The sequence below is a fragment of the Acinonyx jubatus genome, chromosome D1 (genome assembly GCF_027475565.1).
Source record: "Acinonyx jubatus isolate Ajub_Pintada_27869175 chromosome D1, VMU_Ajub_asm_v1.0, whole genome shotgun sequence".
NCBI classification, from domain to species: Eukaryota; Metazoa; Chordata; class Mammalia; order Carnivora; family Felidae; genus Acinonyx; species Acinonyx jubatus.
Window position 1 is genome coordinate 92,205,717 of NC_069390.1, and position 72,089 is coordinate 92,277,805.

Here is a 72,089-nt window from a genome sequence, read left to right on the forward strand (position 1 = left end):
GATGTCCATTCCCTACAGTGGAGGGAAAACTTTGGTAAAATTTTGAGTCCCTACAGCATTGGAGACACGTTATGGTCCTTTGTGTAAATACAATCCCCTCAATACCCTATTACACCTAGAAACTATTCCCTGTGGGAGAGACTGAGTAAGTGTCTGCCCTGTTTATAACTGGGTACATTATATCCTTACACTTGCGTTAAGTGGCAAAAATGATAATAAGAAAGGCTGTTTATTTTTGTCTGCTGCTTGAGAGGACGCAAAATCAGAAATTCTATTCCGTAGTTCAGAAAGATTTCCAGAGCACATCAGAAATTAAGAGTGGTCTCCATCCTCATAGAACCAAAGGGAGCAAAGTCTCAGAGACTAAAGCTTCCCTTTCAGAACCACAAGGGTAATAATGGTAGGGAAGAACCAAGGTTTTCTTGCCTAGAGAAGGTGAGTTTCTGAATTCCATTTATATTAATGTCCTCCTTTTGTGATGGAAGTCCAGGGATCTAAGATATGCCACTTTCATTCCAGATTTTGCAGTCCTCAGACTCAAGTGAAATTGACAGAAGAACCTGTTGGAGGGGGGATGGTGGTGCAGGGAAGGTTCAGAGACATTATTGGGTTCAAAGGATGCAATGTATTGGTCAGTTCCATGGATGGAACTCTCACTCTTCCAAAGTTACGGTTTTTACTTTGTGGCATGGAGCAGGAACTTAAACTCTCCTAGTCCTGGGCTTTTATTTGGATTGGAAACAATGTTTTTCATTCTCACCACACCAAGTCTAATCCCCATTAGAGGCCAGCACCAGGTTGGTGGGTTGCTGCCTCCAATTTTACTGATTAGGGGAGGGGTCATGTGGTCAAAGAAATGAAATCAGAGGAGGCAATTCTCTCCTAGTCCAATCTTCTCCCTTAACCTTTGCTTTATGCAGCAGTCATGTTGACATAAGGAAACATTGGCCTTCATGCTGTCAGCTCAGTTTTGATGCTCTGTGCTTATGAGTTTATAAAGACTCTAATGAGGGAATGCCCAAGTCACTAGGTTCACGATAATGGTAAAGCAGATCTGTGGGTCCAGATTAGGCTAGTCTCAGATATTCTTTGTACATACCCAATTCTCATGAGAGGCTATATGGTGAGAAAAATTGAATTTTTCTGTGTAACATTTTCCTCCTGTGTCCACAGGTTCACTTAGAGTAAAATGGTGCCTGGGAATGCTTCTTCTGTGACTGAATTCATTCTGGTGGGGCTAACAGACCTACCAGATCTCCAGCTCCCCCTGTTCTGCCTGTTTCTAGTCATGTATGTGGTTACTGCATTGGGAAATTTGGGCTTGATAACTCTAATTGGGCTGAATTCACATCTACACACCCCCATGTACTTTTTCCTCTCCAATTTGTCCTTCATAGACTTCTGTTATTCTTCTGTGTTTACACCCAAAATGCTATTTAACTTCACATCAAAGAAGAATATCATCTCCTATAGGGGATGCATGGCCCAGCTTTACCTTTTCAGTTTTTTTGGTATTTCTGAAGGTTATGTGCTGACATCAATGGCCTATGATCGCTATGTGGCCATCTGCAACCCACTTTTGTATAATGTTGTCATGTCCCCTAAAGCGTGTTCCAGCCTTATGCTTGGTTCATATTTGATGGCATTTTTGGGTGCTATGGCCCACACAGGATGCATGCTGAGACTGACCTTCTGCAATGCAAACACCATCAACCATTATTTGTGTGACATCCTCCCTGTGCTCCAGCTTTCCTGCACAAGCACCTATGTAAATGAACTGGTGGTTTTCATTGTGGTGGGAATCAATGTGATTGTGCCCAGTGTCACCATCTTTGTGTCTTATGGTTGCATCCTCTCCAGCATCCTCCGCATCAGTTCCACTGAGGGCAGGTCCAAAGCGTTCAGCACCTGCAGTTCCCACATAATTGCTGTTTCCTTGTTCTTTGGATCAGGTGCATTTATGTATCTTAAACCATCTTCTGCTGGGTCTATGGATGAGGGGAAAATCTCTTCTGTCTTTTATACCAGTATAGTTCCCTTGATGAACCCATTCATTTACAGCTTGAGAAACAAAGACATTAAACTTGCTCTGAGAAAAACTCTGAATAGGGGAAAGTTTTGATATATCTGCCACTTGGCATTAGAAACTTGTATCAAACACTGTATTCCCAGTGTTCCATCTTCCAATTGGCAAGTATAGGTCTCCTTTAAGTCCTGGGATTGAAGATTCCACAAAGGCAATCAAGGTTAATCCATTTTGCATATGTAAACATCAAGTATAAAGTGTCTTTTGGCAGGCTTTTCTCTTTGACCTTTGAACAGCCAAACCAACACATCAGTGATCCTCAAAATATATTTATTGTATGCATGGGAAAGTGAAGCTCAGAGTAGCTAGATTTACCTAAAGTCACATAGCTTTGTCAAATCAAAGCCTTCTGATTTCAAGTCTACTATTTGTAGCCTATTTTGCTCTACTTTATTCTGTTTTTGTTTCAGTAAGCACGGACTATGAGAAAACATTGCAAATTTGAAAATTAACTGTGCTTTGTTCCAAGATGATTCATGAATTTCTCTCGGTGTGGGTATTACTTTTTTTCATATTCTCTTTCAAAAAACACTTTGATGGTTCTTTTTGTTGGGAGAGAGAATGCCTTGGGAGCTAGTATATTAGAAAGATGTTTGGCTCAAATAGGGAGGTTATTTTTCTGCAAACTGAAAAGAAAAAAAAACCCTGAATTTGCAACGCTTGCAAGTGTTTGTAATTCAGAGAATAGGCCCGGAAAAGAAAGGAGCACAGAATTTTGTCAGTAGGTCAGGACTCAACAAGACACATGGGCAACAAGTATGAATGAAGTCTCTTATTTATTGTGGGGAGTGGTTATGAAAATTAGGATCCACGTTTCAGTTTGATTTTATATCCTATTCTGTAGAGAACCGTAACATATTTCAGTTTCATATGCCTTTCATAGAACTATAATGCATAATGTCCATATATTAGTAGTGTTTTAGGAATGCAGATGGAAAAGCTGTAGGCACATTTGGGGAACCAGGTAGAGTGAGGGCAGCAGTTTCAGGTGATAAAATAGTAAGAGGTAATTTGAGTTCAAATTAGGAAGAAAGGAATTTAGAAAGAAAAATGATGGATAATGAAAGCCCCTACCCATGACTCTCTCCTTTCTTGATGGCCCTAAAAATATGGAGATGAGAGGGTAGTGAAAGCATAAGTTATTTGATATATTTTTTAAAGTTAAATCCACAGGGTTAGAGGACTTGGGGGCAACTAAATCACTCCTGTTTTTATGGGCTTCCATATACTTTCATCTGGATTTTTACGTACGAAAACCTTGAGTTGCAGCTGATAGAGCAATGACAATTAAAAGAAAGATTAGGTGAATAAGCCAAATTGTGACAATGTTTTTTCTGGAAGGATATTGGATGATGATGATGATGATGATGATGATCATTATTATTAGAAAAAGCAAAAAATTGCTACTCTAAAAATCTTCAATTTGATGAATCAAATGACAATTTAAATATTTTCTATTTTATTCACCTTCAAGGTTTTATTTAAATTCCAATTAGATAACATACAGTGTGATATTGGTTTCAGGAGTGGAACCCAGTGATTCATCACTTACATACCACACACAGTGCTCAACACAACAAATTCCCCCTTAATCCGCATCACCCATCTGGCCCATCTTCCCCACTCACCTCCCCTCCAGCAACCCTCAGTTTGTTCTCTATTGTTAAGAGTCTCTTATGGTTTGCTCCCCTCTCTTATTTTTATCTTATTTTTCCTTCTCTTCCCTTATGTTCATCTGTTGTGTTTCTCAAATTCCACATGTGAGTGAAATCATAGGATATCTGTCTTTCTCTGACTGACTTATTTCACTTAGCATAATACCCTCTAGTTTCATCCACGTTGCTACAAATGGCAAGATTTCATTCTTTTTCATTGCCATGCAGCATTCCACTGTATATATATGCCACATCTTCTTTATCCATTCATCAGTCAATGAACATTTTGGTTCTTTCCATAATTTGGCTCTTGTTGGTAGTGCTGCCATAAACATTGGAGTATATGTGCCACTTTAAATGAGCATTTTTGTATCCTTTGGATAAATTCCTAGTAGTGCAATTGCTGGGTTGTAGGGTAGTTCTATTTTCAATTTTTTGAGGAACCTCCATACTGTTTTCCAGAGTGGCTGCACCAGTTTGCATTTCCATCAGCAATGCAAAAGAGTTTCCCTCTCTCCACATCCTCACCAACATCTCTTGTTTCCTGAGTTGTTCATTTTAGCCATTTGACAGGTGTGATGTGATATCTCATTGTGGTTTTAATTTGTATTTTGACTAATGTCATCCTCAATGGGGAAAAACTGAGAGCTAAGATCAGGATCTTAGCTAAAGATCTTAGCTAAAAACTAAGATCAGGAACACAACCGGGATATCCACACTCACCAGGTGTTCAACATAGTACTGGAAGTCCTAGCCTCAACAATTAGACAACAAAAAGAAGTAAAAGGCATTCAAATTAGCAAGGAAGAAGTCAGACTTTCACTCTTCACAGATGACATGGTACTCTACATGGAAAACCCAAAAGACTCCACCAAAAAACTGCTAGAACTGATCCATGAATTCAGCAAAGTCGCAGGATATAAAACCAATACACAGAAATTGGTTGCATTTCTATACACCAATAATGAAGCAGCATAAAGAGAAATCAAGGAATCAATCCCATTTACAACTGCACCAAAACCCATAAAATACCTAGGAATAAACCTAACCAAGAGATAAAAGATCTGTCGCTGAAAACTATAGAAAGCTTATGAAAGAAATTGAAAAAGACAAAAAAATGGAAAAACATTCTATGCTCATGGATCAGAGGAACAAATATTGTTAAAATGTTGATACTACCCAAAGCAATCTACACATTCAATGCAATCCCTATCGAAATAACACCAGTATTCTTCACAGAGCTAAAACAAGCAATCTTAAAATTTGTGTGGAATCAGAAAAGACCTGAATAGCCAAAGGAATGTTAAAAAAGAAAACCAAAGCTGAAGGCATCACAATTCCAGACTTTAAGCTGTATTATAAAGCTTTAATTATCAAGACAGTGTGGTGCTGGCACAAAAACAGACACATAGGTCAGTGGAGTAGAATAAAGAACCCAGAATGGACTCACAAATGTATGGCCAACTAATCTTTGATAAAGCAGAAAAAATATCCAATGGAAGAAAGAATTTCTTTAGCAAATGGTGTTTGGAAAACTGGACAGTGACATGGAGAAGAATGAAACTGGACCACTTTCTTACACCAGACACAAAAGTAAATTCAAAATGGATGAAATACCTAAATGTGGACAGGAAGCCATCTAAATCCCACAGGAGAAAATAGATGGCAACCTCTTTGACCTTGGCTGCAGCAACTTCTTACTTGACATGTCTCTGGAGGCAAGAGAAATAAAAGCAAAAATGAAGTATTGAAACCTCATCAAGATAAAAACTTCTCCACAGCAAAGGAAACAATCAACAAAACTAAAAGGCAACCGAGGGAATGGGAGAAGACATTTGCAAATGGCATATTGGATAAAGGATTGGTATCCAAAATCTATAACGAACCTATCAAACTCAACACCCCAAAAATAAATAATACAGTGAAGAAATGGGTAGAAGACATGAATAGACACTTCCAAAGAAGACGGCCAGATGGCTAACAGACATATGAAAGATGCTCAACATCGCTCATTATCAGGAACCCACTTTTAATCTTTGCAAGAACATTTAGGTACGTGGTTCCTGGGTCCACCTCCAGAGAGGCAGGACTGTGTTGGAAGTACTTGCTGAATCCAGGAAAAGGAAATGGTTATTGCATAAATCATTCATTTGTTTATATTAGAAAAAAAAAAAAGCCCAGCTTTTTTTTTACCTGCTAAGTCCCTGGCAATGTTTGGAAATGTGATATATATGACAAACAAATAAGCTATGTGAAAGACCAATATAAACATAGATTTTCACATACAAAGTAGAGTTACACTGTACACACGGAGAGATTCTAAAATTGATCTTATATGGTCAACATTACTCCTGAAAATTATGTCAGCAAATGTTTATGTTGGGGGCAGACATGGTGTTCTTCCACAAGTCTAACACAGTTGATTTTCCTCTTTAACATTGGGATATTTCACTGTATATTCAGCCTAGCATTAGATGTAGTAGTTGTTTTATATGCAAGAATTTGTTATACAAAATAATGCATGTTTAAACATTAAAGTCTTGGGGCGTCTGGGTGGCTCAGTTGGTTAAGCGTCCAACTTCCGCTCAGGTCATGATCTCGCGGTCCGTGAGTTGAGCCCTGCATCAGGCTCTGTGCTGACAGCTTGGAGCCTGGGGCCTGCTTCAGATTCTGTGTCTCCCCCTCTCTCCGCCCCTCCCCTGCTCACACTCTGTCTCTGTCTGTCTCTGTCTCTCTCAAAAATAAAATAAAATAAAATAAAATAAAATAAAATAAAATAAAATAAAATAAACATTAAAGTCTCAGGGTGGGAAGTTTTAAATTCAGAGGCAGAGATTCTCATTTTCCTCAGTAGGTAGGATAGCTGGTGGAATCACCTATGCTGTTTAAAGTGTCTCTCTGGGGCGCCTGGGTGGCTCAGTCGGTTGGGCGTCCGACTTCGGCTCAGGTGATGATCTCATGCTCCGTGAGTTCGAGCCCCGCGTCGGGCTCTGTGCTGACAGCTCAGAGCCTGGAGCCTGTTTCCGATTCTGTGTCTCCCTCTCTCTCTTACCTTCCCCCATTCATGCTCTGTCTTTCTCTGTCTCAAAAATGAATAAACGTTAAAAATAAAATAAAATAAAGTGTCTCTCTGATGTAAGGTTGAATAGACCCACTTGAAAAATAAAAGTATATGCAGGGTTTTACACTTGCTCTTAGGAAGAGTGTGCTGTTGCTGTGTTCCCTGCGTGTTATATCTGTCAGTCTCTGTGTTCCTCAGGGAAGAACTTTGAGGTAAATGGGGGAGAGGATCCAGTTCCCATTTCATAGATGATGAGACTACTACTCAGGGATGTTCATGGCTTATTCCAAGTCACAATTAATACATGGTAGAAATAAGGCTCGGTATTTGGTGTTTTGATTCAAAATCTATTGGAGGTAAAAAAAATTATTATTATTATTATTATTATTATTATTACACAATATTTGCCATACTTTAAAAAAATCAGTGAAACTTGAACAATGGTTAGTGGATAAAAATGCCTCTGAGCACAAATAGAAGGAAAATATTCAAATAAGAAAAATGCCTAGAAAGTTATCTTTCACATTTTATATTTGACAGACCTTTTGTCTAATTTAGAAAGGGTGACTAAGTTCTCATTTGATACAGATTTATACAGTAAGTGAGAACATATAAGATAGCTTGTAATAAACTATATTTGGGTGTTTACTAAGTGCCAGTAAATTCTTACATTCAACATGTTATTTAATCTTCACATGCTGGATTCTGATAAACATCAACGTGATTAGCCCCTTGCAGCAGAGTTTGCTAGCTGTTCACCTCTTATTCTAGAACATACATTTCCCTTTTTTCCTTGCGGTGAAATGTGAGATATGAATGAATTCTAGACAAAATGGACACCATTCTGGGGAAAAGTTTACCTTTTCCATATTCTCTTTGACCTTCTGTGGGCTGGATGCAGATGATGATGAGGCCCTACTTAGATAATACAGCTGTAATGTGATGACAGGAGAAGATTGCAATAGTCATGATAGAGAATGAAAAAATGGTTGGAGCAACCATCTAACAGGTCACAAAGAGCACTCTGGTGTGCTGGCAATAATCTATTCTTGTATCCACTAGTGATTATAAGCTGCTAATTTTCTAATAATTGGTAAAGTGTAATTTTATAAAGTGTATAAATTTCACAATAAATTAAGTTTCCAAAATGTTGATTATAGCTCTCCATAAACGGAACATTAAGCTAATCCATAAGCAAAGATTGAGCATAAAGACCCAAGTAAATGGGAACAACCCTCAGAATATAGAATGGCTCCCATAGAAAAGGACCACCATATGTAGGATAACACTTACAGAACAATATAGACGAGTCCAGGGCAGAGAACGTTCTCTCCACTAACCTGATGAAGAATTTCACCACTGTTTGTAGAAGGAGGAAAGTCAATGTAAAATCCCGTTTTATAGATTTGTAGTATGTTATGCATCATTATGCTTAAGCTAATGGTATAATAAAGAGAGTGTAGCCCTCATTCCGTTTTATATCATTTCATTTTCCAAATCCTGTCCATTTTTTTCATAAAGTCTTTTCTTAAAGAACTTCTTTAAGCATTATATTTTATATTGGTAATGAAAACCATTTGAAAATATAGAAATATAGCAATACTTAGGCATAGAGAAAAGACTGCCTCAGTCATTGGAAGTACTACAAGAGATAATGATTGCATCAGAATCAGGTATCACAATTGTGACTTAAGTTCAGAAGTGATTCAACAGTAAGTAATTTTGTGTTGAGTCTAGCATGTTGGATGACAGGATTTTATAATCTCACCTGTCTAGATAAGCACTGTTCCTGGAGATCAAGAGAGACCTGATACTCAGTTAAGTAAACACTGAATAAATTGTTGATCCTCAGTCTTTGTGTGTATATACTCCTAATGTAGTTTTTTGGGCTTTTTTCTTTCTATAAGTAGATCACAGTGTTAGAAAGGCGCCATGGGTTCAAAATAAATTAGTTGATTTCTTAAAGTGACAGTGACATGTGATGATGAAAAGGTGGTTAAAATGAATGCTTTGGCCGTTGCTGCTAGGAAAAATAAAGGTAAAAGAAACATGAAAAACTAGAACTAAAGGGACAGTTATGTTTAAAAAAAAAAAGGTCAAGAACATCAGTGATCAGAACATCACTGATACTGAATTTGGGAAATGTATAAAGAGTAACATTTTTTTGGACAGAACTCTGACTTGAATCTATAGATTGAATTTCCCAAATTAGTAGTCTACTGAGGCAGAGATTCAGTGATATCTTTTCATTTCCTCCTTCATTACTCAGGCAAGAGCTTTCTGATAGCCTGACGTGTGTGTGTGTGTGTGCGCGCGCACACACACACACACACACACCCCACTTAATTAGTCCCTAAATTTCTAAAACCCTCACTTCGATCCCAAAAAAAGCTTAAGTTATAGGTATTTGCACCAATGAATTGTTTATCATTGCATAGTGAAATAAGTTTGGAATTATAGCTAATAATGGAAATTGTTAACTGTGATAGGATTCTAAATACGTGATAAGCAACTGTGGATTAAATAGAGCAGAGTTAAAAATTATCTTTCACACCTCAGAACATTTGTTCTGTAATTGATGCAATTTTGACCCTGTCCCATTCTTTTCCCCTGCCTGGAATTGCTACTTCCCATTGGTATTATGCATTGGTCCTACCTTCCTAGGAATATTTTTTGACTCTTTAATACTAAGTGATGATTCCCTTCTTGGCTGGCATCTCATTGGTGTTTATTGTAGTATTGTATGTATCACATTGTATTATAAAAGTTTTTTACATTCATATGTCAATCTCAATAAAAAAGTGAAATTGGAAGTGGATTTTTCCCCATAAAATGAGTGGGTTTTTGCATAAAACAAGAACATACTCAAAAAGTATGGGAAAACAAAACCATATTTTAATGCCACCAGCTGTGTTCTAGGCACAAAAAGAAAATGGAGTTAAATACGACTTTTCTCAGAACTCTAAGTAGTGTAGATACATACTCAGTGAGGATAGCGGATTGAGCTGATCTAGCAATCTGAGGGTCTTGTGAAACTGGTCTTATATGATCTGATAATTATGCTACTGAGTATTTACTCAAAGAATGTGAAAATACTAATTTGAAAAGATACACGTATCTCTAAGTTTATAGCAGTATTATTTACAATAGTCAAATTATGGAAGCAGCCCAAGTGTCCATCGATAGATGAGTGGATAAGGAAGATATGTCATATATACAAGGGAATATTATTCAGCCATAAAAAAGAATGAAATCTTGCCATTTGCCATGCCATGGGTGGCTCTAGAGATTAAGCAAATAAGACAGAGAAAGACAAATACCATATGATTTCACTTATATGTAGAATTTAAAAAAGAAAACACAGAGATCAAGCAACAATCCCCAAAACAAAACTCTTAACTATAGACAACAAACAGATGGTTACCAGAGGGGAGGTGGGTGGGGGAAGGGGTGAAATAGGTGAAAGGGATTAAGAGTACACTTATCTTGATGAGCAGCAAATAATGTATAGAATTGTTGAATAACTCTATTGTACACTTGGAACTAATATAATGCTGTATGTTAACTATACTGGAATTAAAATTAAGAAAAAAGAAACTGATCTTGTTTGTTCAGGGAGGAAACCTACTGCTGTCGGTCAATCTGTACGGATACAAGACTTGTTGTCTTAGATGCCCTGGAGACAGATGTCCACTTTCATTCTTATGGGACCAGCTAGATGTAGTCCTGACATTTGCAGAGTTGCCAGACATTCATGTGCTGACATGTCCATGCACAAGTCCATGTACAAATATACATTTATATTTAAATATGCACACACATACATAAAACCAATTGATGTGCTTATCATTCAAAAATAGCATTGGTGTCTAAACTCAAACCAGTCAATCTAAAACAATCTAAATGTGTTAGCCAGTTTTATATTTAAGTTGAGTGAGCATCAATGAATGGATACTTGATTGAAGAGTCTAAGCTCCCAACTATAGAATGTTCTGGGCATCTCTATCTGGAAATATCCGTATGCCTTACTGAAGTACAAGATTTTAAGGATGTAGCATTACTTTGTTAACTGTTATATTCTCAATTTCTACTACCTCATGGATGCTCAACTAATATTCTTTAGCTAAATTAGTGGCTGAGCTAAATTAGTGGTATGATGCTGCCATATGGTCATAGTGTCATAGGAGTCTAGTGTGTGAGGTCAGCTTACTTGAGTTTTAATCTGGGGGCTTCATGATTTAATTCTTTCAGGTTAATTTTTCCTTGCACATTAGAATTATTTGACAGCTTTTAGTAAATACTGGTTCTTCAGGTTTAAGTAAGAGTTTTCTTAAAATAAAATATTCTATTTAAATAAATAAGCATTAGTAAAAACTTTGGAAGCTATGCAATGAAAAGATAAGAAACATGATTTTGAATTTGATTTTTACTCAGACACCACTAAGTTTAACTATATCTGTTTTTTACCAATAAACTGAATTTCCATCTCTACGTCATTGCTTAATTTTACTTTTTCCCCCCACTTAGCACTGATGTGGAACTGTTGTTATTATTTTAATTGACAACCATATGATCAGATCTATATCTACACTTAGAATATATTTTGCCAAACCATAAGAACTTAAAAACTGAGAATAAACTGAGTGTTGATGGGGGGTGAGGGGGAGGGGAAAGTGGGTGATGGGCATTGAGCAGGGTATCTTTTGGGATGAGGACTGGGTGTTGTATGGAACCAACTTGACAATAAATTTCATATTAAAAATATATTTTTTCAAAAATTTAACTTTCTGAGATAAATAAGGTTATGAGTGACTTCACCAAAATGAGGAAGGAATGTTTAAAAAAACAAACCATACTTGTTTTTTTTTCTTGTACCTCTATCTGTAATAAGTTTCATGAAAATATTGGCATATTGGGATACTTTAATAGGGAGTTGTGCTATGTACCTTCTAAAACCCAACCAGATTTATGGCCATGATTTTTCTCTCATTTCAAAATAGAAATATGTTATTTAACTAAAGAGTATCCCCCCCCCCCATTTTTTCAGCTTTATTGAGATATAATTGATATGTAGCACTATGTAAGTTTAAGGTGTACAGATTCAGGAGAGGTGGTCAAAGATATCAATTTAGGAAGATCCTGAACGCACCTCCTCCTGCAGACCCACCAAATCTACAGCTATATATGGAACAGTTTCCTCTGAGAAAGATTTGAAAACTGGCTGAGCAGCTCCTTCACATTGGCAAACAAGAAAAGGGCCACACAGAGGAGGGAAGGAGAAGCTGAGATGTGGTCTTGCTGTGAACCCCTGGCAAACTCACACCTCTCCCTGAGAAGCAGAGTGTTCATACCCCACCTCAGACACCCCAGCTTTTAAGACCTGCAGGTGAGAGGTGAGGCCCCAAACATCTCGCTTTTAAAACCAATGGAGCTCATGTCCATGAGACCCAAAGGCTATAGTGAACTGAGAAACATTTCTTAGAGGGCGTATGTGCAATTCACTCACCTCAGGGCCCAGTGCAGATGCAGCCATTTAAAAAGTGCCAAGACTACATCTGAAAGACATTCATTTGCTAATGTTGATCATCAGATTAAGAGCCAGGGCTGTGTTGGGGTATTCTGTGGGGATTGAGGTGCTAGGTGGGTGCCATTTTTGTGCTCTCCCTCTATTTTGCTAAACCTGGTGGTCGCCATTTTTTTTTACTCAGTGGGTGCCATTTTTGCATTCTCCCTCTGCTTTGATAAAGCTGTCGAGTGCCATCTTTTCTTTTTTTTTTTGTTTAATACTAACCTTTTTTTTTTCTTTAATTTTTCCCCCTCCTTGGCAGGTGTCTTCTTCACACTTTTATTCTCCCATACTCCACAGAGCCAGTATCTCCAGGAGGAAAGCTTTTACACAGACCTGATGCCCGAGTTTTGTGGCTGCAGCCCAGGGGATGCCTTTTGATTGCCTGGCTCTGGAGGTCAAGGGAGCTTGCATCCCTGGATCCCATGGGATTGCAACAACTGGAGAGTCAGTTGGTAGTTCTTGGCAGACTACCACATGAAGGGCACTGCACAGAGAGCACATGGAAATATACCCTCAGTCTTTCTGAGAAAGAAGCTTTTTTGCTTTCCCTTGAGTGTTGGCCTGAGGGGCAGGCTTCTGGTCTGGCACACTTCCAGAAGCCTATGGAGGTCATCTCAGGGAATGTAGGCTAGGGAGCCTCTCTCTGTCCTCTCCCTCTGCCTTGCTACAGCCCGCCAGTATCTTTTAGAAAGGATCTCATACACTGGTCTGGAGCCCAGATATTTGTAGCTATTTCTCAGGGGATGCCTCCATTGCCTGGGGAGACATGAATTATTATAGTCTCTAGGAAAGCCATCTGATATCAAACTGAAAGATGATATTCTACAAAATTGTTTTACTGAGGTAAAAGTACTGGTATATCAAGCACAGGCACAAATAATTATGATTATTTTAACATTGCTTATAGTGGAAAATCTGGAAAAATAGTGAAGTTATACTAAGATGAAATGATTGGGTAAGTTATAATATACCCACAGCAGAATATTGGGGAAATAGTAATGAATTAATGAAGTATCATCAAATGACAAAAACAAGAGATTTAAAATTATGTACCTTGGGGCAAGGTACATAAACTCCATGCAAATCCTGCTTGGGATTCTCTTTCTCTCTCTCTCCACTCTGTCTCTGCCCCCCCCCCCCCCGCATTGACACTTGCTCTCTGTCTTTCTCTCTTTCAAAAATAAATAAAAAGAGAAAAACATATACTTTGTAATCATTTAAAAACGCTTAGAAATGTATTTGGTTATGTGAGCAAGTAGGACAATATGGTAAGGTGTGTGCTAGGTTATACACAGGAATAACTGAGTGATGGAAGGGAGCCAAGACAGGAAAAGTGCTAAGAAAAAAAGGAAAATGAAGTGATTTGTTTTAAAACATGACATGATCCCCTGTGTCATAATGTGAAAATTACATATGTATAGGAGACTGTGTGTGTGCATGTAATATATTTTTTGAAAGGTATTTCTTTTTTAAAATTTTTTGAACATTTTAATTTATTTTTTAGAGACAGACAGAGCACGAGTCGGGGAGGGGTAGAGAGAGAGAGGGAGACACAGAATCCGAAGCAGGCTCCAGGCTCTGAGCTGTCAGCACAGAGCCCAACGTGGGGCTCGAACTCACAAACCGTGAGATCATGACCTGAGCCAAAGTCAGATGCTTAACCAACTGAGCCACCCAGGCACCCCCAAAATGTTTTGATTACTTCTTTTCATCCTTTTTTTTTTTAAGAGTTAGTATTATCTTTCTGGTAGCAGCTTTATTGATGATTCACACATTTAAATTAAACAGTTTATGCTTTACTCACAGAGTTGTGCAACCATTGCCACAACATATTTGGGGACCTTTCCACCATTCCCATAGCTGCCAGTCTCCTATTCCTCACCCCAATCTAGGCAACCCCCAATCTAATTTCTGTCTCTATAGATCTTAAATGCTCTGGATAGTCCATGCAAACAGAATAATACAATACGTGGTCTTTTGTGACCAGCTTTTCTTACTTGGCTTACTCTTTCCAAAGTGCCTCCATATTGTAAATTGGAAAGTCACTTTGTTTCTTTTCTTTTTTCGCTAAGTAATACTCCATTATGTGCATACACTTCATTTTGTGGTATAAATTTTGTTGAATTCCAACTCATCTATTTTTTTCTTTTGTCTCATGTGCTGTAGGTGTCATATTTAAGAAGCCACTGCCTTAATCCAAGGTCACAGAGACTTACTCAGATATTTTCTTATGTGAGTTTTATGATACTACTTCTTACATTTATATGTATGATTTATTTGGAATTAATTTTGCTTCTTGTGTGAGATAAGAGTCCAATTTCATTTCTCTAAATGTCAACATCTACTTTGTTGAAGAGATTATTGGCTCTCCATAGAACATCTTGGCATCCATGTTGAAAATCCAGTGATTATCAGTATGAGAGTTGTTTTTGCATTCTCTTCATGGAAATATATGTATATATGCACCTGTCATGAATTTAAATGAAATCAGTTTGTCTCTATACTCTAATTCTTTGGTTTTCCTTCACACGTCACTTGTCTGAGTTCTTTATTACATTTGCATTTAGGCCTTTTTATTTCACCTGCTTAATAGTTAAAAACAAAGGGATGGGTGGTCTTAGAATGCTTTCAAGCTACTATATGGATTAATTTTGATTGCCCAGAGCCATAATATTGAAGATGGGGAGGAATAAGGAACAGCTTTAATTTTTTTTCTCTCCTTGAATTAACTACACTTTGAACAACTGCTTCTTTTATCTCCTAACACTCCTCTAAAGAATTTAAATACTATCTATAATCACAGTGCCTTGCATTAGATTTCCAGAACTTGTTCATTTTCTCACTGAAAGTTTATCACTTTCAACAACAAGCCAGTTTCCCCCCCCCCCCCACCCTGCCTTCCCAGCCCCTGGTAACCACTTTTCTACTCTTTCTATGAGTCTGGATTTTTAATTTTTAAAATTATTTTTACATGTTTATTTATTTATTTTGAGAGAGAGTGTGTGTGGGTGTGGGAAAGGAGCAGGGAGAGAGAGGGAGAGAAAGAATCTCAAGCAGGCTCTGAGCTGTCAGTGCAGAGCCTGACTTGGGGCTCCAACTCATGACCCTGAAATCATGAGCTGAAATCAAGAGTTGGATGCTTAACTGACAGAGCCACCCAGATGCCCCAAGTCTGGATTTTTTAGATTCCACATACAAGTGATATCATGTAGTATTTGTCTTTCTCTGCCTGATTTATTTCACTTAAGAAATTTCCTCTTGGACCATCTATGGTGTTGTAAATGGCCTAGTTTTGTTATTTCTCATGGCTGAATAATATTCCATTATATGTATGCCGCACACTTGCCATTTACTGAGAAAGTAGGTCTTAAAAATTCTCACCACAAAAAGGATATGGTAATTATGTAACTTGATGAAGGTGTTAGTTAATACGGCTGTGGTAATCATATGGCAATATTCATTTATCAAATAAACACATTGTACACCTTAAAGCTACACAGTACTATATGTCAATTCCATCTCAATAAATCTTGAAATGAATTCAAATTCTCCTCACATTGAGATAAAGAGAAGTGAAAGGAGAATGCAAAAGAGTTGCCAAAATTTTCTTCCACCATATTAAAATGTATGTAGTATTTTGTAGTTTTAAAAGTGAGACTAATATGTATATAGCAAGGATCTTAATTTGACTTTTATTTTTTTGAGTTTATCTACTTATTTTGAGAGAAAGAGAGAGAGACTGTGTGTGTGTGAACAGAGGAGGGGCAGAGAGAGAGGGGGAGAATCCCAAGCAGGCTCTGCACTATTAGCCTGATGGGGGGCTCGATCCCATGAACCATGAGATCATGACCTGAGCTGAAATCAAGAGTTGGAATCTCAACAGACTGAACCACCCAGGTGCTCCTTAATTTGACTTTTAAAAATATTCACTCATATGTGGAATTTAAGAAACAAAACAAATGAACTTAGCAGGAAAAAAAAAAGAGGACAACCAAGAAACAGATTCTTAATTACAGAGAACAAACTGATGGTTACCAGAGGGGAGGTGAGCAGGGAGGCTGGTTAGTTGATGGGGATTAAGGAGGGCACTTGTTGTGATAAGCACCAGGTGTTGTATGTAAGTATTGAGTCACTAAATTCTATACCTGAAACTAAATTTACTGTATGTTTACTGTGAGTAACTATATGTTAACTAACTGGAAATTAAATAAAAACTTGGAAAGAAAGAAGAAAAAATATTATTAAAGTCCTCCTGGGATATTCCTTACCTACAGCATTTTTTTTTCTTTTAAATTGACTTGAGTGTGCTCTAAGATAAAAGTCCCCATCAGAGGGAGCTGTTTACTTAGATTATTGCTCAAAGATTAATTTCCAATTGATAGGGATGTACTTGGACCACATAACTCTATACCCTAATTCATAGGGAGAAGTTAAACAGATTAATCTTTCAAAATGCTATAGTGTTGGTACAAAAGAAAATTATTGTTTTTAGGACAATGGCAATTGTAAGAAGTCTCTCCCCTAAAGACCCAGTGTGCCTTCTCTCTTTTACTATGATTTATGATCTAAATTGGGTGGAAAATTTGTGAACTAGAAAAATCTCAGAGGCAACACACCTTCCCCTAGAAGGGTCATTGATAGGAGAGTTGATACCCAAAATAGGGTAAACCCCAGATTGCTGCACTTCTCTGTGAATAATACACGTGGTGTCATGCAGGGTTTGCTAGGACACACTTATGCGTTCTGTTACCCAGAAATGCAATTGTTCATTCCCTTTTCACCAGATTTTGATCTGCTCAGAAACTTTATATTGTCACAGTATTTGGGTACAGGAAAGAGCAGCTCTCAATCATGGCTACTTGGTTTGGAGCAGGGGGTGGGAATTAAATGCACTGGTCACACAAGTCATGGATTGGTAGGTCGTTTTTCTGGCTCTTCATTTTTACTGGGGATCCAAGAGAAAAACAAAGCCAGGCCATCCAGCTCTTAATAGTAACTTCCATTTTCAGTTTTATAGTTACACTGTCTTTGAGATGGGGAGCTTTGGTTTTTATAAGAATGCCCATGAAGAAAGCCTTATGGCTCTTTTTTAATGCCACAGCTAGTGGAGTCTTCTAGTAGAATTTCTATCTAGCCTTATTTCATATAATTAATAATCTACTTTTTTTTTTTTACCTTGGATCCTTTTCCAAAACATTGCATCTTGAATTTCCTTCTCTCTGTCTTTTTTAAACCTAATTTTGTGAGTGTAAAAGTTTCAAAACCCTATGTGTGATGTTGGAAAGATCCTAAACATGGACCTTAGATACAGATCTTAGATCATGGATTTAGAGAATGAAGAAAGACCTTTAAAGTGAAGTCTGCTATAGACTGAATGTGGCTTCCTTAAATTCCTATGTTGAAACTTAATCCTTAGTGTGATGGTATTAGGAGGTGAGAATTTGGTAGTTTATTAGGTCATAAGGGTGGAGCCTTCATGAATGGGAACAATGCCCTTATAGAAAAGATAGCAGAGAGTACCCTTTTTCCTTTGGTCATGTGAGGACAGAGCAAGAATACAGCGGCCTATGAACCAGGAAGAGGTACCTCACCAGAGATGGAATATCCTGGTGCCTTGATCTTGCACTTCCCTGATTCCAGAGCTGTGTGAAATAAATTTCTCTTATTTATAAGCCACCAATCCATGGATTTGTTATAGCAGCCAAAACAGGCTAGCACAATGCCTGAGTGATCTTTTCCATCTTTCTCCCTCTAGAATTGTCATGAAAAAAAATTCCATAATTGTGGGAGCACAAGTCATTGTTTTATGTTTGGAGCCACTTCCTCTGAGCAGTTTACACATTTGAAGAAACTCAGAGTCCGATGCTTTTTTACTACTGAGAGAATCCCCTCTATATGAGTAAATAAATGATGCCCTTCTGCCCTTCTCCCCTACTAAACATAAGTGTGTGTGTAAATATATGCTTTTATGTATTCATCAGATGAATAAGAATTCAGAATTCATCATACTAGCTTCTAATTTTCTTGTAGTGTCTTTGTCTGGACTTGATATCAAGGTAATGCTGGCCTCATAAAATGGATTTGAAAGTCTACCTTGTTCTTTAATGTTATGGGAGAGTTGAGAAGGACTGTGCTACTTCTTTAAATGTTTGGTAGAATTTCTACTTGAAGCTTGGATTTTCATTGTTGGGAAATTTTAGAGTATGGTTTAATCACATGTCAGTGACAGTTCTGTTCAGAAATTCTATGTATTCATGATTCATTTTTGGTAGGTTGTATGTTTCTACAAATGTATCCATTTCTTTGAGATTATCCACTTTTTGGTGAATAAATGTTCATATAATCTTCTTTTTCTTTTTCTTTCTGTGGCACCCGTTGTATTGTCTCCTCTTTCATTTCTTATTTTACTTACCTGAGTCTTCTCTCTTCTTTTTTTTTTTTTTAATGTTTGAAGGAGACAAATAGAGAGAGAGAGAGAGAAGTGGAGGGAGAGGGAGAGAGAGAGGGAGACACAGAATCCAAAGCAGGCTCCAGACTCAACTGTCAGCACAGAGCTGGACGCGGGGCTCAAACCTACAAACCAGGAGATCATGACCTGAGCTGAAGTCGGACACTTAACTGACTGAGCCACCCAGGCGCCCCTCTCTTCTTTCTTATTTAGACTTGCTAAAGGCTTGTCAATTTTACCTTTTAAAACTGCTCTCATTTTCATGCTTTACTATGATTTTCTATTTTCTATTTGATATATTTCTGGTTTTGTTCTTTTCTTTCCAATTCCTTGAGGTATAAAGCCAGGTAATTTATTTGAGTCTCTCTTCTTTTATAATATAGGTGTTATCATAACAGAGTTCCCCTTTGGTATATATGTGTAAGCCTAACACACACCCTCACATATTTTCCTATTTATTCATATGCTCGAATACATTGATAGGGGCTGTAGACTTGATTTAAGGAAATATTTCTGACATCTTGCTTTTGTCATTTAAAGATACTTTATTGAATACATACATGTATTTTGTGTCTATTAACATTTTTAGTGATATCTATTTTTTGATACTTTTGTCTACTAACTTTTCTATCAAAACTGAAAGAACATTACCCCCCAAATGTTTTTTTAAACACTTTATTTATTTTTGAGAGACAGAGAGAGACAGAGTGCAAGTGGGGGAGGGGCAGAGAGAGAGGGAGACACGGAATCCAAAGCAATACTCAGGCTCTGAGCTGTTAGCACAGAGCTGGATACAGGGCTCAAACCCACCAACTGTGAGATCATGACCTGAGCTGAAGTTGGGTGCTCAACCAACTGAGCCACAAGGCAGCCCATACCCACCACTTTTACAATACAATATTCTGTACTATGTGTTTACCTTTATCAATTTGTTTTAGACTTTCTTAGGCTAATGTGATGTTGTTTAGTGTCCTTTCTTTTCTCTTTTCTTTTAAAAGGTGTTTATATATATAGAGAGAGAGAGAGAGAGAGACAGACAGACAGACAGACAGACATCAGGGAAGGGGCGGAAAGAGAAGGAGAGAATCCCAAGCAGACTCCACACTCTCCGCGCGGGGCTCGAGCTCAGAAACTGTGAGATCATGACCTGAGCCAAAATCAAGAGTCAGATGCTTTAACTGACTGAGCCACCCAGACCCCAGTGTCCTTTCTTTTCAGCTTGAAGAATTCTCTTTCACATTTCTTATGAGGCAGGTTTAGTGGTGATGAATCTTTTCAGCTGTTGTTTGAGGAAAAATTTTCTCTCTCTTTCTTTTGGAAGGATACTTTTGCTATTTACTGTATTCTTGGTTGCCTACCACCCCCCCCCCCCGCCCTTTTTTTTTTTCTTTCAGCACATTGAATAGATCTTCCCATTCCCTTCTGACCTGCAAGATTTCTGCTGAAATCCATTGAACTCTGCTGGAAAATTCACGGATATTCTTATGGGGGGGTTCACTGTATGGGATAAGTTGCATTTCTCTTGCTGCTTTCAAAATTCTGTCTTTGATTTTTCAATAATTTTGAATATAGTGTGTCCAGGTGTGGATTTCTTTGCAGTCATCTTTTTTTTGGTCAGGGGGATCCTTTTTGTTTCCTGGATCTGGATGTTCATTTCTTTCTACAGATTTGGGGGGTTTTAAGCCATTTTTACTTTGAGAAATCTTTCAGGTTATTTCTCATCTCTTTTTTTTTTTGGATCCCTAAAATACATATATTTGTCCAACTGGTACAGTCCAAAAATTCTCTTATTTTATTTGCTATTTTTAATTCTTTCTTCATTTGATACTTTGATGACTAATTTCACATGACTTTTTTTTTTAATTCTGTGATATTTTCTTTTGTGTGACCTTGTCTGCTGTTTTAACCTCCTAGTAATTTTTCCAGTTCAGTGATTTTTTTTCTTCAGCCTCATTATTTCTGCTTGGTATTCTTTAGAGTTTTCTCTCTCTTGGTTGACATTCTTACTTTTTTCACGTATTGCTCTCTGACTGCAGTGAGCATTTTTATGATAGCTGTTTTGAATTCTCTGTCAGATAAACGATGTATTTCCATTTCATTAGGGACAGTTTCTGGAGATTTATGTTGTTCTTTCTGGGAAATACTTAGACTCTCTGGGCTTGTGTCTGGACATTAGACAAAATGTCCACCTATCCTAATCTTCATGGTCTAGCCTTGTGCTAGAGAAGACCCACACAAAAAGCCTGGCCAGACAGTGAGAGCCTCTTACAGTTCATGTCAGTCTGTCCCACTTTCTTTGTTCTTTTTTGCTTCATCGCTTCTGGAGTATGTCAGTTCCCATCAGCACTCTAAAACAAGCAAGGCTGAAGTCGGTTCCTCAGGCAGCCCCCTAATAAGTTGGATCATTAGATACATGGTTAGAGGAAGAGTTCTTTACTGCTAGCTCTGGGCTGAGTCAGCAGGGCGTGTGTATGTGGGGGCAGAGGGCTATTGTGAGTTCCAGCCCAAACTGCTCTCTCTGTCCTCTGTCACCTGTGCAGCTAAACTATGCCATGGCCCACGGCTCCTCACCTTTCTGAAACATGCCTAACATAAGCTAGTCTTATGGAAAGCTCCTAAAAAACTTGAGGCTTTGGATGTATGGTGCACCTCTTCCCTTTCCCAGGGAGTAGCTGGGAGCTGAGGGATTTTTGTCAGAATCACATGTGCTATGCCAAGATAGGTATTATGACAAAAGGGTATCTTGAATTTCCCTAACAGCTTCAATATGCCTGGTTTCATGCATGAATTGGGTAAGGGACCTTCTTAACCAGTTTCCAGATTTTTTTACAAAGGGAATCTGTACATAAGTTGTTTTTTGAATCAGTGTGTCATGTGGAGAAGTAGAGATTAAGGCTTCCAGCTTGCATAATTGGACATGGGAATTTATTTTTGGCTCTTCCTTGAGGGGTCATACAGTCTCTACAGGGAAGAGAAAACTTGAGCAGATTATCGAGTCCTTGAGGCACTGAAGTTGGATTCTGGTCCAGGGTGTATATACAATCCCCATGGTTTCTGATTACACTTAGAAATTTTCCTTGGGGAACACACTGAGCAAGCTTCTGCCTTGTTTATAGCTACCATTATATAGTTACACTCACATTAAATCTTCTGTGACTTACCAAGTGGCAAAAATGATAACAATAAAGACTGTTTTTGTCTTCTGTTTGAGGGAACTAAAAGTCATAATCAGAAATTAAGATCTATAGTTCTAAAAGATTTCCAGGACATATCAGCAATTAAGTGTGGGCTGAATTCTCTTTGAATCAAAAGAACCAAATCCTCAGAGCCGGAAATGGCCCTTCCATGACAATGGGGATAATAACAATGATAAGGAAGCACCAATGTTTTCTGGCCTAAGGTGGGTGAGCCTCTGAATTTCAGCTTAAGCATGTCCTCCTTTTTTGAGATGGAAACCTGAGGATCTAAGATATGCCACTATCTTTCCCAGTTTTGCAGTCCTGAGACTCCGTGAAATTGGCAGAGAAATCTGTCCGGAGGAGGGAATGTTTAGAGATGTTGCAAGGGCTGGTCAAGGAATGCGTTCTGTGAGTCAGTAAGTTTCTTCTCCATGGGCAAAACTTGCTGCTACTCCAGATTTGAGGCTTTTACTCTGTGACATTGGGCAGTAACTTCTTGTAGACTGGTCCCTTAGTTTTGGATTAGAAACAGTCTAGTTGGTTTCCACCACACCAAGTCTAATAGAGGCCAGCTCCAGGTTGCAGCTTCAAATTTTACTGGTGACGAGAGGGCTTATGTGAATGAAAATGAGAAGAAAGAAGGATAATTGTGTCCTCATGTAAACTTCTTCTCCATAAGGGAGAAGGTATTTCCCATAGTTATGTTTGCATTTAGCAACATTGCTCTTCACTCTATAGGCTAAGATTTGACATTCTTTGTTACTTAGCTTGCAAAGACTAATAAGGGGAAGCCTGAGTCACTCAGTATCATGGTAATGGCAGTGGAGTCTTAGGTCCAGGTTGGGCTAGTCTCAGACCTTCTCCATGCATATACTGCATTTGGGAAAGGAGAAATGGTGGGAAAAGCTGAGTTTTTCTCTTTGTAACTTTTTTCTTCTGTGCTCACAGATCCCTTTAGAGAAGATGCCTCCTGGAAATGGTTCTTTTGTGACTGAATTCATTCTGGTGGGGCTAACAGACCTACCAGATCTCCAGCTCCCTCTGTTCTGCCTGTTTCTAGTCATGTATGTGGTCACTGTGTTAGGAAATTTGGGCTTGATAACTCTACTTGGACTGAATTCACACCTACACACCCCAATGTACTTTTTCCTTTTCAATTTGTCCTTCATAGACCTCTGCTATTCTTCTGTGTTTACACCCAAAATGCTGACTAACTTTGTATCAAAGAAAAATATTATCTCCTACAGGGGGTGCATGACCCAGCTTTACTTTTTCTGTTTTTTTGCTATTTCTGAATGCTATGTGTTGACATCAATGGCCTATGATCGCTATGTGGCCATCTGTAACCCACTGTTGTATAATGTTGTCATGTCCCCTAAAGTGTGTTCCAGCCTTATGCTTGGTTCATATTTGATGGCATTTTCGGGTGCTGTGGCTCACACAGGAAGCATGCTGAGACTGACCTTCTGTGATGCAAACACCATCAACCATTATTTGTGTGACATCCTCCCGGTGCTCCAGCTCTCCTGCACAAGCACCTATGTAAATGAACTGGTGGTTTTCATCGTGGTGGGCATCAACATCATTGTGCCCAGTGTCACCATCTTTGTGTCGTATGGTTGCATCCTCTCCAGCATCCTCCACATCAGTTCCACTGAGGGCAGGTCCAAAGCGTTCAGCACCTGCAGTTCCCACATAATTGCTGTTTCCTTGTTCTTTGGATCAGGTGCATTTATGTATCTTAAACCATCTTCTGCTGGGTCTATGGATGAGGGGAAAACCTCTTCTGTCTTTTATACCAATGTGGTTCCCATGATGAACCCTTTAATCTATAGTTTAAGAAACAAAGATGTTAAACTTGCCCTGAGGAAAGTCCTGAGTAGGAGATAGTTATAATCAGAAACTGTATCTCTCAGTACAGTTAGTTACACAACGGGGAGATTTTATGTTTAATGAAAACGTTTTTTGCAGTAGCCTTCTTAGTCAATTTTTTCTTAACATGTTGAAGGAAATTTGAGTCTTCTCTCTGTAATTTACTTCCGGTCTTTATCACTAGGTCTTTTTTTTTCTTCATCATTTGCACGATGTCTTTACTTTTTTCCTGTTTAGCAACAATATTAAATAAGAAATGTATTATCTGACTTTTTAAAGTTTTTCATTTTGAACTCCTTTTTTCCACTCGAAAAAGATGAATGGTCTCCAGATTATTGAATTGGAGAACAATAGACTGACACTGTACCATTGGGATTGTTCTTATCTGCCACATTTATATAGCATTTATGCTATTAGAAGCATAAATCACCTACTGTGTATATACTCTTGTTTCTTTCCTCTGATTGGCAAGAATATGTCTTTTTCAAATGGGAGAAATCGAAGGTTCCTGAAAGACTATTATATTTAATCTATTTTGCATCTGTAAACATTTTACAGCAGGTTTCTTTTGGCAGAGTTTGTTTTCTTTTTTCTTTTCTTTTCTTTTCTTTTTTTACTTTTATACAGTCAAAGTAGCACATACTGATCAACAAAAGATATTTACTCTGTGAATGGGGAAGTGAAGCTCAGAATAGTTAATGATTCATCAAAAGTCACACAGCTTAACAAAGACAAGATCTAGAGTATCCTCATAGTCTTCTGATTTCAAGTCTAGAACTCTTTGTAGTATGCTTTGCTTCTACCTTATTATTTTCACTTCGGTGAACAAGGACTATGAGAAAAGATTTCTAGTTTGAAGGTTGCTTCTGCTTTGTTCCATGCTGGGTATTACATGAATTTCTCTCATGCTGGGCATTACAGTTTTTGTTCTTTGTTTAGGAAAACAGGTTCTTGCTTCTTGTTGAGAAAGAGAGGGCCCTTTGGGGAGATGATTGGCTCAAGTAAGGATGTTACTTATGGACAAATTTAACCACTCTATTTGGTTACATCAAAAACCTGGCATCAAGTACTACAGAATAAGGTAGTTTGTACACAATACAGTATAGATTTTTTTTTAAAGTGAATTTGGAATATTTGTAAGGTTTTATATTTCAGAAAAGAGGGCATGGAAGAGAAAAAAGCACAGAAATGTCTCATTAGGCCAGGATTCAACAAGACACTTGACCAGTAAATAAGCGATCCCTCTGTGGCTATGGTCATGAGTGTTAGAAACCGCATTCTGAAATTATATCATTTCTGCACAGTACTGTGAATGTATTCCAGTGTCCATATCTAAAATGGAATTATAATATACAGTGACTAGATCAGTTGTCATTTTTCATAATGAAGACAGGAAAGCTGTAATCACATTTGGCAGTAGGTAGACAGAGGGCAGTAGCTTCAGGAGATAAAGAGTAATTGGAACTCAAGTTAGGAGAAAGTAATTTACAAAGTAAAATGATGGATAATTAAAGCCCTTGCTGTGACTCTCCTTTGCTTTCTGGAAAGCCCTAGAAATATTATTGAGTTCACATGATTTGTCTGGATAGGATAATAACACAAGTCATTTGGTATTTAAAAATGTGAACTCACAGGGTTGGAGGACCTGGGAATGATTAAATCACTTCTGGGTTTGTTGGCTTCCATAAGCTACTCCTATATATATTTTAAGGTACAGAACTTCAAATTTCAGCTGACACAGCAATGGCAACTTGAAGGAAACATTTGGTGAATAAGCCAAATTGTGGTAATGTCTTTACTGGAAAGAATGTGGATTTTTTTAAGGTAAGAAAATGTCATTTTATTTTTTATTTTATTTTTAAAATTTATTTATTATTATTTTTTTACTTTATTTTATTTTATTTTATTTTTTTAAGTGTAATTTATTGTCGAACTGGTTTTCATGCAACACCCAGTGCTCATCCCAACAGGTGCCCTCCTCAATGCCCATCACCCACTTTCCTCTCTCCCCCATCCCCCCATCAACCCTCATTTTGTTCTCAGTATTTAAGAGTCTCTTATGGTTTGCCTCCCTCCCTCTCTGTAACTTTTTTTCCCCTTCCCCTCCCCCATGGTCTTCTGTTAAGTTTCTCAGGATCCACATATGAGTGAAAACATGTCTTTCTCTGCCTGACTTATTTCACTTAGCATAACACTCTCTAGTTCTATCAACATTGCTACAAACGGCCAGATTTCATTCTTTCCCATTGCCAAGTAGTATTCCATTGTATATATAAACCACATCTTCTTTATCCATGAAAATGTCATTTTAAAGATCCTTCATATGATTTATCAAGGTGCAATATATTTTCTAAGATGCTTCTAACAATTTTCATTATTTACCATTTTCCCATCTCCACTCAATATTTAAGTATTTTGAAATTTAGCTTAGGTGGTCTGTTGGCTTCTTGTGTGGCAATGTGCTCTACATGGCAAACAAAAATGGCACTATACCAGACTGATAAAGGTAGATTTTCATAATGCAACATAGTAGAGTTACATTCTACATGTGGATAGTTTCCAAAACTGGTCTCATTGGTCAATAGCATTACTCCTGAAGTTTGATTAGGCTAAAAGCATAAGAGACTCCTAAAAACTGAGAACAAACTCAGGGCTGATGGGGGGGTGGGAGGGAGGGGAGGGTGGGTGATGGGCATTGAAGAGGGCATCTTTTGGGATGAGCACTGAGTGTTGTATGGAAACCAATTTGACAATAAATTTCATATATTTAAAAAAAATGAAAATGAAATTTGATTAGGCTAGCAAATATCCACACTGGGGACAGACATGATGTTTTTCTCTAAGAGTGGCACAGTTGGTTTTTCTCTCTGGCATTAGGACATTTCACTGTATGTTCAGCCCAGCCCTAGATGAAGTAGTTGGTTTATATAAAGGGCTTTGTTGCACCTTTAAATATTAAAATCTCACTCAGTCTGAGGCATAGACTCCCATCTTTCTCAGTGAGTAGGATAGCTGGTGGAATCACCTATGCTGTTTAAAGTGTCTCTCTGATGTAAGGTTGAATAGACCCACTTAAAAAATGAAGATATATGCAGGTTTTACATTTGCTCTTAGGAAGAGTGTGCTGTTGCTGTGTTCCCTGCGTGTTATATCTGTCAGTCTCTGTGTTCCTCAGGGAAGAACTTTGAGGCAAATGGGAAAGAGGATCCAGTTTCCATTTCATGGATGATGAGACTACCACTCAGAGATGTCGATGGCTTATTCCAAGTCACAATTAACACATGGTAGAAAGAAGACTATGTATTTGGTGTTTTGATACTGAATCTTGGGTGTTTTTATTATTATTATACAGAATGTACCATATTTTTTAAAATCAGGGAAACTTGAACAATGGTTTTAGTGAATAACGTGCCTCTAACAAAAACTAAAGGCAAAACACTTAAATAAGAAAAATGATCAGTAAGTATCATTCACATTTCATATTTGACAGTTCTATTGCCTAATTTAGAGAATGTGAGCATATTCTTATTTAATACAGGTCTACACAATAAATAGAAGCACAGGAAGCATATATAGCCTATAATAGTCATTGTCATTAGGTGTTTACCAAGTCCCAGGCTTAGCAGTAAGTTCCCACATTCATTATCTTATTCAATCTTCACATCAGTGGTATGTGGTAGGCACTGCTATGAGTGGCCCAGTGTGGCAGAGATTGCCAGCTGTTCATCTCTTCTTTCAGAACATACAGTTCTCGATATGGATACAGTTTCCTTCTTGCAGTGAGAAGTGGCATGTACTGAGTTCTAGACATGATGAAAACCATTCTAGAGACAAACTGTACCTTTTCCATATTCTTCTGACCTTCTGTGGGCTGGGTGCAAATGATGGTGAGGCCCTATTCAATGATCAAGCTGTAAAGAAAAGCCAGAGAATGATTGGCACAAAAGCAAGATGGAAAATGAAAGAAGAGACAGAGCTACTGTCCAGTAGGGAGAATAGAGGGCTCTATTGTGCTGGCAATATTCTATTCTTACATCCGCTTGGTGGTTGTAAGCTCTTCATTTTATAATCATTAGTGAAGTATAATTTTCTGAATCCCTAAGAGTAGAGTGAGGGTTCTGTTCCTTGGCTTGTATCCCATTGGTGTTGGTTTATAGAATTTTTTATGTATTTAAGCTAAATTAAAGCCCCTCTTAAACCAAACATTACAATAATCCATAAACAGAAAATCAGAATAAACTCTTGGGATGCCTTCTGAATACACAATGGCTACCACTGAAAAGAACCACCATATGTGGTATAGCACTTATAGAACAATGCAGACCACTTCAGGACAGAGACAGTTCCCCTTATAAGCCCAATGAGGAATTTCAGTGTTTGTGGAATTAGGAAAGTCAATGTACAATCCCATTTTATGGGTTTTGTAGTATGGTATGTGTCATTATACTGAGGTTAGTGGTGTGGTAAAGATAGTATAGCTCTCATTCCATATTATATAACTTCACTTTCTGAATCCTGTCTACTTTCTTCATAAAGTCTTTCCTTAAAGAATTTCTTTAGGTATACCCGTAATGAAAACCATTTGAAAATATAGAAATGTGGCAGCATTTAGGCATAGAGAAAAGACTGCCTCAGTCATTGGAAGTATTTTAAACATAGTGGTTGAATCAGAATTGGGTATCACAATTGTAATTTAAGCTCAGACGTGATTCAACAGTAAGTAACTTTGTGTTGAGTATCAGCATGTTAGATGAGTGCATTTCATAATCTCACCTGCCTAGATAAGCGCGGTGCTAGAGATCAAGGTAGACCTGAGTGTGAATGTGGAAGTAAAGTGGAGAGTGAATAAGTCATTGGCCCTTGGTCTTTGTATGTTATGCTCTAAGTGGGATTTATCTTTCTAAAAGTAAGTTGCTATTTGGACTCACCATGAATTCATTATTAATTATTTGATTTATAAAAGTGACAGTGACATGTGATGATGAAAAGATGGTTAAAATGAACAGTTTGGCAGTTACTGCTAGGAATGATAAAGGTAAAAGAAACATGAAAAACTAGCACTGAGGGGCAAATATGTAAAATAAGGGCCAAAAACAAGTGCTCACTCCCCACTGATATTGAGATTACGAAATGTGAACAGATTAACATTACTTTGACAGAAATCTGTCTTGAGTATATGAATTAAATTTCCAAAATTAGCAAAAGTCTATTCAAACTGTGATTCAATGGTGTTTTTTTCATTTGCTCTTTCATTTAGTTAGGCAAGAATCTTCTAATACCCAGTCACACAAAAAAAGTCACTTAATTAGTCCCTAAATTTTGAAAATCCTTCCTACTCTTCAAAGAAAGCTTAAGTCGTAGGTATTTGTATCAATGAATTGTGAATCTTGTTTGTTGAAAGTGAAGTTGGGAATTGTAGCTCATAAAAACTAAATAGAATTCTAAATATTAGGTATGTAATTACAGATTAAATTGTAGAGTGAAAAATTATTTTTCACATCTTAGAAGATTGGTATTGTAGCTGATGTACCTTTGACCTTTGACCCATACCTTTTCCCCTGCCCAAAATCACTACCTGTTTTTCCCTATCATATTACCCACTGGTCTTTCCTTTTCAGAGCATTTTCTGATTCCCTAAGACTAGGTGAAGGTACCCTTCTTTGGCTTGTATCCCATTGGTGTTTGGTTCTACTGTAACATGTATTGCATTGTATTATAAATGCTTTTAACATTCACTTGTCAATCTCAATAAAGTGGATTTTTTTCCCCTTAAAACAAGTGGGTCTTTGCATGCAGCACAGATTCCAAAAGTGTGGGTAAGACAAAACCGTGTTTTAATGCTCAGTTAACAACTGTGTTCCAGGCATAAGGAAGAAAATGTAGTTAAGCAGGACTTTACACTTTTTCACACCTCTGATACATTCTCAGTGAGAATGGTGGGGTGGAGGTGACCTAGCAATCTGAGGATCTCAAGAAACTAATCTGGTCTGTTCAATCAGGAAACCGATGGCTATCGGCCAGACTCATCAGATACCAATCTTGTTACGTTAGATACCCTGGAAACAGATGTCCATTTTGATTCTTCTGGGATAGCTAGATGTAGTCCTGACATTTGAGGACAGTTTGCCAGACATGTGCTGACATGGCCATGCACAAGTCATATACACACATACATGTACATGCATATATATAAAAAGCTGCTTGACATACTTACATTTCCAAAATAGCACTGATGACTATACTCAGACCAATCTATAATAATCTTAATATTTTAGCTAGATTTATCTTTCGGTCAAGTGAGCTTCAGTGACTGGATATTTGAGTGAAGAGTCCCGGGTTTCAGTGAATAATATCCCAGGCATCTCTTCCCAGAAAATATCTCCATCCCTTACTAAAGTATAAGATCTCTAGAGGTAACAATTACTTTGTGAATTGTTAATTCTTCAGTTTCTAGTACCTCATAGGTGCTCATCTAGTTTATTTGAATAATTAGTGGCAGAACAATAGGTATGGTATGTCTCATGCTTGTAGTCAGTTGTCAGATAGTGGTATTTGATGCCAGTTAACTAGAGATTTAATAAGGTGGCTTCCTGATTTAGTCTTTCATATTAATATTTTTTCTTTGCACATAGAGTTAATTGGAAGCTTTAAGTAAGTACTGAGATTCATGCTCCTTAATCAGAATATATGACTTTATTCAAACAGATAAGCATTAGTAAACTTTTAGCAGCTATGCAATGATAAAATTGAAAATATGACTTTAGTATTTAGTTTTACTTAGACACCACTTAATTTAACCATGTTCAGTTTTATTAATAAACTGGGTTTCCATATCTAGGCCATTGCTTCATTTCACCCTTTTCCCCTGCTAAACTTTGACTTAGAGCTGCTGTCAAAATTTTAAGTGAGAATTCTAAGGCTAGAACTGTATCTAAATTCAGAATTCTTTTTTTAAAATTAATGCCCTGGGGGCACTTGGGTGACTCAGTTAAGCGTCCAACTTTTGATCTCGGCTCAGGTCATGATCTCACAGTTCGTGACATGAACCCCACGTCGGGCTCTGCACTGATAGCACAGAGCCTGCATGGGATTCTCTCTCTTTGTCTCTCTGCCCCTCCCCTCCTAAAAATAAGTGAATACACATTTAAAACATTTTTTGAATAAAATTAATTTCCTGAGCTACAGTAGGTTACAAATAGTTCATCAAAATGAATGGGAAATTGAACAGGGAATTAAAAGAAAATAAATATTGAAGAGACAGCTCCCCTGAGTGGGAAATGAAGAGGCAGATGTGTTATAGTCCTCCATGAACTTTGCCAGTTTTATGGCCATAAATTTTCTCTCATTTTAAAATAAAAATGTTATTTATTTAAATAGTAGCTCTTAAGCAGCCTCTTCAAATAGAGTATTTTAGAGTCAGTCAAAATAAACTTGCATTTTAAAAGACTTACTCAGAGTAGCCTTATCCCAGCTACACAGAATGTAAGAAGAGGCAATCCAAAGGGAGGAAACATCCTATGCCACGAAATGTGTCAAATATGGAAAATACAAATGTAAATTGGACATGGATCCTAATTCATTGAGAAAGTGATGTTTAAAGTGAATATTTGGAAAAATATCTTTTTTAGGGAGGATTACCGGCCAATGCAAAACTCCTAAGGTGATACTTCTGGCATGTCTGAGAACACAGAAAAGGTTACTGTGCTGAATAAAAGGAGTGAGAGAGTTGAAGGAGAGGAGGGCCAACATGTAAACATGGGGCAAGATCCTGACGGAAGTTGTTGGTAATTGTGAAACTTGAGCTTTTACTAAGTGAAATGGAGTACAGGAAATTAAAACATTATACATAATATATGCATACACATATCATATAGACATAACTACCTCCTCATCTGTCACAACTATAACACTACCACTTTGATTTGAGAAACATTTTTCTCGTACTAGCATTAATACAAAGCCCTCCTAATTAAATGCCTGCTTTCCTAAAAGCAACCAGGGTCATTTTTTTCTGGCAAAAGATACCTTAAGTGAATCAGTGGACCCAGTGTTCCTCCTCTCCTTTATCATGAGTTATGTTCTAAGCTATTTAGAGAGTTTCTGATCTAACAAATATCAGAGACAAAACAAAGGTTTCTTATTAGTGGGTCATCGGTAGGACAGTCAACATCCAAATAGCTTGAATTCCAGATTACTGAACCTCTCTTTAAATAATGCATGTATTGTGACATTGTAGGACTTTCTAGGGCACATTGCTGAGTCCTATTTTCCAGAAGTGTAGTTGTTCATTGCCTTTACACATAGGATTTCCATTCTTTTGACTGTTTTTAATATATCATAACTTCTACTTGAAGCTTTATTATTTATGATCAGACTCTTCAGATGGGAGCCAGGGTTGGTACAAGGATGTGCCTGAAGGGAGCCCAGTGTCTATTTATTAATAAGTAGTTGTGGAGTTTCTTAGCAAGATTTTAAACCTCAATTTATATAATTAATAGTTTTCTGTTTACCGCATATCCTTTTCGAAAATTCTGCGTAATGAAATTTCCCTTTTCTTACCTAGTTTAGCTAGTCTGTTTCAAATTTTATACAATATAGTGGAAAAATCTATAAACAAGAGATAGAAATCTATAAACAAGAGATAGAAAGCTAAGAAGATGCTTCAAAGAAACCTAAAATTTAAATTTCAACAGGTATAACTTAATTTTGATCCATCAGATATTTAGTGACTAGTGATCTGTTCCATTTCTTTTAGGAGATGCTGTGGCAAAAAAACAAAAACAAAAACAAGAACAAAAAAAAACCCAAAAACAAACAAAAAAATGAGACACACACACACACACACACAGAAAAACCAATCGAAAAAACCATAATTGTGTTAGCCCAAGTTATTGTTTTCTGTTTGGAGACTCTTTATTTTACACATTTGAAACATTCAGCGTGTCTGATGCTTTTTTTTACCAATAAGAGGACCCTCTCATGGAGTTAAACTCTTCCTCCCCTCCCCTACCATATACATATAAGTAATGTATGTATAAATATATACTTATATATGTATATTTTCCACACAAGCAAATACATATATGTTTATAACATGGGTTGAACACCCCAAGGCAACAGGGTTGATTTAAAGTTAAAACAGTAAATTCACTTAAAAAAATAAGTATTTTCTGAATTTAAATTGAAAAACATAATTCCTATTACAAATATCTTTCACAAGCTTTTTGTTTGTGGCAGATTACATTGATGCTTTCTCCAATCAATAGTCGTCCCTCCTCCAAGTACTCTTAATGCCAGAAACTTCCTTTTTTGATAGAGGCTGAAAATGGAAGATTCTCATTTTTGTCAGTTTTCCTTGCAGCTAGGTTGGCCATGTGGCATAGCTACATGACTGAAGAGATGCAAAGAAAATAATCTCTTGAGACCTGGAGATGATTTACCTCATTCTATAGAGAGATATGGGAAAAGTTCTTTTGCCTTGTTGCTTGCTTTCTTCTTTGGATATATCGGTGTTTAGATGTGATTCTTGGAGCTATAACAACCTTTTTGTGACCATGAGGTGACAAGCCTGAGAGTGAAAGTCAACAAACTGAGGACAGTGAAATGGAAGAGACTGAGTTTTTGATGAGAGTGATTTGTAGCTGAAACAAACCTAGGTTAATCTAGTCATAAGCTTATTGCTAGGTGAGAGAAACAAGCTCCTGTTTAAAATGAGTTATTAATTGAGCATTCTGTAACTTGAAGCTAGAAACTTTCTAACTAGTAACATAAGTTGAAGGTTACATTCCCAGGGTATTAAATAAAAAATATGTTACTTAAATAAGTGAACATCTTTGTGAAACTTTTATGCCTTTTTGGGGAACATTGAAGAGAGAAACTGTCATTTATCATGATGACAAGGTGAGGTTGTGCAGATTTAAAGTTAACTTTTAACTATTATTTTTGGTTCATCTGAATTGTGATATTTGTTCACTATACCCTAATGGTATTTGAAATATAAACATTCTCCAATATTTTTTCTTATATTTGTGAAAAGGTAAAAGTTCGTACAGCACTTAATGTGTGCAGAATACTTAAATCAATCAAAATAGTTCTTTCAAATCTTCCTATAAAATATAACTCTGACTCAATTTCTTCTTTAATTTTATCCAAGATTGAATCATAATTTTGAGACTTTCACTTTTATTACAAAATTTCAGTTGCCCAATGGGTAATGGAAAACCACTGAAAGTTCTTTTTTTTTAATTTTTATTGATTAAAAAAAATGTTTTTAATGTTTATTTATTTTTGAGAGAGACAGAGACAGAATGCGAGTGGTTTAGTGGCAGAGAGAGAGGGAGACACAGAATCTGAAGCCAGCTCCTGGCTCTGAGCTGTCAGCACAGAGCCTGATGCAGGGCTTGAACTCACAAGCTGTGAGATCATGACCTGAGCCGAAGTCGGACGCTCAACCGACTGAGCCACTCAGGTGCCCCAAAACCACTGAAAGTTCTTAAACTAAGGAGGGACAGAGCTTTGCTTTCAGTTTATTCTAGCAGCAGTGTGCATGGCTATATAAGAGGAATTACATGGGAAAAGGCTAGAATAATAAGAGTTACTACAGGTCAACAGTACAGTTCAGTTAAAATCTAAGAGTTGGTGTGGTGACTGAGGGACAAGGGTAGAGGTCATTGTGAGTGTATACACTATTGCTTAGCATGTGATAAATGTGGAATGTTTCCTGAAGGTTGACAGCCAAAGAACCACATGATTTTCAGAAATACTTATTGAATTTCTTCCATGTATTCTGTACTGATCTTAACCCTAGGAGCAAACAAGAGAACTTATGGTTTATAGGAGAACATGAGAGTTAAGTAAAAAAAAAAAAAAAAAAAAAGTCTGATGAATATTATGATGTATTCATGAGAACATAAATAATGACAACTGACATTTTTTGATTATTATATTCCAAGCACTGTTATAACCATATTAATAAAGAGAGAGAGAGGGTTTTTGACTATTATTATATTCCAGGCATTGTTATAATCATATTAATAAAGACAGAGAGAGAGAGAGAGAGAGAGAGAGAGGCAAACCAAGAAACAGACTCATAACTATAGAGAACAAATTGATGGTCACCAGAGGGAAGGTGGGTGGGAGGATTTTTTTTTTATGTAAGTAATCTCTACACCCCACATGGAGCTCGAAATCATGACCCCAAGATCAAGAGTAGCTTGCTCCTCCACTCCTTCGACAGAGTCAACCAGGAGCCCCTTTTTGGGAGGGGATGGGTTAAATAGGTGATGGGGATTAAGGCATGCACTTGTCCTGAAGAGCACCAAGTGTTGTATGGAAATGTTAAATCACTATATTGTGCACCTAGAACTAATATTGCACTGGATGTTAACTGGAATTTAAATAAAAACTTTAAAAACATAAAATAAAAATTTCATTATCACCATAACACAGTGAAAGAGATGCTGTTTTTATCATTCTTATTTTACAGTGAACAGAAATTAAGTAACTTGCCCCAGGTATTATTGTTAGTAAGAGTGGAAGTAGGAAGATAGCATTCATACACATACCCTCTAACTCCATAGCTCCTACTCTTTTCCATGTTGCAAAGAAATTGATAACCCCAGTTACTTAAATATTGCCTAGAATGGTGGTAAGCAGGATAGTCAAGTAGAAATGTCCAGTGAGCGATTAAAGTATAAACTTCAGAAGGAATATGTGTTACCACAAATCATTTTAGAGATATTGCAGAAGAGAAGACAACTGAGTTATTGCAATATGAAAAATTTGAGAGCAAGAAATAAGGAAGCCTAGAGGCAGAACCCTTGCAGAAAAAGTTTCCATTTATGATATGGGGACAAAGGTGAAATGAAAACAAGACAGTAGATTTCCCTTCAGAGATGAAGGTATGGGGGAGATGGGACTTTACTTTGGATCTAGGGATATACAATCCCTGGAGTGAAGTGCAAATGAGTGAAATATTGAGTCCCTAAGGAACTAAAGACATATCATGGCCCAGGGTGCACCATCTCCTTATTCCTTTACACATAAAATCTATTCTCTGAGGAAAAGACTGAGCAAGGTTCTACCCTGTTTATAACCAAGCGCACTATATCCTTAAACTCATTTTAACTCTATGTCCAATCAAGCAGCAAATGTGAGGATAATAATAAAGGCTTTATTTTTCTCTGCTTCTTAAGAGGACTCAAAGTCATAGTCAGAAATTAGGATCAGAAAGATTTAAGGGTATATATGAATTTAAGTCTGGGCTGAATCCTCTTAGAACCAGAGCCTCAGAGCCTGAAATTGCCTTTCTAACGACCACGGGGGTAAATATAAAGGATAAAGGAACACTGAAGTTTTCTGACCTAAGGAATGTGAGTATCAGAATCCCATTTGTAATAACACATTCCTTGCTTTGAGATGGAAGTTCAGAGACCTGAGATATATCACTGTCTTTCCCACTTTGTGCAGTATTGATATTCAGGTGAAGCTGGCAGGAGAATGTGTTCGAGGGAGATAAGACAATGTTCAGAGATCAGGGGATGTAGGGGATACAGTATCTCAGTAAGCTCCCTCTCCATAGATGGGACTCTCATTCTTCTGGATTTATGGCTTTTTCTCTGTGACATGGGGTAGTAACTCAACCTCCCCTAGATGCTCGTCCCTTATTTAGATTAGAAACTGTTCTTAATTCTCACTCCATCAAGTACAGTCTGCATTTGAGGCCAATCTGCATTTGAGTTCCTAAGGATTCTGTTTCTAATCTTACTGGTGAGGAGAGGGTCAAGTGAATGAAGAAATGGTGAGATCAGAGAAGGGTGATTCTGTCCTACTCTCAACTTCTCCTTTCACCCTTGGTTTTTCCAGCAGTCATGTTTCTAGAGGTCAAGTTCACTGTACTTGCCTCTCTAAGCTAAGTTTGTGATGCCCTTTGCTATAAAGGGAGACTCAGTATCCCTCAGTATCATGATAGTGGTAAAGATAGATTGTATGGGTCCAGGTTGGGCTAGTCTCAGACTTTCCCATTGTACACACTCTCTTTAGTACAAGATCTTGCATGAAGAGCTGAGTTGTTTCCTAATGTAACCCTATTTTTCTGTGCTCACAGATCCCCTTAGGGAAAGAAGAATGGCTCCTGGAAACAGTTCTTTTGTGGCTGCATTCATTCTGGTGGGGCTAACAGACCTACCAGATCTCCAGCTCCCCCTGTTCTGTCTGTTTCTAGTCATGTATGTGGTCACTGTGTTGGGAAATTTGGGCTTGATAACTCTAATTGGACTGAATTCACACCTACATACTCCAATGTACTTTTTTCTCTTCAATTTGTCCTTCATAGATTTCTGTTATTCTTCTGTGTTTACACCCAAAATGCTGACTAACTTCGTATCAAAGAAAAATATTATCTCCTACAGGGGGTGCATGACCCAGCTTTACTTTTTCTGCTTTTTTGCCATTTCTGAATGCTATGTGCTGACATCAATGGCCTATGATCGCTATGTGGCCATCTGTAACCCACTGTTGTATAATGTTGTCATGTCCCCTAAAGTGTGTTCCAGCCTTATGCTTGGTTCATATTTGATGGCATTTTCGGGTGCTGTGGCTCACACAGGAAGCATGCTGAGACTGACCTTCTGTGATGCAAACACCATCAACCATTATTTGTGTGACATCCTCCCTGTGCTCCAGCTCTCCTGCACAAGCACCTACGTGAATGAGCTGGTGGTTTTCATCGTGGTGGGCATCAACATCATTGTGCCCAGTGTCACCATCTTTGTCTCTTATGGTTGCATCCTTTCCAGCATCCTCCACATCAGTTCCACTGAGGGCAGGTCCAAAGCGTTCAGCACCTGCAGTTCCCACATAATTGCTGTTTCCTTGTTCTTTGGATCAGGTGCATTTATGTATCTTAAACCATCTTCTGCTGGGTCTATGGATGAGGGAAAAATATCATCTATCTTTTACACCAATACAGTTCCCATGATGAACCCTTTAGTTTACAGCTTGAGAAACAAAGATGTTAAACTTGCTTTGAGAAAAACTCTAAGTAGAAGGTTTTGATCAGACAGTGTCTCTAGTTAGTCATGCAACAGGGAGTTTCTGTTTGTAATTACAATAATTTTATTGGCAACCTTCTTATCCTGTCTCTTTCTTATCACTTTGAAGGAGAGTTGAGTCTTCTCTCAATAATTTATTTTTACTTTTTGTAGGTTTCTCTTCACCATTTGCACACTTTCTTCTCCCCCTTTTCCACTTAGCAGTAATATTAAGGAAGAAATATATTATCTGTTTTTTTCTTTATCATTTTGAACTTTTATTTTTCTTTCTGGAAATAGAAGACTGGTCTACAAATGATCAAATCAAGGAACCATCAGGATGATATATACTATCATTAGGGATGTCTTATCTGTCACTTGAGATTGGCAGCATGAAATGGACAATGTGTCTCTACTCCCATCTTTCCAGCATTAACTAAACAAGAATGTGTCTCCTTTAAACCTTAGATGGAAGGTTCCATATAGACTGTCAAATATAAATGACTTTGCATCTGTAACACTGTGTCTTGCTTCCTTCCACAAAGGGTTTTCTTACGTTGCATGCTCAACCCTGCACATAACAGATTCTCAAAATATTTCTATTACATGGATTGGAAAGTAAAGCTTGGAGTGGCTAATGTCTTACAGTTCCCTCTTCTGAATGAAAAAGTCTAGACTAAATTCTTAGCCTTCTGATTTCAAGTCTATTACTCTCTGTAGTATACTTTGCTTCTACTTTATTGTATTACTTTTTGTTTCCATAACCATGGAAAATAAGAAAGCATTTCTAATTTGAAAATTGATTGTTATTTGTTCCAGGATGATACATGAATTTTTCTCAAGGAGGATATTGTTTTGTTTCATTTGTTTAGAAAAACAGTTTGATGAGATTTTTTTTCATTGGGAAAGGGGAGGCTTTGCAGGCAGGTACAGTTGGGAAATGATTGGCTCACATGGAATGTTACTTCTGCAAAATTAAGTAAAATGAATTTGGTGATGGAGATTGGGGAGTGCACCTTTCGTGAGCACCGGGTATTGTATGGAAGTGATTAATCACAATATCGTGTACCTGAAATGAATATTATATTGTATGTTAACTAACTGGAATTTAAATAAAAACTTAAAAAAATGAAATGAATTTGGGATGTTAGCAAGAACTTGTAATTCACAGAGCAACGTATGGGAAAGAAAGGAGCCCAGGACATTAATTAGGCCAGGGCTCAACAAGAAACATAGCCAATTAATCAGAGCTCTCTGTGTGGAGAGTGGTCATCAGGACTTAGAAACCACATTTCAATTTCAATTTTAATCCTGCTTGATACAGTGCTGTAAAAATAAAGTCCATAAACCTTCCATAAAATTTATAATGCACAATGAGCATACATCAGTAGTGTTTGGGGAATGAAGGTGAAAAGGTATGGAACATTTGGGGAACCAAGGGGAGAGAGGGCATTTCAAAAGATAAAGCGGTGAGTAGTAGTTAAAACTCAAATTGGGGAAAAGGAATCCAGAAAGCAAAATGATACATGATAAAATTCCATTCTTCTGACTCTCCTCTCCTTTCTGGAAGGCCCTAGCAACGTTACAGAGAATACAGGATTTCTTTGGATAGGATAAAAGCTCAAGGTATTTGATATAAAAAAAAGTTAACTTCCCTCACCCCTGGATTTGAGGAATGGGAACAACTAAATAACTCCTGGTTTTTGTTGGCTTCTATATACTACTTTTTATGAATTTAAGGTATAAAACTCTCAAGTTGTAGTTAGGAGAGCAGTGATAATTTGAAAGAAATTTTTGGTCAATAGATCAAATTATGACAGTGTCTTTTCTGTAGTATGGTGTTGAATTACTTTTCTTTTAAGAAAACAGGCAAAGAAGTTTTACTCTAAAACTCTGTGATCTTAACCAAGTGACAATATCAATCAACATTTTTAAAAAGATAACTTTAATAATGTTTTCAATTTTACTTGTTTTCCAATCTCCACTTAAGATTTAGACATTATAAAAGTTCGCAAGACTGGCATGTTGTCTTGTTTGTTTGGTTTTAGATGTTTAGTGTTGCTAAACTTAAATATATGTTTTACGTGACCACTCATATCACATCTCCTGACTGCAATATTAATATGCTTAATTTTCACTTAAGTTCTATTTATATAAAATGGTTGATCCAGGTCGGTATTTTCTTTTCTTTTCTTTTTTTCATTTATTTACTGTCCCTTTTGATAAAATTGTTCTCCTTGTTGAGATTGAAGTGTATCTACGTAAGTAAATATCTGTGCTCTTTGGGGATTTCTGTAGACATTGCAAAGGTGTGTTCACTCTGTTACATATGTTATCACATTTGATAAATTGAGGTGGCCCCAATTACATGTTAAACCTGGTCCTAATCTTTCATTTGAGAAGTCTCAATATACAAATGAAATTTGTTTCATTTTTAGAGAAAATAAACGTTCCTTCAAAATAGTTTCCAATTTTTTCAGATTATTTTTGAAAAATAACAAAAATTTAAATGAAGCTTGTAAAAGCTACATTTGGCAAAGTTTCAAAGGTAGCAACTTAGCTGTAACTTTTAGCTAGCAACTCAAGCTCCATGTGTCTATTTGGACTTCTCTCAAAGGAAGGGAATCAAGTTAGGGTGTTTTTACATGTAAAACATGAAGTGTCATTAACAGTTTTAGCTCTTTTGGGGTTATCTGAATGTAAAAATTCTCTTTTTGGGTTATCAGTGCTGAATGGCACTAATGAGAGGGCATATATATATATATATGTGTGTGTGTGTGTGTGTGTGTGTATACATATATATACCTGTGTTGAAATTATACAGCTAGGAATTAAACAGGTAAGCTATGGGATTCGCCTGTGCCTGTGAACTAGGACAAAGTTGCTTCTAAGTCAGTGTGCACACTTTGAGTATCTATGCTTAATGGAACATGGTCCTTCTAGTTAAAGAAAGTTCTCTGATTACATCTTAATTTTGTTTAGCAGACACTTTCTCTAAGCAAGCTGCTATTTCTGCTCAGGATCAAATTTGGAATGATCAGGGTGTACTGTAGTTGAGGGCTGATAAAACCCAGAAGTGAAAGGGGTTTTGAGTTCTATATTCCTTTAATTTCTGAACCCGAAATTTATAGATTTCCATCAGCCTTCTCTCTACACTGCCTTCCTACAAACACACGCACACACACACACACACACACACACACACAGTCTTCAAGTCTTGTATTTTATGAGATCACTGCGTAACAACTAAGGCATGGGATGCAACTTACTTTTTTTTTTAAGTTTTTTATTTGGGGTGCTTGGTGGCTCAGTTGGTTAAGCGTCTGACTCTTAATTTCAGTTCAGGTCATGGATTGAGCCCCACCTTGGGCTCTGCACTGAGTCTCTCTCTCTCTCTCTCTCTGTCTCTCTCTTTCCTTAAGATTTCTCTCTCTCTCTTGGGGTACTTGGGTGGCTCAGCCAGTTAAGCTTCTGACTTCAGCTCAGGTCATGATCTTCTAGTTCATGATTTCGAGCCCCACATTGGGCTCTGTGCTGACAGCTCAGAGCCTGGAGCCTACCTCAGATTCTGTGTCTCCCTCTCTCTCTGCCCCTCCCCTGCTCATGCTCTCTCTCTCACAAATAGAAAGAAACATTAAAAAAAAGATTTTCCCTCTCTGCTCTTCCTCTCCACTCATGCTCTTTTTCTCTCTTCCTCTAAAATAAAAAAAAATAAAAATGAATAAGTTTTTTATTTAAATTCCAGTTAGATACATACAACGTTATATTAGTTTCAGATATACACTACAGTGGTTCAACACTTCCTTGCAATAACTGATGCTCATCACAAGTGCACTTCCTAATCCCTATCACTTACTTAACACATCACTCCACCCATCTCTCTGGTAGCCATCAGTTAATATGTTGTTGGATACGGTTTGCTAGTGTTTTATTGAGAAATTTTGCATCTATTTTCATCAGGGATATTGGCCTGTTGTTCTCTTTTTTAGTGGTGCCTTTATCTGGTTTTGGTATCAGGGTAATGCTGGCCTCATAGAATGAATTTGAAAGTTTTCCTTCCTTTTCCATATTTTGGGATAGTTTAAGAAAGATAGTATTAACTCCTCTTTAAATGTTTGGTTGAATCTGTCCATGAAGCCACCTGGCCCAGGACTTTTGTTTGTCAGGAGTTTTTTGATTACTGATTCCATTTCTTTGATGGTTATGGGTCTGTTCAAGTTTTCAATTTCTACCTGTTTCAGTTTTGGTAGTTTTTATGTTTCTAGGAGTTTATCCATTTCTTCTAGGCTGTCAAATTTGTTGGCATATAATTTTTCATAATATTCTCTTATCATCCTTTGTATTTATTGGTTATTTCTCCTCTTTCATCTGTGATTTTATTTGAGTCCTTTTGTTTTTCTCAATAAGTCTGGCTAGAGGTTTATCAATTTTATTGATTTGTTTTTTTTAAGAACCAACTTCCAGTTTCATTGAGTTATTGTTTTTCTTAGTTTTCATATTATTTATTTTGCTCTAATCTTTATTATTTACTTGCTTCTGCTAGTTTTAGATCTTGTTTGTTGTTCTTTTTCTAGCTCCTTTAGGTGTCAGGTTAGGTTGTTTATTTGAGGTTTTCCTTGCTTCTTGAGGTAGGCTTGTACTGCTTTAAACTTCCCTCTTAGAACAAGTTTTGTTGCATCCAAAGGTTTTGGATCATTGTGTTTTCATTGGTTTCCATCTATTTTTAATTTCTTCTTTTATTTCCTGGTTGAGCCATTCATTGTTTAGTAGGATGTTCTTTATTTTTAATGCTTATTTACTTATTTTGAGAGAGAGCAAGAGCGTGCATGTACAAATGGGGTGTGGGGGGGGGGGTGCAGAAAGGGAGGGAAATAATCCCAAGCAGGCCACATGCTCAATGCAGAGCCCAATGAGGGACTCAATCTCATGAACTGTGAGATCATGACCTGAGCCAAAATCAAGAGTTGGACACTTAACCAACTGATCTATTGAGGACCCCCAGTAGGATGTTCTTTAAACTTCATGTATTTGTGGTCTTTCCAGAATTTTTTCTTGTGGTGGACTTCTAGTTTCATAGCATTGTGGTCAGAAAAGACACATAGTATGACTTTGATCTTGAATTTGTTGAAGATTGTTTTGTGGGCTAATATGTAATCTATTCTGGAGAATCTTTTGTGTGCACTTGAAAAGAAAGTGTATTCTGCTGTTTTAGGATGGAATGTTCTGAATATATCTGTTAAGTCCGTTTGGTCCAGAGTGACATTCAAAGTGATTGTTTACTTATCGATTTTCAGTTTAGATGTTCTGTCCATTGATGTAAGTGGAGAAGAAAAGATCGTTTTAGACATTGCTTGCAGAGATGTGAATTATTACAGTTTTTGGGAAAAACCATCTGATATAATTAAAAGACAACATTCTGGGAATTTATCCCATTGAAATAAAAGTACTGGTATATAAAGATGAATGCACGATGATGATTATCTTACCATTGCTGTTGATGGTAAAAGAATGGAAAAATTATGGATTTCTATGAATGTGGTATGGTTGGATAAGTTATGGCTTGCCCAAACACAGAACTTTGGAGCGATTTTGATGAAGTATTATTAAATGACAAAGGCAAGAGGTAAAAAAAAAACTATGTAGTTTGGAATCAGTTGTAAAGCCCCTATAAACCTATTTGGATACATCAGCAATTAGGAAAATAAGGGAAGATGTTCCAGTAAGTTACAAACATGAATAACTGGGTGTGATGGCTGAAAGAGTCTAAGACAAGAAAGAGAGTGCTAAGAAAAAAGAACAGGAAGTGATGTGTCTAAAAGCTACAAAGAATGCATTATATGATCATGAATGCCATAATGTTAATCATATATATGTGTGGGAGGATATATATATATATATATATATATATATATATATATACACACACACACACACACACATATATGTGTGTGTGTGTGTGAAATTTTTATAAGTATTTAAAATATTATTAGCTATGGGTTAGCAGTTGTACCTAATAGCCAAAGAAGCACTAGGAGAAAGAAGAGAGAAAAGGTCTCTACCTCATTTGTCCCAGAAGAATGTGCAATTTTGAGTAGAATATTGAGCTTCCAAAGACACCAGGGTATAAGCATCTTCATCTTTGTACAAACAGTTTCATAAATCTGTCTTTCCCAAAGGGTTTGAGCTATGGAGAGCCTCCTGGGAAAGCCTCTAAACCAAATCCCTGAGACCTCCAAGCTAGAATAAGATCACATATATGATGTTTCCAGTTTATTATGTTGAAACAGAGAATGCTGTTTATATTACTTTTTTTGTAGTTTAATGATCACCTCTGGGCAAAATAATTATTAAAAATAGTGATCTTTATCTGAATAACTCTCAGAGCGAGTCAAAGACTAAGATTTATAAATGCTCTGAGCCCCTCCACACAAATGGAGGAGGAAGTGTTTGGCTCAGCTGTATTACCCCCCAGAGCAGCAGAACTTTCCTATTAGAGATCAGTGTTGGAAAGGAAACCACAGGAAGTTCTGATGTCACTAGGCAAAGAACAGTGAGCATTGAATCCTTTATCTTTTTATGTCTTTCAAAATCCAGAACCATAGAAAGTAATACGCTTTTCTGCTTTTACCAGCTCTGGCCCTGGGTGCAGGTGATTACAGGGTCTGCATGGGAAGAAAGTAAAGATTAGAAGTAGTGCTGAGATTATGGGGTTTGCAGTGCCTCCAATCCTTCTGCCACTTAGAGAATTTCTTATGAGGGAAACCCAGGTTCCATTCCTAACTTAATTACTTTCTTGCTGTGTGTGCTTGTGAAACCAAAGAGTCTCTGTGAGTCTGTTTTCCCAACTCTACTATGGGCATGTGCTCCTGATTTCTACCCAACACAGTGTCCAGTCTGGATCCGTGGCCAGCACAGGTAGCTGAAGTGTGGTGATTAAAGATTAACAAGGCCAAACTGGAATAAGTAAAGGGATAAAAAGTGTTAGTGACAAACTGAAGCAGAGAAAGGATGAGAAATTTCTGCACTTCTTCTCCTCTTGAAATATTTCTCCCAGTGTTACCTGAAACTATGTTGATGCCTCCCATACACTTGTCTTTCTTGCGTGAGCGAAGCCATATGCAACTCCCTCTAGAATAGTTAAATCTCAGCAGAATCTGTTGGCCCAGGGTAGACTGGGCATGGGATTGCATAGGAAATGTGGGTTCTGCCTCGAATACGATTCTACTTTCCTATCTTTCAGATCCTACCAGAAGAGAATGGATATGGGAAACAGTTCCTTAGTCACTGAGTTTTTCCTTGTGGGTTTAACCAAATATTCAGAGATCCAGCTGCCTCTGTTCTTTCTTTTCCTAGGAATCTACATTGTCACTGTGGCAGGAAACCTGGGCTTGGTCACTCTAATTGGACTGAATTCTCACCTTCACACCCCCATGTACTATTTCCTCTTTAATTTATCCTTTATTGACCTGTGTTACTCTTCTGTCATTACCCCAAAACTGCTGGTAAACTTTGTGTCAAAGCTGAACACCATCTCCTATGCAGGATGCATGACTCAGCTCTTTTTCTACTGTTTCTTTGTCAGTGCAGAGTGTTACGTGTTGACAGTAATGGCCTATGATCGCTATGTGGCCATTTGCAAGCCCTTGTTATACACGGTCACCATGTCCCCTCAGGTCTGTTCTCTGCTGGCTGTGATTGTATATGTGGGGGCGTTTATTGGTGCCTGGGCCCACACAGGATGCATGCTCAGGTTGACCTTCTGTGATGCCAACACCATCAACCACTACATGTGTGACATCCTCCCCCTTCTGGAGCTCTCCTGCACAAACACTCACATCAATGAACTGGTAGTTCTCACTGTTGTGGGCTTTGATGTGGGTGTGCCCAGCCTCACTATCATTATCTCTTACTCTTTCATCCTCACCAGCGTCCTTCGCATGCATTCCACTGAAGGAAGGTCCAAAGCTTTTAGCACTTGTAGCTCACATATAATTGTTGTTTCTGTTTTCTTTGGGTCAGGGGCATTCATGTATCTTCATCCTTCTTCTGTTTTGTCCATGGACCAGGGGAAAGTGTCCACTGTGTTCTATACTATTGTGGTACCTATGCTCAATCCTCTGATCTATAGCTTCAGGAACAAGGAGGTTAAGGTTGCCCTGAAAGAAAGCTTGAATAGAAAAACATTTTCCTGAGCTCAAGCAGTATTAAGTATTATAAGAGAATACAGCTTTATTTTAAAATTGTTTTTGTTCCTCTATAGAGTTTTTTTTCCATGTAGAAAGAAATGTGGTATAATAGAAAGAGGGTTGGACTTGGAATTAGAATGCCCAAGTCAAAAATTCTGCAAAATAGGGGTATCTTATTACTTTATAGGATTATTGGGATGAATAAGCTAATGCAAATGAACGTTTGTGGTGTAGTGTGAGGGGCTTAATACCATGTTCTCTCCTCTCCTTCTCCTTTCTGTTCTTCCTCCCTCTTCTTTTTCCTTCCCAGTGTTTTCCTCCCGTACTTTAGAGGGAACATTCACAGACTTTCTTCTCTTCCTGTGATCTCTGTCACCATGAATACTCAATTGCTCAAACCTCAAGCTAGTGTCCTCCTTGATTCCTCTCTCTTTGCTTTTCCTCCACCCCCAATTTATGAGGTGCTGACAATTCTTGTTCTCCTCATGGCACCATCATTTCTCATCTGGACACCAGCCTCCTGACTAGCCCCTTCCTCTCTTGTCTTTTAGCCTCGAAATTCATTCTCCCGATGACAACCAGCATGCTCTTTCCATACTTCCAATAAGATCTCATTTACCTTAGTTTACTCTTTTCACTGCAATTGTCTTCAGTATAAAAAAAAGCTCCACATTATGTCAAACAAGGATCACCTCTCCAGCCTGATTTTCTGCCACTGTAACTCCCTCCTCCCTGCCTTTTTTCTGTTAGTCTACTGAAGTCACACTTAACTCTCCCAAGTTTAATAAATTCTCATTCATTTACACACTTTCCCACAAGCCATTCTGTCACCCTGGAACACCCTCATGCACCCTCTGTGTTGTTCAGCCTGCCCATCCTTCAGGTATGAAGTTATCCAGAACCTCTAGGAAGTCTTTTCTGGACAGAAAGGTAGGGTTAGATGACTTTCAGATATACATTGGTACCATTCTGTGCCTACCCTTTTGAGGTACAGGTCCCATTGTACTACATGTTTTTTTTCCCCCTTTAAATGTACAATCTGATTCTATTTATTTAGTTATAAGAAAACTTTAAGAAACTCATTTGCAGGAAAATTTTCAGTTAACTACAAGGGAGTATGGTATGTAAGAAAGACATATATTTATCCAAGTTGAATTCATTAAAACGTTAAGAAAATCATTTGAGAAGTTATAGACTATTTAGGGGATTTCTCTTGTTTTCCTTTGCTTACCTTTCCTTGAAAATACACTTTTGCTCATGCTTCCTCCATGGTTGGTTGGTTGGTTGGTTATCTATCTATTTATTTATTTATTTAGCACACTTTTATTACTTGTTTCCAATCCTCTTTGTTTTCTGTTCATGCTTCAGATATCAGCTGAAGGGAAATGGCCATCTCACCCATCTTACAAAGTTTAAATTCTCTGTTTTGTATTTCCTAGAGTAGACTCGTCAGGCCTGCCACAATTTTCATATGCTTTTGTAATTGCGTGATTATGTGTCATCCCTGTGAAGAAAGGCACCATGTGTATTTATTCTCTGTTACACCTCCAGTGCTTAGCAGAGTATCTAGCATACTTAGCAAAGGCTCAGCAAGTAATGGCGGAATAAATGAATGCTTGCTATATGACTTTACATTTTGAGTCAAAAAGAGGGGGTGTTTGGGGAGAAGAGTCACTCAAAGAATGGTTAATACGTCTCTCTCCTAGAATGAGTTTTGTAATAATTTGCTTTCACATTGCCTTTCTTTTCCATCTTCTCTTAAAGCACAGTGATGGAAAACAGAGATTTATTTAGTTTTATATAGATGGTTGTGTGTATTCATGAATTGGGGGAAGGAACACATGAGTTGGGCAGATTTCTAAGAGCGAAGTAGAGTTAGCTCACAGTTTCTGGTGTCAGACTACCTGGGTTTTAATTTCAGCTCTGTTATTTGCTCATTGTGTTACTTTTACTAAAAAAAGGAACTTTTTCAGAGTTTCCTCAACTCTAAAATGAGAAAAATAACAGTATTTACTTAAAAGAATTGTTGTGAAGATTGTTATCTATGTGCTTGGGATTCAAGCTATAGTAAATGGGATATAGTTCAGGATTTGCCACCATATGGTAATGCCATTTGACTTCAGAAACTCAGATTAGCAACCTGCAAAATAAGAGGCTTGGCTGGATTATGCTAAGTGCTCCGGCTATTTAAAAAATCTTGTGATAATTATGTCTCAATTACTGACTTATATACCAACAAGGTTGAACTGGATTAATGATTCACAACTTGGGTGGGTGTCAGAATCATTAAGGAAACATTTAAAATTATGATCTCCTGGTTCCATAAGACCTACCTACTCAATCAGAATATATCTGTGATCAGGGTTCAGGAATATGAACTTTTAAAATTCTTTTCAAGTGATTATGATATTGTGTAGATACATGGTGATTTGGAACTTTCCACTAGTAACATGTTGTGATTCTAAAACTGTCTCTGGACAGGGGAATATGTGGCACTTATAAACTTTACTGGACAGGAGATTTTGTGGTGTCAGGAAAGTTAATTAAATATTTCAAGAAGGAAAAAAGGTTCAGAAGTGTTCATTATTGTTCAGAGGTTGGGAGAAGTAAGAATCAGGTCATGTCCTTTGTATTGAGAATTTACAAACTTGGCAAGAGAAGTTTATGGAAATGGTAGAAGCAGAAACCCAATTGCATTTGGTTAAAGAATAGAGGGAAAAAAGGAAGTAGCATATGCTTATCTTACTCACTTAAAACGTATTAGAATAATAGATCAGTGGGAAAACAGAAAACTCAGAAATAATCTCATGTACATATAAGTATTTAGAATATGATGAAAATAGTATTTCAAATCAGTAAGGAAATGTAGAGTTTTAATAAATAGTGGTAGAACAATGTATTTCCTATTTAGAAAAAAATAGACTTAGGTATATACATTAGTCCACATACCAAAATAAATTCTATGCGTCCTAAAAAATTGAAAGTAAAAAATTTTAACTATAAAAGATCTAAAGAAAATATATGTGAATAATCATGTAATCTTAGGGTAAAAGCAGAAGAAACCATAAAAAAAACTTTTTTAACCCAATAGTGAAAACTTCTGTAAATATAACAATAACATGTAAAAGATATTAACTTTCACCTCCTGCTGTATGGTCAACTAGTTAGATATTCTGGAGGACCCCATTCCTACAAAGTGACTAGATCATGCATAAAATATAATACAACTTTTATATATGGTAGATATCATATAAAACCATTATTAACCCCCTTTTGTAAGTGAGGAAAGGGTGGAACAGAGAGCTTAACTAACAGTGCATGATTAAGCATCTAGTAAGGAGTGCACTCAACTTTGAACCCAAGATGTCTGGCTCCAGACCCTGCTATTTACCACTTTCCTATACTGGAGATTTTATAAAACATGAAAGGAGAAAAAGTAAGCAATATATTTCATGGCTTAAATACCTAAAAAGTATAACCCTTAAGAATACTAGGACATTAAACATAAAATTCTCTGTAGCAGTGATCTCTAGGGAGAGCAGAGGGGTAAGAGAGGGTAAAAGAGCACAGACATTCACTGATATTTGGTTACATTTTAGTTCTTTATATGGATTATAGTTTCAAGGTTTTTATTTCATTACTACACTTTATAATTTACATTTGTCTTATGTATTGGAACTTTAATGTCTAATACTGAAAAATAATAAAAAAAAATATAAAAATAATAAAAAAAAATAATAAAAATAATAAAAATAATAAAAAGCAGAATATTGCAAAATATGAGCCAATGATAAATATTCTTACAAATCAATAAGAAAGAGGTAAATGTTCTCAGAATATAAATAAATGGGCAATTTAAAAGAAAAGGCAATTAAGATAAAAGTACAAATGGTTAATAAATACATGAAAAAATTCAGCCTTAGTAGACACAAAAAATATAAATTTAAAACAACACTGAGATGTCATTTTATTTTATCAGGTTGACAAAAGGTTTGAAAAATAGATCCAGTGCTGGCTGGGATTATAGACAAAAGGCACCTCGGACACTTGTGATAGTAATGAAATTTATGACTTATTTGGATGACAGTATTAAAAAGACCTACTCATCTTCACTCCTTTGACCCAGCAATTGAGCATTAGGAATTTATTCCAAGGAGATCATCAGAGATGCGGATGAAGATTTACTTACTAAATGTGGGGGAACTTGACAGAATGTTATCTTGAAATGATTTTAAGTATGCAAACCAGACTGGCATTCTGGCACTCATTTGTAAAGAATTCATTTGTAATAGATTTCCAATGATTAAAATAATAAAACACAACTGTGTACTCATGACATTCACTGTTGACATCAATTTATGATTTTTGTTTATTAATAGACATTTAAATATCTACTCACATAGATTTTATATTTTAAGGAGACTTCTTTTCTTACTCTAGAACTTTCTTCAATTTTTCATTGGTCTGGCAATACACTAACCATTCCAAATTACTAGAAATATATTATAAAAGGAGGAAAGTGGAGGAAGGCATTTTTTTATTTAATATATATATGATAGCTAAAAGTTGTTTCTACGTCTGTTCTTATTTATTTATTTATTTATTTAAATTAAACTTAGTTAACATATATATAGTATTGGTTTCAGAAGTAGAATTTAGTGATTTATCATTTACATATAACACCCAGTACTCATCCCAACAACTGCCCTCCTTAATGCCCATCACCCATTTGGCCCATTCCCCCACCCATCCCCCCTCCAGCAACTCTAAGTTTGTTCTCTGTATTTGAGAGTCTTTAATGGTTTGCCTCCCTCTCTGTTTTTATCTTATGTTTCCTTTGCTTCCCCTATGTTCATCTGTTTTGTTTCTTAAATTCCACATATGAGTGAAATCATGATATTTGTCTTTCTCTGACATATTTCATTAACATAATAACTTCTAGTTCCACCCACATTGTGGCGAACGGCAAGATTTATTTCTTTTTGGATCACTTAGTAATATTCCATTATATATTTGTATATTTAATATATATACATATATATTATACACATATATTTAATACACACACATATATGTATATATACACATGTGTATATATATGTATATATACATATGTGTGTATATATATATACATATATATATATCACATCTTCTTTATCCATTCAGCAGTCGATGAACATGTGGACATTTGGGCTTTTTCCATAACTTGACTATTGTTGATAGCACTGCTATAAACATTGGGGTGCATGTGTCCCTTTAAATCAGCATTTTTTAATGCTTTGGATAAATTCCTAGTAGTGCAATTGCTGAGTCATAGGTAGTTCTATTTTTAAATTTTTTGAGGAACCTCCATACTGTTTTCCAGAGTGGTTGCACCAGTCTGCATTCCCACCAACAGACCAAAAACAAAAAAAAATTTTTTTTTAATTAAAAAAAACCCATTGCCATTGTGTATATAAACCACAATTTCTTTATCCATTCATCAGTTGATGGACATTTAGGCTCTTTCCACAATTTGGCTATTGTTGAGAGTGCTGCTATAAACATTGGGGTACAAGTGCCCCTATGTATCAGTACTCCTGTATCCCTTGGGTAAATTCCTAGCAGTGCTATTGCTGGGTGAAATAAGCCATACAGAGAAAGACAGATACCATATGGTTTCACTCTTATGTGGATCTTGAGAAACTTAACAGAAACCCATGGGGGAGGGGAAGGAGAAAAAAAAAAAAAGAGGTTAGAGTGGGAGAGAGCCAAAGCATAAGAGACTGTTAAAAACTGAGAACAAACTGAGGGTTGATGGGGGGTGGGTGATGGGTATTGAGGAGGGCACCTTTTGGGATGAGCACTGGGTGTTGTATGGAAACCAATTTGACAATAAATTTCATATATTGAAGAAAAAAAAATAAAAATCAATTGTAGAGAACAAGCTTCAACTAAAATAAATAAATAAATAAATAAATAAATAAATAACCCATTGCCAAAGAGACTAATATTTGGCAAAACACTTTGTAAATTCTATGGTGTTGTAGAGAACAAAGTATATTTTATTATTGATTTTTGCTAACAGAGACCAATCCCTTGGTTGATGAGATCTTTTTGAGATCATACAGAGCTCTAATTTATTTGTTTTGGTTTGGTTTGTTTTCACCTAATTATTTAATGGGCACAGAGCCAAATCTTGAGAGATTTGTAAACCTTTGGGAATTAGTTATATATTTCTAAGCCCCACCTCAACATTTGCGAATAATATCAGGGTCCAGTTTTTGAATGTCTTAAGGTAAGTGGATATCACCTTCTTGGTAGAGGAGAAAAAGGCTCTACATGTTTGGATTGGCTCTATTCAAATGCACTACTCATTTCTTCTTCAAGGTCATAGATTAATAATATCAGTTACATGGCACGAAATATGTACCGTTTTTGTTTTTGTTTTTTTACATAACCCCCATTAACTGAAAAAAAAACATTTCTATGAGATAGGTTTTACAGATGAGGACATTGAGTCATAGGTAATATAATTTGCCCAAAGTTACACAACTCCCAGTGGCAAAGCCAAGATATGATCCTAGGTGGACTGGCTCCAGAGTGGTATTAAAGCTCTAATCACTATGCTATTGTAATCACTTATTTTCTGAGGGTTATTCATTTACTTTTTAAATGACTGCAAAAAAAAAATTTACATTGCAAGACAGATTAACCTCTTTGAAAAGTTTGCCTGGAGAAGGTAATCCTGAATTTTACACATACTCATTTATTTACGTTCTGCCCATAGGTGCACTGGATGACCTAATTCCTTTGATTTGATTTCCCATTATCTGCATTTTGGTTTCAGTATTTCCTATCAGAACCTCCAATGTGCCCGTTTCCACAGAGCCCAATATTTGAACACCCCTTTTCCTGAAATCTATTATGTTGTCTTAACTGTACGATCTTTCTTATGAAGGTGGAGTTTGCTAGTTCAGTGGTGTCCAATCAAAGGCATAATTGGCAAATGCATTACTCAATAGTCTAACCTAAGTTGCTGGGTTGGTAGCCATTATTAACGTTTAAGAAATTGGTGAGAATATTTAGATGTGGAAAGGTCTACAAGTTTGGTTGTATTGACAGCATTTAATGACCCCAAACTCGTGTTGCTCCCAGGGCTAATCTGGGCAGTTTACTTCCATAGCTGTTCCTAGGAGAGCAAAAAAAGAATTAGTATAATTGCCAGTACAGCTTCTTCTTAAATCTAAGTCATAATGTTCTGTTATTCATAGCCACTAATATGCACCCAGCTCTTGACAGTTCTTCCAAAGTCACTGTAGGAACCCTGGGAATCTCCTGAACCCTTTGCTTCTTGAATCACAACTTTCAAAGTTTTCTGCTTTTCTAGTTGATAGAGAGTACTCTCCTTGAGGAGACCCAGGAATAGACACTGCTTTTCTCATTGAATACACTCATTCACTCTGCCCCTCATCATGCTTCCTGGATAAGGGTGCCTGCTGCTTTGGGAATCTTGGGACTGATTCACACAAAGTAAACTCAGAAAGTGTTTTATAAATAATTTTAAGAAACAATTAAAAATAGTAACTGATAATTAGATAGTGACTTAAGGTTTTTTTGAGCTCAGTACAGATCCTTTTATCTTCATAATTACTTTTTTTTTTCTAGAAGAGAGAAGAAAGATTAAGAGAGGGTAAATGACTTGCTCTAGTCACACAGACTCTACGCCAAGTGCTTTAAAACCCTTTCTTCTGCCTCCAAATAAGATGCCTTTCTATTTATGTCACCATAGGATCATAGGGTATAAGATTTGAAATTAACAAAGATTATGTTCTGATGGAAGTCATACAGATATTTTGTAACAGTTGCTTTGGATAAAGTAATAACTACAGGAATGTCTCCTTTCCACAGTGTTTGATTCCGATGAAAAATTAAACTTTATTCTCTATCCAGAAGACTGAACTTTACGAATTCTATTGTCTTGATGAAAACATCCACTTTATCAGAGCCCAAAAGGATAGCTACATTCATTCCCAGTAATATTTGAGATTCTGATATCTAGCCAATTTAATTATTGTCTCTTGAATGAAGTTACCCTGTAGAAAGGAAACTTAACAGTGGGATTTCTCCAATAATATAACACTGTATTCTAGATCCTACAAAAAGTTATTTCGGTAAATGTTATTAAATGTTACCTTTCTAGTATGAGAAAACAACAAATTCACATCTGCCCTAGATAGTTCTGTGTAAAAAGTAGGAGTATGGGGGCGCCTGGGTGGCTCAGTCCATTGTTTTCTGCTCAGGTCATGATTTTGTGGTTTCGTGGGTTTAGGCCCCAGGTTGGGCTCTGAGTTGAAAGCATGGAGGCTGCTCTCCCTTTCTCTCTCTCTCCCTCTCTCTCCCTCTCTCTCCGCCCCTCCCCTGCTTGCTCTCTCTCTCAAAATAAATAAACTTTAAAAATAATAAATAAATAAATAAATAAGTAGGAGTGTGCAGGAGGGACTGTCTTAGATTTAAAATCTCTGTTAAATAAAAGAAACAAAGTTCTATTTTATTTATTTATTTTAATTAGGCACACACTTGTATTTATAGTTATTTATGTTATATTATGTTTACTTAATATATATTTCAATTCTGGATAGTTTATGAGTAGCTTGATGAAGGATTTGTTGAGTAATATTCTTATATCTTTGGACCACCAGCTACTTTCCTTAGATATCCATTTATGCTTCCCAAAGATGGCAGCTGGCACCTGTCTACACATGGTTGTCTTATAAAACTTCAAAAACAGTAGCACTGGAGGCTGCTAGCCCCAGGGGAGAAAAATTGGGAGGGAAACAAAGTAGTGTCTTCCTTTCTCTTTCATTTTGGTGCAATAACCTCTCATTTTCATTGAAATCTCACATACATAAATACCTTATTATTCTTGCCAAACTTTAAAGTGCTTCATTTATTGAAATACTTTGATAGAAAACGTAAATATTGCATTTGATGCTCCCTTGCCTTTTTTAGTTGCTGATATTGAAAATAAATAAATGTTCTCTTGGTGATTTAGGGCAATTGTTTTTATGCACAGGGGCTATTTTGTGTTTTTTATATGTTCATGTTTTCCGGAGTCTGCATAGATAACTATGAAGTTTGACGAATGTTTTTTACTTTTATTTTTAAAAATAGTTTTCTGGAGGCTTCTGTTCCTGCTGTTAAACTGTTCTTCTTGCTATCCTCAGCTTTCTTTAACAGCTTTCTCACATTTCCCTTGTCCTTTTAAATTTGATGCCTTCTTTCTGATCTCGTCCAGGTTTGTTAAAATTATTTTTTTTATTTTTTATTAAAAAAATTTTTTAACATTTATTTATTTTTGAAAGAGAGAGAGAGTGAGTGGGGGAGAGAGAGGGAGGGAAACAGAATCCCTCCAGGGGTTCTGAGCCAGGCTCTGAGCCGTCAGCACAGAGCCCGATACAGGGCTTGAACCCACAAATCATGAAATCATGACCTGAGCCGAAGTTGGATGCTTAACCAACTGAGCCACCCAGGTACCCCTTGTTAAAATTATTTCTTAAGAAAAAGAATGATGTGGCACTAAGAGAGGACCAATGTGGACTTGTAAGTGAATGAACTTTAATAAATGGATATCATGACATTTATATTGATGTCTTCAATGTGCTTTTACTTATATTCAGTTCTTCAGCAACATTGAAGATTTTAAGTCACTAGAAAAATATTTCCAGGTAAGTGAAATATTACTGCACATCAGTGAATTTCCTCCATCTGTTGAGCTACATCAAATCTATCATAGTAGGCTTTGTTTACCCTGACAGATCAGTCTCCAGATCAGCCGGGAATACGTCTACAGTCACAGAGAGATACATCTGTCCTGGCTCTGAATCTCTAAACAATCCTCCCTGGTGGTAATGGTTTCAGTATTATTTTGGATTATAGAAGGAATTTTAGTCAATCTATGTGTGAGCCTATTAAAACACTGTGGTATCCATTAAGTGAATCTCAACCCAAAATACCCCACCTCTCCCCTGGCTCACTTTCGTAGAGTGTTGGCTTCTGTATGAATAATGAAAATGTCAGTCTTATTCCCATGGATTGTTGGATAAGTTCAGGGCATTTATCTGGTGATGGTTGAATCTCAGTGTCATCGCTAATTGGGCTGCTTAGGGATGTATTCTGGCAACTCTGCCTCTGTTTGTTTGAGATTATTACCTAATTTTCTGAATTCAGAAACATGGCTCTCTTCTCATGTGTTCTTGGAGATAATAACACCCTATACAATTAAGCCTTTAAGTCAACACATATTGGGGTGCCTGGGTGGCCCAGTCAGTTGAGTGTCTGACTTTGGCTCAGGTCACGATCTCGTGGGTCATGGGTTCAAGTCCCACGTTGGGCTCTGTGCTGACAGCTTGGGGCTCCAAGCCTGGAGCCTGCTTTGGATTCTGTGTCTCCCTCTCTCTCTGCCTTTCCCCTGACTACTCTCTGTCTCTCTGTCTCTGTCTCTGTCTCTCTCTCTCAAAAATAAATAAACATTAAAAAATAAATAAATAAACACATATTGAGCACCCGTAATATGTTGTGGAAGGCATAGAGAGAAAAATAGAGTGCAGCAGAGTTTCATAATTTTTTGTTTGTGATCATGGAAAATAATCACATGTTGTATATTTTCCAGGTAAAATAAAAAGCAAGCTATGTAGCACTCTGGAGTTTTTCCTCCATTGATATTTTTTCTCATTTTGGAAAAAGGAATTTAAAATCATATCAAGGTCTAGATACTGCATGTGTTCTCTCTTGAGTATCATGAATTAAAGGAACACTTTGTACCATGCAACATAAGTCGGTGAAAAATTATCCTCAGATAATAAAAATGTATCAAGTGAAAGCAGGAAATCTTTTTCCCTGAATCTTTTGGTTGGATTTAAGGGGAAACTAAGTCAGGAGAGGAGAAATCTTCCAGTTCTGAGGTATAACTTTAAGAGAAAGGCCAGTGAGAGTTTGGCCTCTAATTATGGACAACAGGGAAGAGTCAAGAGGGAAACACTGCTTTGTTGATTGCTCAGGTACTACAGGTGAAAGCCAGTCTTCTTTGCTATTTCTTGAACAGGAAAAGTTTAAAATATAGTCTAATAGCCTTTGGCCCCACATTTCTGTCAACCTTATCTACATTAAAAAGAATTCCCTGGCCTACTGAAGTTTTCTATTCACAGGATGGAGTGGGAGAATGATTAGAGCCATTTCTATAATTTTGTTTTTTGTATTCACAGTCTCTTTATAAAAGCCTTTTCCATTTCTAAGTTCTCAGTTTTAGAGAATATTCATTATGTTGACTCATACAGATGGGCTGGAAAATTGAAACAGACTGCTTTAAATCATCAGAGCTAGACTCAAAGCCATGTTGCAACCAAGTCTGAAGGTTCTATCGGTATATTCCCAAAGAAAGGATGAACCATATTCTATTAATGATATTAATGAAAAACAAATTAGGTTTTGAAAGTTTGTGTTTTCTTTGCAAGTGAGGTCATTTAGGGGCGTAAGCCTGGGAGCAAAATGAAAGAGTTCTGACTTAAAGGGGTGCATTTGAGTGTTTGGTGGAAACAAGTCTCTGGGTTACACTTGTGGTCTTTGTTCTTGACCTCTTAAATCCATGGAAAGGATCAAGTCATGAAACAGGTGAGGGAGGGAACCAATCAACACATAGCATGTCATTCTGCCTTGGGAATCATAAAAAAAAAACCAAAAAACAACAACTCTAATCCACCTGTTTTCTCTTATTTCTGTCTGCAGATAATATCTTGTAAGAAATGGCTACTTCAAATCATTCCTCCATGACTGACTTTATCCTTGAAGGGTTAACAAAACACCCAGAGCTTCAGTTGCCACTCTTTTTACTGTTCCTTGGAATATACGTGGTCACAGTGGTGGGGAACCTGGGCATGATCCTCTTAATTGCTATCAGTTCTCAACTTCACTCTCCAATGTATCATTTTCTCAGTCATCTGTCATTCATTGATCTCTGCTACTCCTCAGTCATTACCCCAAAAATGCTGGTGAACTTCATATCTGAGAAGAACATTATCTCCTTTTTGGCATGCATGACTCAGCTTTATTTCTTCCTTGTTTTTGTAATTGCAGAAGGCTACCTTCTGACTGCCATGGCGTATGACCGTTATGTAGCCATCTGTAGCCCACTGCTTTACAATATTATCATGTCCCATAGGGTCTGCTCCATAATGATGGCTGTGGTATATTCACTGGGTTTGTTTGGGGCTACAGTCCATACTACCCACATGTCAGTATTGTCCTTCTGTGGGTCTCATGTTGTTAGGCATTATTTTTGTGATATTCTCCCCTTGTTGACTCTCTCTTGCTCCAGTACCCGTATCAATGAGATACTGCTGTTTATTATTGGAGGAGTTAATACCTTAGTACCTACAGTGGCTGTACTCATCTCTTATGCTTTCATCCTTTCGAGCATCCTCCATATTCACTCTGCTGAGGGACGGTCCAAAGCCTTTGGCACCTGTAGCTCTCATCTCATGGCTGTGGGTATCTTTTTTGGATCTATCACATTCATGTATTTCAAACCCCCTTCTAGCAATACTATGGAACAGAAGAAGGTGTCCTCAGTGTTTTACACCACGGTGATCCCCATGCTGAATCCCATGATCTACAGCCTGAGGAACAAAGATGTGAAGGACGCACTGAGAAAGGTGGTTGGGGGAAGGTGGTCATGCTGACTAAAGGCATTCTCTGAGGGAGCAAGAAAAAAATGAACCAGATGAAAAGTCATGGGCTCTGTGTAATTTCTTTCTCTCTGCCAGAGATAAAATTCACCATTACTTACAAAATATGCGTTTCATACTTGAGAACGATTGAGGCATTTTGGAGATTTTTCAGACAATAAGATTTTCTGATAGTCAATATAATCTTTGGAAATTTTACATGTATTTGAGGAACAGGAGTTGGCAGAAGAGGAAGAACAAATAAACATAAAAAAGAATATCTTGAAGATAGTAATTAATAATATGTTAGATTAAATATTAATTTTGAAAGTGCTTGATAACTAGAGAGTGAGTTAAGGGTTGTGTTTGAAGAAGGGTGATGTTAATTGATTGAGAACTACTGGAGGACAGGAAGAAAGGTGTCTTTAAACTTTCTGAGAGTTGTTTTCAATCCATAGGGCTTTATAGTGAGATGCTGAGAATATCAAGACAGAGCTGTGGGGCGGTAGTACTTAGAGTGAAGAACAATTTGTAGGTGGATTGTGGCCTATGTGGAGGGTGTCAGAGAGAGAGAGACAGAGGGAGAGAGAGAGAAGAGTAGGTTCACCGTGAAGGTTAGGGGAAGAGATGACATTAGCTTAGTCTCATCAACAACTTATATAGATTCAGTACATATCAATAATAGCTACCCTGAAGTCCTACCTTGCCTCCTTGGAGGCCATCCCTTAGGCTATGACTATATCATGGCTCCAATTTAGAGAGTTGAATTAATTTTTAATTTTGTATTAGAATAATAATTTTAATGACAATGATCTTTCTCTCTGACTAAATTCTATAGTTCTTTCCTACCTTCTGTATCTCATATAGAGGTTTTGATCTTGTGATTTTGGGTATATCTACCATTTCTCTTTGGTTCAGAGACTTTGCTTCAGGGACCTCCTCAGAGAACAGAAACAGTCTCCCTGGTGATTTCTTGCATTGGAACAGCATTCCAGACAACAATGCATAACCTCCAGCTCACTCTACTCTTAAGTGTAGAGCTCCTTTTTGGAAGTTATATGCTTGAGGTGGCTGGGAATCAAGCTATAATATTTTGCAGCTTTGGTTTTGTCCCTGACTTAAATGTGAATCTCAAAGAAGTTTTAACCAGACTTTCAGATGCTGTGAAGTTGTGAAAACAGTTAATGTAATGGACAACAAAACCATGATTCTTAAAGACCTCTAGAAGCTGGAGTGATGGATATATTCAATGAGCTTAAAAGGCAAATGCATAATGTAAGATTCATTACTTCTGCAGAAATGAAGACAGTGGGAGAGAATTAAGGATTTTGGGGGACAATAGAGTCAATATAAGTACACAGTATAGCTGCCTAAAAAGTTAATGTTATCTTGTTCGCATTAGATGCACTTCAGTATTTAAAATGGGAAAAGTTCCAGTCCTCATGAGCACCATAGTGATCAGACAACTTGCATTTGAACGCAGTTTATTCAGTGGCTACCAGTTTTCAAGGGCCACTGGCCCCTTGTATATTCTGAGGAATATGGCCATGATGAAAGACTTGAAATAATACATTCATTGATTTAGTCTCTCTTGCTCATTCACTTAATAAATATTTCTGAAAGCCCAGTACATGCCTGAGAATGTCCTCTCTTACCGGCGATAAAAGAATGAACAAAAAACACAAAGTCCTTTCCTTTGTGAGATTAAGGTTTTCATTTCAAAGAAAGACAGTAAACAAGGAGACAAATGTATAATATCGTGGAATACTTTCTAAAAATATAAAGTACAATAAGAGGATAGAGATGTAAAACAGATATGGGGGTGGTTAGCCTACAAATAGAAGGGCTGAGGTTTTTAGCTGTGGAACTTATTCTTGCCACAGGGCATAACCAGGTTAAATGGGAGTTAGTTACAGAGAGGCACACTTTTTGTCAAATTGAGGGGCTTTTTCTCACATTTCATATTTGCATACCACCACCATTGGTATGTGGGACGAGATTCTATACTGCCTTTAGTTGTTTGCTAAGTTCTTGGTCTGCGCACAGCTTTTAGCTAGGGATGTGAAATGTGTGAGAAAATCCTCACAAGGGGCTATTGACAGATCTTTGTGTTGGGCCCTGTATTCATTTCCTGTGGCTACTGCAAAAAAAACAAAATCACAACAGAAGTATATTGTCTCACAGTTCTGGAGATCTTACATCCAAATTAGTGTTGTCGGATCAAATCAAAGAGGATGGCAGAGCCTAGTTCCTTCTGAAAGCTCTAGGGGGCAATCTGTTCTTTGCCTCCTCTGCCTTCTGGTGAAATGCCTTGGATTGTGGCTGCGGCACTTCGATCTCTACTTCTGTGGTCACATTGCCTCCTCTTCTAGTGCTTTCTCTTATAAGCATACATTTGATTGCATTTAGAGCCTGCCTGGATAATCCAGAATACTCCCGCTCTCTGAAGATCTTTAACTGAGTCACATCTGCAAAGTCCTTTTTGACACAAAAGGTAGTATTCACAAGCTTCAGGAATTAGGAGGTAAATATCCTTTGGGAGACATTTTTCAGCCTCCTGCAGAGCCCCTGGGAAACAAGGACCTATGAGATTAGTTAAAAATTACATGTTCTAGGGTTCTGCATCTGGCTCCGTGCTGAGCTGGGAGCTTGCTTGGGATTCTCTCTCTCTACCCTCTCTCCCTGCCCCTCACTCCCTCCACCCCTGCTCTCTCTCAAAATAAAAAACATAAATTTTAAGTATGTAAAAAAATTAAAAATGTTTAAACATAAAAAAATAAAATTGTATGTGTTATCTGGGATTCTTAGAGGACTGGTTGAAGCAAGAGTGTGGAAAAAAAATGACTCAAACTCTACTAGTCATAAAACCACAAAATTTGAACTGTAAGTCTTTTGGGGTACATGTCTGAATGCCTAGAAAAAGGTTATTCATTGAGCACCATTACTGGAGCCAGTCATGATGATCTCACTTCATCTCGCTCATGGAACCATTTGATTCCTTGGATTGTTTAAGAGTAGGGTCTCCTCTGGGGTGCCTGGGTGGCTCAGTACATTAAGTATCTGATGCTTGATTTTGGCTCAGGTCATGATCTCATCATCATGAGACTGAGCCCTGCATCAGGCTCTGGGCTCCAGGCTAGGCATGGAGTCTGCTTAAGGCTCTCTCTCTCTGTCTCTGTCTCTGTCTGTCTCTCTCTCTCTCTCAAAAAAAAAAAAAAAAAGTAGAGTCTCTTCCATTTTATTTGCCCTTCTTGATTTTAGTCTGATAGTTTCTAAGATAGCAGGAATAGGTCCTATCTGCCATACTTGGCCAGCAATCCACCTCCACCACTGCTTCCGTACAGAATAATTTTGTCCAGGAAGATATCTGCATGGGTGAGAAGAGAGAAATTATATGAGTGGCAGAATATTAAGTATTCGTATGTTCTGGGTTATCTTTGAGGTTGGTTATAGAGTTTATTAGTTCCTTCTCGTAGCGCTTCATAATTTACAAAACTAATTTTGTGTTATATATTATTTCATTTTATGACTTCCCTATGAAGCATATAGGGTTATTTTACAGATGAGAAAATGAAACACAGATCATGGACCAGGACTGGAGATAGAGTCTCTTGAATGTCAACCCAGGGCTCTTTCTACCTCCTCATGATGAACAATTATTGGGATGAAAGTGGATGGGGGATGGGTTAAATAAATGATAGAGATAAAGGAGTGCACTTGTTACGATAAGCACCAGGTGCTGTGTGGAGGTATTGAATCACTATACTGTACACCTGAAACTAATAATACACTGTATGTTAACCAGCTAGAATTTGAATAAAAGCGTTAAAAAGGAAAAGAAAATATTTTTAACATGATTTCTGAATAAAAGACTAGCTGGATCACAAAAAAAATGCCCTTCTGCTTTTGGTATAAGTCCTCCTTATTATAAAACTTATAGCATTAAGAAATTTGAGAAATACTTTACTTAAGTCCTGTTACCTCACTGATGAGAAACTGAATCCCAGAGTCTCAACGATTTCCTCAGAGTAACACAGTTATTGTGGTCAAAAGAACATTATATGCACCAATGCTCATAGCAACATTATTTACAATAGCCAAAAGGTAGAAGCAACCCAAGTTCCATTGGTGGATAAATGTCTAAACAAAATATGGTACATACATACAATGGAAAATTATTCAGCCTTAAAAAAAATTCTGACAATGGCTACAACCTGGATGAATCTCGAAGACATTATGCTAAGTGAAATAAGCCAAACACAAAAAAAGAAATATTGCATGATTCCACTCATATGCAGTACCTAGAGTAATCAAATCCAAGGAGTCAAAAAGTAGAAAATTGGTTGCCAGGGGTGAGGGAGAGAGAGGATGGGGAATTATTGTTTAAGGAGTGCAGAGTCTCAGTTGAAGGAGATTGAAATGTTCTGGAGATAGATGGGGATGATGACTTCATTACAATGTGAATGTACTTAGTGCCATAAAACTAGACACTTAAAATGATTAAAATGGTAAATTTTATGTCATATATATGTTTACTACAATAAAAAAAGAAAAACAAAGGACAGTGTTTAGATTTAAGAAAAATTTTACATTCCATTATTTTTCTCCTTTTTTTTTAAACTGACTGATGAAATAGTATTGAAGAACCAGCACCTGACTGCAGACTTTTGGGAATCATTGATCTAATTTCTTTGTGTTTCTGAATCTCCACTGGTAACATGAAAATATAAAATAAGAAACTTCTTTCAGGAAATGTACTACTCTTGGGAGATATAGCAATGGGAAGGGGAAAGAGGATGATATTATTTTTGCAAAGCCTTATTAAATACTGAAAACACCAGTAATCTCTAGGCTCAATAGGTCTTTGGGGACCTATGGATGCAGGGGAGTTAAGTATTTCTAATGATATGCTTATGCTTGATAAACCTCAAATAAAATTGCATGTCAGGTTACTCTCTTGCTTTTAAGACTAGGGAAACTAAGTATGATTTGCTGCAAGATCCAGAGAGTTAGTACTCCAGATGGATTTTAATGCTTTGCTTTTAGCCAACTAAACAATTCGATCTTTGACATATAAACGTGCACATTAGGCAACAGAAGAGGCTTTGCTCTTTCTTGGCTATAGCAAGACTCTGTGTATAAGCAAAGTAAACAATTCCTGAGAACTTCAGTCTCTGTTCGGTACCAGGTAAGTGTCCAGTTTCATTTATGGCAGTTGTACTCCCATCTAATAGAAGCCTGGTTGGTGATTGGCAACAACACTAACCATGTGCAATTCTTTGGCTTTACCAGGGGCACTTGCCCCACTATCCTTTCCACTTGGTTATGTCCTCCATTCTCCTTTTCCATTAATGCTGCCTTGTCACTTCTTCATAAATTGGGTCAGAGCCTCCTGCAGCTGTGCTCATCCAGCTCTTGTGCAGAGAATGTCACTGGACTGTCCATATGACTCTGAAGCTTTTGCTTCCCTGAAGTGCATCCTGTTTATGCATTTATTAGTTTTCCTCATCTTCTTGTACACCAGCCTACACAACAAGTCTCTAAGAGTTATAGATACAAGGGCAGACACAATTGCAGGTAGAGTATTAATTACTGGACAGAATATTAAACATAAATCCCTACCTCTCATCTACTTGAAGGAATATTCTCAGGCCACTAGGAGATAGAGTAAGAGTCCTTTCATCTTGTTTAGTTAATGCATTGTTTCCTCCTGGCTTCAGAAGCACTTGCCAAAAGGATTTATACCCTTTGAGATAAAGAAACTTCTATGCCCCAGCTCCTCCCAAATGGCTCAACACTTCCACCCCCTTTCAAAATTTCCAAATATAGAGACAAAAGTTTGAAACCCTAACCACCCCAAATTCTTAAAATATTTTCACCATTCATACCAAGGTGAAGAATCTAGAATGAATAAGAAACATACATGTTTTTCTGCATACAAAGGATGTATTTCTGTTTCTTCATATTGTATTCCTTTCTATAGTGAATTTATTTCTTTTTAACATTATATTTTAATTAGTGTTTTTAGATCATGAATCTTTAAATATTGTTATCACAATGTTTCTTTGAAGGAGATATTGTCATTCTTGCTTCATAGGTTATAACACTGAGGTTTATGTTAAATGACTTGCCCCATGTTGCAAAGTGGTCTGCAAGGAAGTTAGCTTAGAAATAAGCTTCCTTTGATATCAAAGCTTTTTCATTGGTTTTCTGAGTTGGCTCTAAGTTCACTCTTGTTAAGCTCCTTTAATATTTTTGTTATCAAATAAATATAAGAAGTACTGAGTTCACAGAGTTGGATGGATTTCTTTCTTGTTGCACAATTCAGATCTTTTAATGAACAAATGTTTTTGGCAGACTTACAAGAGAGGCATATGGAAATACCTGGAAATGGAAACACGTCTGTTGGATTTTTTGTTTGTTTATTTGTGTTTTTTTTTCCTTCACAGAGCATTATGAGCATTGTCTGGGAAATGCATAGCTGTAGGCTGTGAACACACAGTGCTTCAGTGTGCCCATTTAAAGGTGCTATGGAAATGTTCTTTAAACAATTTTGAGTACATTCAATATTCTATTGGATAATAGGTTCTTTAAATGCCAAAAATATATACTTTTCCTTTCTGTATTTCCTCCAAGCCACAATCAGCATTAGGTAAAATTCTGAGATCAAGAAGTTTGCACTGGATCTCTATTAGGCCTGTTTTAAACCACTTCAGGGGGTGCAGTGTCCCCATGTTGTTCACAAACCATGAACCCCCATCCCTGTCATGGCACATCATCAAGGTTTGTCCTTTCCTTGAAACATTTTGAAATCTGAACCATTCTACAACATCTCATAATTCCAAATTTCCTTGCAGTCTATCTCTTAGACTCTATCTCTTAGACTATCTCTCATTTATAATGAGTTAGAAGGTAAAGGATGTTAATAATAGATTTCATAATAGATGTTAATAATGGATTTAAGTAAAAGAAGAAGAGCTTAGTGGAAAAGAACATGGACTCTGGCACTAGATTCTCTAAATTTAAATCCTGATTTCACTCCTAAATTTTATGTGCCACAGTATCATCATCTGTAAAATAGGAATTAAAATAGTACCTACTATTTCAAGGGTTTTTGAAGACTTAAGTAAGATAAGATATGTAAAGCACTTAGAAGGAATATTCAATCAATAAGGAAGAGGAATCATTATCATTTCTAGTCTCCTTTTCTATAGATAGACCACCTCCTCTAGGTATAAATTCCTTAACAAAATTCAAACATGTATCCTCAGTGGGTTTCGGTAGGAAGTCTATTTCACTCCCCTTGAAGAAGTGACAGCAAAGCATTTCAGGAGAGTCATCTTCTATCTGTCTTTGCTGTTCAGTGATGACTAATGAACATCAGCCTGGGCTCATTTCAAGAGTTCCTCTTTGAAATTTCCCACCAATAATCCTTTGACCCCAAGCCTGGGCTCTTTCCCTACTCTTCCTATTGAATTATTCTCATTCTTTGGTTCTCAGTTGATTTTGGATTGGTCTCACTTCATCCAAGACTCTCTCTTTCTTTGACCCCCCCCCCCCAAAAGGAATTTGTGGCTCTCACACTGGGGAGGGAAATCAATAGGGTAATATTTTGAACAGATTTTTTTTTATGCAGAACAATTGCACTTAGTGCCTTCCACGTTCCAGGGACAATATTAGCATGGTATATTTCTTACCTAAGTTCATGGATTTGTTTTTCAAACCATACAAAAAATGATATAATATGTGATATTGGTGGTTTCTCCAAGAGGACTAAAATATATATGATTTCATGCATATAATCAATCTCTGACCATCCCATACCTCATGTTCTTATCCACATCTGCACATTCTGAAGCCACCATTGGAGCTTAATTTTTCTCTTCAAGGGTTCTCTAAATTTCACTTATAGAAACATTTTTTAATCAAGACTGAAAATCTAGAATCTATGAATTAAAAACACCAAATATATGTGGTTATTTAAAGATTTTAAAATGTATATAGCAATGATACCCACAAATAAAATTAATTCATAAACAATACATTTGAAAAGAATATCACAATTCAGAGGAGAGGTTAATTTCTCTAATAGACAAATTATGAAGAAAGTGGTAATACGACAGGAAATTTATAGAATAAATTCAAATGGCCAGTATCCTATGATACATTCATTAGAAGACAGAAAAGGAGAAGTTAATGCAATAATGACTTACCATGGAACACTCAACACACTGGCAAAAACAGATAATACATATTGCTAGTGGGGATGCAGGAAAAAGGGCATTCATGTATTGCTATCAAAAATGTGTATTATTATAGTTTTCTGGAAATCGATGTTGTACCATTTATACCAAGTAAAAATGTATAAAACTTCTTGACCCATAAATATCTCTCCTGGGAAATTATTCTATGGAAATAAAATACTAATATGTGTATGTGTGTACACAAATTTTAATGTGTACACTTTTAAACGACAATGTATTTGATGGTAGCAATTTTTAATCCAGAAAAAAAGTTAACACATCAATAAGAAGATATATAGCGGTATATCTACATCACTGAATATTACACCACTATTTATAATCATCAGTTGCCTTGGAAGAATATTCTAAAAGTTTTTTCTGAATGAGAAGGGAAGACTCAAAGATAAATTGTGTGTAATAATATTATCCTGCATTCTAAACAAATGACAAAACGTGTGTGTGTGCGTGTGTGTAAAATTATAACAAGCACATAGCAAGTTAACTGGGGAGACATTCATTAAAGGCTCTGTGAACGGAAGAGGGAAACAAAGGAAAAGGAAAAGTGTATACTAGTATAAAAATAGCACAGGGTGCTTTAGGGAGACAGGACCAACGATAATGAGAGCTACGATTCAGTCTGTGTTCCTGTTAACTTTCCTTTTGCAAGTCTGGTTTTGTTTAGACCGGAAGTAAAAATCCGCGTTAATGGACTTCTGATTTTCCATTTCCACAGACATCTCTGGAGAAGAATGGTTGCAGGAAATCATTCCACGGCAACTAAGTTTGTGTTAGTGGGTTTAACACAGCGGCCAGAGCTCCAGCTGCCTCTCTTCCTCCTGTTCCTGGGAATCTATATAGTGACAGTGGTGGGGAACTTGGGCTTGATTCTCCTGATTACAGTAAGCCCTTGGCTTCACACCCCCATGTACTACTTCCTCAGCAGCTTGTCCTTCATCGATCTCTGCTATTCCTCTGTCATTACGCCCAAAATGCTGGTGAACTTCTTAGGGAAGAAGAATATGATTCTTTATTCTGAATGCATGGCACAGCTGTTTTTCTTTGTAGTTTTTGTAGTGGCTGAGGGTTACCTCCTGACTGTGATGGCATATGATCGTTACGTTGCTATCTGTAGCCCCCTGCTTTACAGTGTGATCATGTCCTCTCCGGTTTGCTCACTGCTGGTGCTGGTTGCGTTCATCCTGGGCTTTCTCTCTGCCATGGCCCATACAAGTGCCATGATGAAACTGTCTTTCTGCAGATCCCACATCATCAGCCATTACTTCTGTGATGTCCTTCCTCTCCTCAATCTCTCCTGCTCTAATACACACCTCAATGAGCAGCTGCTTTTTATCATTGCGGGACTTAACACCTTGGTGCCCACGCTAGCTGTCTTCATTTCCTACGCCTTCATCTTCCATAGCATCCTTCACATCCAATCCTCAGGGGGCCGGTCCAAAGCTTTTGGAACTTGCAGCTCTCATCTCATGGCTGTGGGGATCTTCTTTGGGTCAATCACATTCATGTATTTCAAGCCCCCTTCCAGTAACTCCCTGGAACAGGAGAAGGTGTCCTCAGTGTTTTACACCACAGTGATCCCCATGCTGAACCCTTTAATATACAGTCTGAGAAACAAGGATGTAAAGAAAGCATTGAGGAAGGTTTTGGTGAGGAAATGAGTCTTGCTTTTGGAGATTTATAGATGGGAGAAATGAAGGTTCTAGTGAAGCATGTGATTTTTGTTCATTTTGCCCTGCTATTCTGTTATAATATGCATCCTATCTGGATTGTTAAAATAATTCCCCATCTGTAATTGATTCCATTTTCTCAATGAAATAAAAAGGCATTTAGTAAAATGGGTATTAGTATTCTTATTTTTGGACAAGAAAACTGAAGTTTAGATAGTTTTATTTTTTCTCACTGTGGTAGAAGAGGAATAGAATTCATATTTTCTCCAGTGTTATTCTTTTATTCCTAACATCCTGTGTTTGCTTATTGAATACCTGCTGTGTAGAAGGTGGTAACTTGTCCCCTGATAAGAATGCTAAGAGGTATGTAACTCCATCCCAGATATCCATTATTCTTTTTTTGTTTGTTTCAAGTTTTTATTTAAATTCTAGTTAGTTAACTTATAGGGCAATATTGGTTTCAGGAGTAGAATTTAGGGATCTCCATTAATTCTTTGTTTAAAAATTTTTTAATGTTTATTTTTGAGAGACAGAGAGAGAGAGAGAGAGAGAGAGAGAGAGAGCATGACTGGGGGAGGGGCAGAGAGAAGGAGACACAGAATCCAAAGCAGGCTCCAGGCTCTGAGCTGTCAGCACAAAGCCCGACACGGGGCTCGAACTCACAGACTGTGAGATCATGACCTGAGCTGAAGTCAGAAGCTTAACTGAGTGAGCCACCCAGGTGCCCCATGGATCTCCATTAATTCTTGAGGGAATGAGGCAAATACACAAGAAAAGAAAGAAAGAAGAAAGAAAGAAAGAAAGAAAGAAAGAAAGAAAGAAAGAAAGAAAGAAAAGGAAGAAAGAAAGAAAGAAAGAAAGAAAGAAAGAAAGAAAGAAAAGGAAGAAAGAAAGAGAAGAAAGAAAGAAAGAAAGAAAGAAAGAAAGAAGAAAGAAGAAAGAGGGAAGAAAGAAAGAAAGAAAGAAAGAAAAGAGAAAAAAACAGTTTCAGAGTGAGAATGGCAAAATGCTCTTGCTCTTTTTTTTTATTCAGCATACTCAAAATCTCTTCATTTCTGTTCCATTTCTTTGTTGACTCTCTCTCTCCCTTTTTCTCTCCCCCCTCCCCCACTGTCTTTCTGTCTCTCTCTCATGACACAACGGTTCTGTACTAAGAGACCTCTGAGCAGACATTTTCAGGACTGTGTGGGGTTTACACTACTCATTACAATAATTTTGTGAAACCTGTCTCACAGGGAGGGTATAACCCCCACATTTGTTTCAGTTGAGATTGCTCTCAGTGAATTCCTGAACTGAGGCTGTGGTCGATGTTTCCAAGCTTGTGCTCTTACTGTATGAATAAGTACCACACACTCTAGACAATGTTTTCCTGGGTTTTCCCACATCTTGAGTCTCATGTACCATTTCTTCTGTGTTTGTTTGTTTGATTGTTTGTTGTTGTGGAGGGAGGTTGAAATGAGATATGCCTCAGATGTTTTGCATCCCTCAGCTGTTTACCTCTACTTCCAAAGAATGTTCTGTGGAATTTCTAGAGTTTTAACCTTCATCTCACATTGCTTCTTTTCACCCATTATTATATATTAAACCAGCAGTTGAAATGCGGTGGCCTTCTCCAATTACTTTTTTCTTTTTTTGCCTTTGCCAGTATGGTTTTTATTTTTTATTTTTTTAATATGAAATTTATTGTCAAATTGGTTTCCATACAACACCCAGTGCTCATCCCAACAGGTGCCCTCCTCAATGCCCATCACCCACTTCTCTAGATTTTGTCTTGGGAAATTATTCTACTCAAGAAATATGAAATCAGTAGGTCTGGATCTGCCAAAATCCCACTGTTCTCACAAAGTTTATGTATCTTTAGCTCCATCCTTTTTGATAATCCCACCAAGAACACATCTTCCCACTGGTTTCTTTCACAAGGTCCTAGGCTTTCGTCATGGCCTTGACCACCTGCCCCTTAATGTGGCTTTTCTTCTCTATGTCTTGCTCCATATATTTCTTTCATATGTTTTCTCATGGTCCACGTAATATCTGTATCTTCCCAGGCCTTCCATTCCCTGAAGATCTTTCTGTATTTAAGACAAACGTGTACTATTTACTGTTTTTCAGTGGCTTTAATATTGCAATGAGTAATTTCCTGGATCAAAGCTCCTGGCTTTCAAATTATTTTCCATCACATATTTATAGTGTCTTCCATTCCCTTCCCCACCCCACCCCCCTCCCTCCCTCCCTGTCTCTTATTCTAGTTTAATTAACTTATTAGACTTTATTTTTCTTCCTTTTTTAATACTACTCCTGTTATGTAGGAGCAGCCTTTAGAAATCACTGATTTCCTGGACAGACTTGATTCCTAGAAATAGAATGTTTCAGGGGCACCTGGGTGGTTCAGTTAGCTAAGCATCCAACTTTAGCTCAGGTCATGATCTTGCAGTTGCGAGTTTGAGCCCCACATCAGGCTCTCTGCTATCAGTGCAGAACCTGCTTTGGATCTTCTGTCTCTCTCTCTCTGCCTCTCCTCTGCCTTGCACATGCGCTCTCTCTCTCTCAAAAATAAATAAACATTAAAAAAATTTTTTGAATGTTTCAAGTGCAGATCTTTAGGCTACCTTCTTAGTCTTTAGGTTTGCAATAATTTCATTGAGCTGTTTTTCTTTCTCAATAGAAGATGGCATATTCTTTTTATGGTAAGTGCCCCCCCCATTTTTATTGGTTCATTAATGAAATCTACCACCCATTTAAAGGGAAGCTCCTGATTAGATGATGGGAAACTAAAGCCCTGGTCAGAGCTTATGTATTTAAGAAACTTAGGGACAAGTTGAGCCCACTCAGTGGAAGCTAACTCTTGAACCTATGCATTAGCCACAAGAATTCGAGGTCAGGCTCTCCGCAGTTCCATGTCTGGGTCACAAAGGCAGGTTAAAGCAACATAAAAGAGTGAAAAAATTGAAAGCAGCCTAACATCCCTGTCATATAAGTCTTGGAACTTAGTATTTCTTGAGGTCATGGCTGAAAAATAGAATGGAAACAATAACAATTGTCTCACCCCCCCCCCCCCCCGCTGTTGTCTAACAAAAGTTTGTATGGAAAGGTTCTCTTTTCCTTATAATGAAATCATTATGTGTTTGAAAAAGCCCCTTCTTTTACGTACTCTATGCCCAAATTTAAACTGCAGCAATATTTGCTCACGCAATTATGAGACTAGCTCATTTTACCAACCTATGTTTTCTGAGAACCATAGGACACATGGCTTTATGGAGGCTCACTTAGCTCAGTTTTCGAGGGACGTTACCTCTACTGAGACATTTGCCTTTGCTTAAGGCTCAGAAGTAGCAGTGTGGCCTCTGGAGGAGTGAATGTACACCCGCATAAAATTA

At 37.2% G+C, this 72,089-nt stretch overlaps 6 protein-coding genes across 6 annotated transcripts; all 6 read left to right on the top strand.

The window, feature by feature from the left end:
- Window positions 1-1,160: 1,160 nt before the first annotated feature.
- Window positions 1,161-2,318, top strand: LOC106976620 (olfactory receptor 145-like). The gene has a single exon (XM_015074045.3). It carries the CDS (start codon window positions 1,190-1,192, stop codon window positions 2,120-2,122), a length of 933 nt encoding a protein of 310 aa, XP_014929531.2. The 5' UTR covers window positions 1,161-1,189; the 3' UTR covers window positions 2,123-2,318.
- A 20,584-nt stretch (window positions 2,319-22,902) lies between these two features.
- Window positions 22,903-26,008, top strand: LOC106976621 (olfactory receptor 8B3-like). The gene is made up of 2 exons (XM_015074046.3): window positions 22,903-23,877; window positions 25,588-26,008. Exons 1-2 carry the CDS (start codon window positions 22,962-22,964, stop codon window positions 25,623-25,625), a joined length of 954 nt encoding a protein of 317 aa, XP_014929532.3. The 5' UTR covers window positions 22,903-22,961; the 3' UTR covers window positions 25,626-26,008.
- A 10,978-nt stretch (window positions 26,009-36,986) lies between these two features.
- LOC106976588 (olfactory receptor 8B3-like) lies at window positions 36,987-37,925 on the top strand. The gene has a single exon (XM_053202641.1). The coding sequence runs from the start codon at window positions 36,996-36,998 to the stop codon at window positions 37,923-37,925; it is 930 nt and encodes a 309-aa protein (XP_053058616.1). The 5' UTR covers window positions 36,987-36,995.
- A 7,228-nt stretch (window positions 37,926-45,153) lies between these two features.
- Window positions 45,154-46,092, top strand: LOC106976622 (olfactory receptor 145-like). Its single transcript, XM_015074047.1, has one exon. The coding sequence runs from the start codon at window positions 45,157-45,159 to the stop codon at window positions 46,090-46,092; it is 936 nt and encodes a 311-aa protein (XP_014929533.1). The 5' UTR covers window positions 45,154-45,156.
- An 11,744-nt stretch (window positions 46,093-57,836) lies between these two features.
- Window positions 57,837-58,833, top strand: LOC106976589 (olfactory receptor 8D2-like). The gene has a single exon (XM_015074014.2). It carries the CDS (start codon window positions 57,867-57,869, stop codon window positions 58,800-58,802), a length of 936 nt encoding a protein of 311 aa, XP_014929500.2. The 5' UTR covers window positions 57,837-57,866; the 3' UTR covers window positions 58,803-58,833.
- An 8,818-nt stretch (window positions 58,834-67,651) lies between these two features.
- LOC106976623 (olfactory receptor 8D1) lies at window positions 67,652-68,706 on the top strand. Its single transcript, XM_015074048.3, has one exon. The coding sequence runs from the start codon at window positions 67,780-67,782 to the stop codon at window positions 68,704-68,706; it is 927 nt and encodes a 308-aa protein (XP_014929534.1). The 5' UTR covers window positions 67,652-67,779.
- The last annotated feature ends 3,383 nt before the right edge of the window (window positions 68,707-72,089 follow it).

What these genes read in the sequence shown, in the direction of transcription:
- LOC106976588 (XM_053202641.1), top strand. Translation starts at nt 36,996, where the DNA reads ATGGCTCCTGGAAACAGTTCTTTTGTGGCTGCATTCATTCTGGTGGGG.
- LOC106976623 (XM_015074048.3), top strand. Translation starts at nt 67,780, where the DNA reads ATGGTTGCAGGAAATCATTCCACGGCAACTAAGTTTGTGTTAGTGGGT.
- LOC106976589 (XM_015074014.2), top strand. Translation starts at nt 57,867, where the DNA reads ATGGCTACTTCAAATCATTCCTCCATGACTGACTTTATCCTTGAAGGG.
- LOC106976621 (XM_015074046.3), top strand. Translation starts at nt 22,962, where the DNA reads ATGCCTCCTGGAAATGGTTCTTTTGTGACTGAATTCATTCTGGTGGGG. An exon ending in TGCCCTGAGGAAAGTCCTGA is followed by an intron (nt 23,878 to 25,587) that starts GTAGGAGATAGT and finishes TTTAAGGTACAG; the next exon opens with AACTTCAAATTTCAGCTGAC.
- LOC106976622 (XM_015074047.1), top strand. Translation starts at nt 45,157, where the DNA reads ATGGATATGGGAAACAGTTCCTTAGTCACTGAGTTTTTCCTTGTGGGT.
- LOC106976620 (XM_015074045.3), top strand. Translation starts at nt 1,190, where the DNA reads ATGGTGCCTGGGAATGCTTCTTCTGTGACTGAATTCATTCTGGTGGGG.